Source organism: Lygodium microphyllum, chromosome 30, assembly GCF_053477565.2.
Source record: "Lygodium microphyllum isolate KBCC chromosome 30, Lygodium_microphyllum_v1.1.10, whole genome shotgun sequence".
Classification (NCBI taxonomy): domain Eukaryota; kingdom Viridiplantae; phylum Streptophyta; class Polypodiopsida; order Schizaeales; family Lygodiaceae; genus Lygodium; species Lygodium microphyllum.
Genome location: NC_141164.1, coordinates 6,664,987 through 6,737,075, shown reverse-complemented (window position 1 = coordinate 6,737,075; position 72,089 = coordinate 6,664,987). Strand labels below are relative to the sequence as shown.

The 72,089-nt window shown below is 39.5% G+C and overlaps 1 protein-coding gene across 1 annotated transcript; it reads right to left on the bottom strand.

The window, feature by feature from the left end:
* Positions 1 to 23,150: 23,150 nt before the first annotated feature.
* LOC148009519 (uncharacterized) lies at positions 23,151 to 39,718 on the bottom strand. The gene is made up of 4 exons (XM_087672363.1): positions 39,376 to 39,718; positions 39,216 to 39,290; positions 24,038 to 24,238; positions 23,151 to 23,964 (listed from the first exon to the last, which is right to left on the bottom strand). Exons 1-4 carry the CDS (start codon positions 39,567 to 39,569, stop codon positions 23,733 to 23,735), a joined length of 702 nt encoding a protein of 233 aa, XP_087528489.1. The 5' UTR covers positions 39,570 to 39,718; the 3' UTR covers positions 23,151 to 23,732.
* Between the last annotated feature and the right edge of the window lie 32,371 nt (positions 39,719 to 72,089).

Here is a 72,089-nt window from a genome sequence, read left to right as displayed (position 1 = left end):
TCATTGTACTCTCCTCGAAATCATTAGCAACAAGCATTGAAATCATGGACCGTCCTTCTCCAACATAAGGGTCATCCACTGAGCCATATCACAAGGAGGAGTCCAAAGTCCAATCTAGGTTCAGATCATTGAAGCCTAAAAAGATCATTAAACCTCGGAAGAAGATTGCTCATAAGAAAGAACCACCAAAGTCATATTTTGAAATATTACATATGTACGATTTTCATCCTTTCTCCTCATTACAACTTTGATATCAAGTGTTTGATTTGCTTCCGCATTTAGTCACAAGCTTGTAAGGGACTAGACACTGCCCTTGTTCTAGCAAGTGGTAAGGCCTTCCCAATGGCCACAACATATGCCGATGTCCATCCTCAAATTCGAAAATTTGATGGCAAATATTTCCACCCATGGCAGGTACTTATCAAGTACAAGATGATGGACTAAAGCTGTAAACTCTGCAAATCTGGTTGATATAGAGGATGACCAATGTGCCCAGGCAATCATCATGTTACACTTAGATGAGTCATTGATTCATCATGTTGATCAACTAAATACTGCTAAAGAAAAATGGAATGAGCTTGAAAAGCTCTATGGAGCCACTGTTAAAAATACTAAAATCTTCCTTAAAATTGAATTCGTTAGCTTGGAATATAGATCAAGAGAAGACTTGGGAAAATTCATCTCTCACATGGAGGGACTTATGGCATAGCTTGCCTTAGTACAAGCTCTAGTACATGAAGAAGATACCATTGCTATTCTCCTAAAAGTTGTAAAAAATGTGCTTCCTACCCTTGTAACCACTCTTATCAACATTCCAGATCCTACTTTGGTAAGTGCCATCCAATCCTGTTTTCTCCAAAATTCGCCCCCCCCCCCTTCTCAACACACACACACCACACCACCCCACCCCTCCCCCCCTCCAAAATTCGTCCCCCCCTCTCAAAACACACACACCACCCTACCCCACCCCTCCCCCCGCCTCAAAAATTCAACCCCCCCCCCCCCTCAACACACACCACCCCACCCCTCCCCCACACCACCCCACCCCACCCCTCCCTCCCCCCCCTCAAAAATTCCCCCCCCCCGACATCCCCACCCCACCCCCCCCCCCCCACCCATGACACGACACGATGCGACGCGCCCCCCCCCCCTTAACACACACACCCACCCACCGCAATGCCCCCCCCCCCCCCCCCCAACACACACCACACCATGTCGCGACGCCCCTAAAGAAAAGAGGAACCACAAAGAAGGTAGCATCAGTTAAGCATCTTCAACTTCCCGTGATCAAGTATTGGTACATACTATTCTCACTAGATGTTCTTTCTGTAAGAAAAAATGACATCTTGTAAACAACTGTTGGAAGAAGTATCCCGAGAAAATGAAATGTAACAAATGCAAGAAGACAGGGCATATCACTAGTAAATGCCCCAACACTCCTGATGTACTCAAAGAACATTATCAAATGGATCTCCACTAGATGTATACCAACTACTCATCTCATAAAAATAACATCCTTACTTGTCGAAACTCACCACTAACAAGGTTATGATAACAATACCCTTTCTGTCAATAGTATTCAATGAAAATACATTTTTCAGCCTTTGGATCCAACCGCTTTCTTAGCTCATCAAGCACATGAACATATGCAATACAACTAAATACTTTCAAGTGTGATATATCAACTTTCTTAATTATAAAATATCCTTTAAGAGTCATACCATGAACTATAACTATGGGAGATTTTGTTCATAATGTAAACAACATTATGAATAGCCTCAAACCAAAAGTGCTTGGCCATATTCTTTTTAGCCATTACTACTCGTGCAATTTTTGTAATATGTCTATTTTCCCTTTTAACAATTCCATTTTGTTGTGGGATATACATGCATGTAAATTGTCGCTTTATTCCGTGTCTCCTCAAAAAATCACTAAACTCATTAGAGAGGTATTTTCCCCCTCAATATGACCTCAAGCACTTAACTTTCAAGCCTATATATGTTTTAACAATAGCCTTGAAAGTTTTGAAGTGCTCAAATACTTCACTCTTTTCCTTCATGAAATATACCTAGAGTTTTCTCAACCAATCATCAATGAATGTAACAAAACACTTCACTATTTTCCTTCATGAAATATACCCAGAGTTTTCTTGACCAATCATCAATGAATGTAGCAAAATACTTATTATCACCCAGAGATACATTTTGGGTAGGCCCCTAAATATCTATATGCACAACATCAAGTATATTCTTGCTTACATCTCTATCATGTTAAAATGGCTGTCTTGCATGCTTCCCAAATTGACATACATTGGAGACATTATGTAATTCTACAACTCTGAATGTAGACACACCCTTTGGATTACATTAATTTTAGCCTTTGCAAGTTTGCTTGTCTAATACATTTGTGCTATATTCAATGTCTACAACCATACCTTTGCCTTTAGTATGCATAGCAACATTTATAGCAAGGGTTCCAATATTCAAAGTAAACATATGACCAACTCTACATCCTTTTGCAATCAACCTACACTTATCATTAAAGTCTTTAACAAAACAACCCTTTGTATTAAATCTAACCTGCAGCCCTTGCTCTACCATTTGACCAACAAATACCAAATTCTTTGTGATGGATCACACATGTAAAATATCTAGAAAACACTTTATCTAACCATCATACAAGAACAAATGAACTTTTTCAATATGTGAAATTGGATGACATGAATCATCACTTATCTCTACATAGCCCAAACTGTGTAAATCTTACATCTCTCCAAACCATTCAACATGGCTGGTCATATGATTAGATGCATCCAAATCAACATACTATATATCGTCACACATCCCTTTTCTTGTAATAGCATTCATTATATGTAACATTACAATCATTCACTCATTTATTATTATTATTATTTGGCCTTGACAATGATGCATAATTTTCTTGCAACAACATTTCACTGTGAATGTTATCCTTCTTATCAAAATAATGTGTTGTAATATGCCCTATTCTTCCACAATAAATGACAAAAAAAGCTAGCATTGCTAAATCTCTATTCTACTATCTACCTCTTACTCTAGAGCTCCCCCTCTCTCTAGAGTTACCATGTCCTCCCAAAATTTGCATATCATCAAACTGTTGATTTACACTATTTTACTAGTTACCACCAATACAACCCATACCATGACCTCGTAAAGAGGATCTACACTATTTAAATGGCTCTCCCACAGACATAAAGAGAAGTAAAAAAACTAAGAAACACTCCCACAAATTCTAAGTGGAAAGCTTGGCTTTCAACCACAAGCAACCAGGCACACAAAATCACTCTCCTCATCCCACTATATCCCTCTTCCATTGATAATGCAAGAAATGCACAAAGAGGAAGAAGCAAGTGCTGTGCCCAAAAAGAGAGAGAAAGAGATACGTGAAAGAAGAATGATAAAGAGAGAGCAAGTAGTTGCAACTCCCCAAACCACCTCTCACACAACTTTTTCAATATTGATATTTATTTTCAAAAAGTCTTTTAAGTACATCAAAAAGTTTGGACTTTAGAATCTTGGCATTTTTTCCACATGATAGACCATACAACATTTTGCACTACAAGGAATTTATTTTTGGAAACACATAAGGAAGATAAGTGTTATTTGATGTAGAATCCTTTTGGAATGTCATGAATTTTGCACATCTTAGGGCTCCACTCCAAGAAGTGAAGCGTCCCCATGAACCATTGAATAAGAATCAACACCAAGGGGAATATGGGAAAAGGGGAATCAAAAGGGGAAAGTTGACTTGCTGGGAAGCTTGCAGGAAAGGGACTTGTGCATACTCCCACACTAAGAACATCACATAGTCTCCAAAAAAAATGTTCTCCACAATGATCCATGAAGATGTCTACCAATTTGTTTGAGAGCATGATAGCATGTCACATATTTGTGTGCCCAACATAGCATGTGAACAAGGGCCTCTCTATTGAGTTTTTTTAATATTTAATTTTATGGATTAATGAAGAAAGGGATATCAAGGTTACTAGGTAAATAAGATAATATTTGTGGAAGAAGAAGAAGATGGAAATGCTACCAAAATTGCATGAAGGATAGCAAATCTACAGAAGAGGGCGTCGAATCTGTATGAAGAAGGGAGATAGTAAGCAGCTCAATCTGTACATCAAACCTGCATTGGAAAGTAGACCAACTTTGGGTGTCATGTCACAAGCCTATTAAGGGCATGATGCCGAGATACATGCTTGAAAAAGATGCCAAGATCTCCTTGGATAGGATGGGTAGATGCCATGAGTCAAATCTAAAAGAGTAGCTGACTACTATTAGGATGCAATAGAGAATAGTTTGGATAACAACAACTTGTATTCTTCTCTATCATCACATTTGATTTCTGCTCAGATACTCCACTCCATCTTCTCTCCTTCTTGACTTGAGACTAGAGTTTCCTCGGTTGCGTGACATCACTTTGAATGGCCCCCCCACAGACATAAAGAGAAGCAAAAAAACCAAAGAACACTGCCACAAAATCTATGCGGAAAGCTTGCCTTTCAACCTCAAACAACCAGGCACACAAAAGATAATCACTCTCCTCATCCTCACTATCTCACTCTTCCATTGATAATGTAAGAAATGCACAGAGAGGAAGAAGCAAGTGTTGTGCCCAAAAAGAGAGAGAAAGAGATACATGAAAGAAGAATGATAAAGAGAGAGCAAGTAGTTGCAACTCCCAAATCACCTCTCACATGACTCTTCCAATATTAATATTTCTTTTCAAAAAGTCTTTTGGGTACATCAAAAAGTTTGGACTTTAGAACCTTGACATTTTGTCCACATGATAGACCATATAACATTTTGCATTACAATGAATTTATCTTTGGAAATACATAAGGAAGATAAGTGTTATTTAATGTAGAATCCTTCTAGAATGTCATAATGCATATCTTAGGGCTCCATCAACGTCCCCTTTCTAACCTTGAGTAAAAATCTTAAACTTGTTCACTACCTCTTTTAGATGATTTACCCTACATATTGACCTCTTTATTAATCATGAGAGAGATCAACTTATCAAAATTTGAAAAAAACTTTCATACATACATGAAAGTAAGTATCAAAATATTTCTAGGCCTTCTCATTATTAAGACCACCCAAAGTAGATGAAACCAAATCAGCATCAATAGTTGCTAATGCATCTGTAATACTTCTCACCTTTAAAACATACTCATTTACAGATATTTTTCCTTTTTTTAAGGTATTCAACTCTTGCTTGAGTTAAATCTTTCATGCCTTTTTATTTATATTGAAAACATATTCTCGAAGATTGTTCAAGTTTTGCATGTGAAGTCTCTACATTTTTTATATACCCCAGCATAGTGTTATCAATGACTGTAGATAGCTAATACATTATATTTTTCTCTTTTGCATTCCATTCTTTCCACACCTTTAATTCTTCTACAATCGTTGTACTGCTGAGCTATGGTTCCTTTTGTTCACCTGAAACAAACTTAAAGGGCCTTTTCCAATAAAGAAGTTCATTACACATAAAGTCCATGATGGATAGTTATTCTTGTATAGCTTCTCAATAATAGGATTTTTACTATTCTCAGTCATTATGAAAAAATTGAGTACTAAACAACAAGCAAGTCTTCTGCAACCTTTCATAGAATGTACGTAGTAACACACCAGGAAACCTTTTTCATTGATTGCTAAACAATACATATAATCGGTAACCTGTTTGTAGATAAACATTGTGTTTGCTTATTGACAAATACATGAGAACTTATAGATTTGAAATATGTAATTTGTGCGCTTGGAAATGGTCGACACAGTCGAAATTCCTAAAATTGCTATTTGCAATCCTGTGGAGCTAAAACAGGGCCAGAAATGGCCTCAAATGGACAAAAACACAACATCCTAAAGGTTTTTTTTACAAAATACACATTGTTTTACTTGCACACCAAATCTCATAGCCATTTGAGATTTTTGCAACCTCACAATTCAAAGCAATGCAACTGTTCTACTTTATTACTAGATATTGGGGTCTTACTCGCATGGAAATTACTCCTTTCTTTTTTTTTGCTCAGGACATGGAAGGGGAGAACATAATGGGGCTAGGTTAGTCATCAAAAGGGATCTAGTTCATAAATAGTTGAAGTAAAATAGTGTCTGCTTGAATTGTGTTGGTGAAGTTATTTCTTTATTGAGAATTCACCTTAGTACAAGAGCAGCTAAGTATGTATGACAAGTAAAAGAGGAAAGTTAGCAAGTTCTTTTGGGAGGCCAAGCTCAATGGTATTTAGTGATCCCAAAAATGGGACTGCAAACCATTGAAAGTATCAAGAGCAATGCACTATTTGAATGGGTATTTGAGACCAATAGTTGTGCATTGCAAAAAAAAAGACATAATAGGAATAGCCAATTAAGAAGGTACAAGAACAAATGACATATAGAGATATGGTTCATACCACACTTTTGAGCCAATTGTTGAGGATTCCTTAGAAGGTGGAGACTTACATGATGAGGTTAAAAGGTCATTATGATTTTTTGAGTTATGCTCTCTTACCTAGTGATAATTTTGCCACTCTATTTAAAGAGAATAATGAGGAGGCTATTGACTTCTATTCTTTTGAAGTGTATTGTAAACAAGGACCTTGCTAAGGAGCAAATTGATACATGGAGCAAGAAGATGGCGGCTTAGACTTTTATGTGGTGATAGGTCACTAGTATAGATCTCTATAAGTAAACTTATATGAGATATGGGATAAAGAACCAGTGACTTTCATATATTACCGCTTGACAAGGGTAATAAAGTTCCATGTGGGACCTATAATGGTCGATGGCATAGCCAAAGTGGTTGAATTATCCAATAAAGATCATGAGGATAGCTATATATAATAGCATGCCCTTTGAATTGTAAGTCAAGTTCTATTTTTAAAAGCATGAGGTAGTGTAAAATAGCTTGTTATGTGAGTTTTGAAGATTAAAAATATCATTTGATTTGTTTATCTTGATTGCATTTTTAAATCATGTTTTACCATTTCAAAGTGGCACATCATCTTATTAAATGGTGCACAATATTCAATGAACCAAATCCTTGTAAAAGTTACAATCGAGTTTAAAACCTAAAACTTATTCTTAACTTTACAATATTTAGTTTAACAATTAATGGCATTGTCCCATCTAAGACTTGTGCCTAGGTACTAAAAAGCAGGGGTGGTGCCAAATCATTGAAAAGTGGTTTTGTATAATTCAATGGACCATGTCTTTGTAGAAGTTACTCTCAACATTAAATCTTAAAACTAATTCTTGACTTAGCAACATTCAATGTAACAAGTAATAGGGTTGCACCATTTAAGATTTGTGTTAGACATTGAAAAGTGATTTTGCACCACTAAAAAGTGGTACAGTGATATAGCTTTTCAATGGTGTAGCTACCATTATCTGGAACCACTAACTACTTTTAAAGTGTCATCACACCACTCAAAATTAGTATAGAATCACCCAAAGTGGTTCTAAACATTTAGAATTCAAAGAATATGGACACATAAAGAGTTTAAAGGTGTATATATTTAGAGGAGAAGTATACTATAGACTATCCAGAGATAATAGTACATTTCATTCACTATCTTATGATAGTGCAAAGGGGTTATAAACAAAGTAGGAAAATGATCCTTGGGGTTGTTGAGGAGGCTACTCTTTGTATACTACAAGGATCTTGGGGCTACTACTCATTGGTAGAACCATAGCAAGAGCATGTTGGTGAGGTAGTAAGGGTCCTAATCTTTGTCCACAAGATCAAAAGTGGGAGGGGTGATGTAGTTGTCCTATTCATTTATGAATGTTTTTATACCTGTAGTCATCATCAACTAGTAATGTGTGATTGGTTATATATTGAGAAAACTTGCTCTAGACCTTAAAAAGAAACTTTAAAAGTATTTTTTTATCTCTACTCTCCCTTGGAGCATTGGGAATTACCTACACGAATCCAAGGAAAAACATCATCCCACTCTACCCGCATTTTGCTCTCGATCATTCGTTGGATGAGGTAAAAGCATTCTAAGAATGATTTATTTCTCTGGCACATCTTGATGAAATTCAGTTGTAGGCTTTAGTACATTAAGAAGTAGGGAAGAAGAGAATGAAAGTACTTCATGACCTTCAGGGTAAGAAATATAAATTTGTGAAGGGTTAGTTGGTGCTGAATTATGATACTCATTGTGAGCTATTCCTAGGTAAATTAGAACCCAAATGGGATACGCTAAGGGCTGAAGCTGGGCTTGGTGCCTGTGCAGGTCCTTCATGATTTAACTTTAAGTTGCAACAAGTACCAAGACAATTGGATGGGACAAATCATTCCCTATCTTGAGCATCTATATCTAGATCAACGTTACCACCAAGGTTGAGTGACCTGGTGGAGTAAAGCTTATCAGGTTATTGAGTGGAAAAATGGATCTTTCATATGGGAGATTAAGTTCTACTGCCACCATTGTCAACACATTCTGACTAGCATTGCTATTGAGTTTAGTAAGGAAGGAGGGATTGTACGTGTTATACAGCCTCTCTCTTGGCTTGATTTTGATTATCATAAGTACGAGTGAGCTGATTAATATAGCATGGCCTATCACTAGAGATTGGGTCTATTCACTGCTAAAACTCTAATAGGCTGCTCAATAATTTATTCAATCAATGTAGGAAAGTAGTTAGGTTGTTCTAGAACCCTTGTGAACCACTTTCTAATATGGAAAGAAACTACCTAGGTGAACCCAAGGCAAAAAATGCTTCTTGTTGAAGGTTCTGTTGTTGATCTTCCATTGTAGACCTCTCAACATCACCAATGAGAATGCACTCACTCGCCCTTTGAGCACCACTCATTAATAAAAATTTGAGAGGGACCATGTGCATACCCATAATAGACTGACAAGTTTCGGGTATAGAGAGTATACGCCTTGTGTACAATTGCTAGTTTATTAGTGTATTCCACCCCATGATGGCATATGTAAAGCAAACAAAAAACCATGTTGCTTTATAGCCGATGGTTGGACCCCCATTTCTTAAACGGCTTAAGGGAAGGATGGTTGTAGTGGTATGGCACTAGCTTTGATAGGCTTACCCTTCCTATGACATGTATCAAAATGCTTGAAAAAATCATAAATGCCTTTATGAATCCTAGACCATCAATACCCTACAAGGAGAGCCTTTCTTGTTGTTGCTTCTCCTACAAAGTCTCATCCATATGGTTTGTCATGGTAAGCCTTCAGAATTATCCTAATGTCATCTACAGAGATACATCTTTCGAAGCCTTTCATTCTTCTATTTCTTGGACAGCGGTCCAACTAACAAAGTCTACAGGGTTAACTCCAACAATAACTTATTCCTCTCTATGCTAGATAGTCTAAGAGGGTATTGCGAATTCGACAATATCTACATACCATGGGATGACAATCTCGAAAAGAAACATGAGACATGTGGAAGATATGGATCGTTTGGTTTCTTTGCATTACATTGAGGGATCCACCATAGATGATCATCAAGCATATGGGGGCAACCAAGCTTGGTTCACCATTTCAAAATCAAACTCCTAGAAGGGGAGTAACCATCGCATCATATGTCCTTTCATATCCACTTTGTTCATTAGGAAGGATAGAGCTTCATAGTCAATGTAGAACTTGAAGTGGGTGGATAAAAAGTAATGTCAAAACTTCTCCAATGCATACACTATTGCAAGACACTCTAGTTCTATAACTGCATAAATCATTTCCTTATTAGTGACTTTGTGGCTTACATAATAGATGAGTTGGTCCAATTGAGGCATGAGGTTGCACATGAAAATTTTTTGTCCAATTCAAAGGTTATCAAATGGGCGCTTTAATCAAACCTTGGTTTAGGGTATTAAAAGTGTCTTCACATTCAAAATTCTAGATAATCTATGCATCCTTCCTTTTTTAGGAGCTTATGCAAAGGATATTCTCTGGTTCCAAAGTGAGCAATAAACCTTCTATAATATTCCACACAACCTAGAAAACCTCTAGGTTGATGGGTATGGTCAATGTAGCAATCTTCTCTTTCTTTGTTGGATCAATTTCACTATTCCTTGAGCTCATGTAATGTGGTCTAGAAACACCCCTGAAGAGACTTCAAAATTTTATTTGTTAAGAAATCTCATACTCTTGCATCAGTCAACATTATTACAGGTGCATCTAATTCTTAAATTGAGGGATAAATACACAAAAGTAGTTCATGTAAAATTGAATAAAATCATGTAAGTGGTTTTGAAAGGCCGCCTTCATGACTATTGAAAGGTAGATGGTATATTGCAAGGTTGAAAAGGCATCACCATATAAGCATAAGTCCCCCATTTAGTGGTAAAACTTGTTATAGATTAATCCTCTTTTGACAATTTGGACTCAATTATATCCACAAACCCATCTAGCAAAGAATACAACTCATGGCCTACACATGTATCCTATAATTGATTTGGTGAAGGAAATATGAAAATTATCTTCTTGGTTTTGAAGTTACATTTTCAGAAGTTCACATAATGCAAGGATTTTCATCTTCTTGGGTATTATCTTGATAGGTGAGACCCATTCACTATTGGCCACTAATTATATGAACATCAACATCAAAGAGTTTCAGCAACTTTGTCTTTATCAAGGTAGAATAGTTTGGATTCATGTAGTGTTGGCCTACTACATGGGTTTAGCATTATGGTGTTAATACAGTGTGGTATTAAGCCATTTCAAACCTTGTTTGACCAAGCAAACACATCTAGATTTTATTGCAAAAGGCACAATTATTGGCTTTCTAGTACACTTAGTAGCTAGGTGTTCCACGCTTGATGGCACTTTCCATACCATGTGTAAGATCTAAGAGTGTCTTTGCATGCTCTTATTACATTTGTAGCAATGGTGGTGTTCACCTTAAGAGTCTTCAATCACTATGTTAACACGTTCATCAATTCCTTCTTGTTCATTGTTACTAAGATGGATAATTAGTCCTTTAAAATTTCAACTTCCATCTCTATTATCAGTGCCTTAAGCAAGCTCAATTGGGACTTTATTTCAATTTTGATTTAGGAGTCTTAGTTGGATTTTTCAATGATTCCAATTGGTTGGATTCTACTACTATTGTGAATTTACCATTGGTGTAGTGTCCATATGGATGATAACCCTATAAATCTTCTCACAAAGAGTTTACCTTTTGAGGGCTTTGCACACTACAGAGTGCTAATGGGCATTGGATAGTATCTTCACTTTCTTCTTATACTCCCATAAAGGTGCATTGGCCTAAGTGAGAGGTTGTTGGGGTATTACTTATATAAGTGCACTCTATAAAGTCACATATAAGTGAAGATAACAAAGAATAAGGGTACCATATATTGTATGCACTAGACTCTCTAGTTTGCTTCTCTCTCACACAATCCTCTTATACTCCATAGCTTCTACCTCACGTCCCACCATTGCTTCCCTCTCACATATTGTGTCAAAAAAAAAAAAAGATGATTGGAAAACTAAGAAAAATTTGTTAATTCGTGGCTATTGACTTTATTTCAACTATAAGAAATTAGTAGTTCCAACTATAAGGGATCACCATTTTATATTCCATGAAATATTTAGTTCACTGCATCCCTTTTTTATATTTTCCATCTTATGTCCCTTTGGATGTGTGAGAAGAAATTTCCAAGGTGGTAAAACCGTTACCTTTATAAGATCCATATAGGTTCAAGTTCACTTTATTTGCTTCTCATCCCAAGGTTAGGGCTTCTTTTGACCAATCCATTTTTTATCATTGCTTCGAACAACCAAGGTCTGTCTCCCTAATAGCAATGGGTAAGAGATACCACATGTGTTGGTTCTAGAAATATGATAGGTGAGCCAATTATCATTTCTAGCCTAGGTGGTCATCACATAGAAGAGAATACCCAAGAGTTTGACCTTGTTTTAATCAAATAAGCCATTATATTGATTTTATGTCTTGCGTTCCTAGATCTATCATTGTCACATCAACCATTATATTCATTGTGGAACCTCTATCAATACACACCACCATGGAACACTTTTCAATACATTCTCCTATCTCTAAGGTTCCTAGATCTCAAAAATATTGGTTACTTTTGAGCCCTTGATGACTCTCACATATCAAAATGTGCACCATTGATAAATGTAAAAATAATATATGCATATACACAATATGTCAAAAATCCTTGCCATCTATCCTCTAGTCACCATTAGACCAATTTTACATGTAGCCCTACATGTAACAAGTCACTATTATGTGGAGCATAGACAAATGAGAATACACAAAATAAGTAAGTAACATTTTATTGGTATGAAATTTTGTAGTAATAAATTAAATAAATGATCATAAAATCACTTGGGATTTTTTAAAAAAATGTCCTCATGAAAAATAAAGGGTAGAGGTGATCAATCACATGCTAGTGTTGCCTAATGTGGCGTATCTACACTATATCAATGAGGTAATATAGAATGCCATATATACTACCTCATGCAGTGAATTTGTACTTCCCTTATGAAAATTAGAGAGTCATGGATCTTATAAGAATTACCTCATACAATAAATATGTGTCCATTCTAAGTTAATGTGATTGTGAGTGGTAAGCAAATATTAGATAGTGGAGTAAGGAATGACTTTGTGAATCCACTAGGATTCTTCAACACAATGATCATTATACTTAACTAAGCATCTATAATATTGAGTTGTTGTTTAGGTATTGGTTTTGTTGTGGTCAAAGATAACTTTAGGATCTTCTACACCTTCTATGATAGGTGTTCTCTTCAAGGATTTTGATAAACTCATATGGAATGAACTGTGAATTTTCCAATGAGGAGGAATGCTCTGTCTCTTGTGTAAAATGGTGAATAATATCTTGGAGATAATTTTATCTTTGGATGCTTTTCAATGTATTTTAGCATTTTTCTTTCAATGCAACCACACTAAATTATTTCAAAAAATGTGGATGATAGCTGGGTTTGAATAATTATGTCCTAAAATAGGTAAATGCTCTCATTCAATGAGGTTGTCTAATATAAAAAATTTCAAGGGGAATAAATGGCTTAAGAAGGCATAAATCATAGATATTAGAAGTACACACACACACACACACACATACACATGTTGAGGGCATATTTAGTTTAAGTTAAGGTCTTTATCATGTTTTATAATGAGATTCCTCTCTAAGATTGTCAGTTAACTAAGATTTTAAATTACTTCAAAACACTAAACCTTTGAGATGATTTTTGCATAGGTCTTATATTACAAACTATTATAATTATTATTATTAAAGTTTGATTATTTCAATAGAAATTTATAGTTTTTGCTTTTAATCTAAAGCTTGTTTTAAGTTTCAAGTCTCATTTTCCTTATATTATTTTTCTCATTTCTTTTCATCCTTGATTTACGTGCTCTATTTTTAAATCAAATTTCTACTATATTAATCTCTTAAAAATATAATCATGGTACTATATTAGTACCATGAATCACGTAGTGGAGGGACTTCCTTGAGCTACTACACCAAACACAGAGCATACACACAAGAGAAAGCTCACTCAAGAACACAATAAGATATATGGAGGCCAAAACGTTTTCTTGCTGAAGATTTCATACACTTTTCAATGTACACAAAGTATAGATAAGGCACAACATAAAGGAAAGTGGCCTACTAGGTCAAATACTGCCTTATGGACTATACTAATCAATTAGTGCTATAACTATGCTAGTTGTAGATAGGTGTCACAAACCAAATATAATAAGTGATAAGTCAGTGGCCATGTAAGAGTCATACTGACCATTGTTGTGTTAAGTGTAGACATAGAGGCCCATCTAACGAGGAGATCCATCATCAATGTTTGCATGTGTTGAGCTTGCTATATGAATACTCCCCCTCTAGCTCAACTATATCTCTGCAACTCCAAGTAAGCTTCAAAACTTTCAAAGCTCCTCTCCACTCAATGCCTTCGTGAAGATGTAAGCTATCTAATCTGACATATACCAAGTTGATCTCATCTTCAAGTACCTCTCTCTCACAAAGTGATAATGCAATTCAATGTGTTTTGTCCTAGCATGGAGCACAAGGTTCCTAGCCAATTGTACGATACTCATGTTGTCACAACGAATGACAATTGGACCATCTGCCTACACATCCAAATCACACAATAATGTCTACAGTCATGCCACCTCACATGGTGCCATAGCAACACCATAAAACAATTGTAGATTGCTTTTTTTTACTCGATGTAACTGCTACACTACAAAGTAACAACATGAATCCGCTAGTAGATCTTCAATGAGACATGCTACCATCTCAATCTACATATATATCCTTACTTGCCTCATTAAAAAGATCCATAATGCAACGTGGACTTCGTATAACCCAATATGCATCTAACTGCATCAAAATGAGGATTTTTAGGCGTCTCCATAAACTAACTAGTAAGCCCAACATCATACCTCAAGTCTAGCCTTATGATAGTCATGTAAATCAAACTCCCTACTATCCTTCTAAACATAATAGGGTCTTCTATCTCATCTGCAATATCAACACTCAACTTCAGATTTTGCTCCATTAGCACTAAAAGAGGCTTACCCGCTATCATACCATACTTGGATTACATATACAAGTTATACTACCTTTGGAATAGCCATATACCATCATTACATCTCATAACGTCAATACGAAGAAAGTACCTAAGCTCACCTAAATCCTTCATCTCAAACTTCTTCTTTAAAATATCCTTGACTTCAGCAATCCCACTGTCACTATCACCTATTATAATCAAGTCATCCACATAGATGACTATGAAGATCAAACCTACACCTCCTTTTCTCACATAAAGTGAGTGATCAGCATCAACAAAAACATAAAAGCCCATGTTGACAAGATACTCTCTGATCTTGTCAAACAATTCTCTAGGTACTTACTTCAGCCCATAGAGTGCATCCTTTAACCTGCACACATATGTGGGATGCTCTCTCCAATGAGCATGACCATCAACATCCTCAAAACAAGTGGGCTCAACATCCACAACTACCTTTACTGTATATGCATAATGGTGATCTATATAACCTTCAAAACCAAATCTTTTAACAATGTATCTAACCCTGCTAAACCACCATACCACTGGATCACTCAATGGAGCCTTTACATTACCATATGCTCTTTGTACACCTAGTGTCCTAACTAAAGGAATATCAAGCTCATAATCCAAACTCTTTGAACCATTGAAATCTCCATCAAACCTCAAATGACTAGCAAATCCATCATTACCATTTGACACTTTTTCCTTCCCTTTCTCTTTATCTGCAACACTAGTAGATATATCTAAAGATATGAGATTGCTCCTTAGTCTCCCAAACCAAGGGATAACTATAGATGTATTACTAGATGATATTTCTGGTCCACTAAGACTCTGTGATTCTTGTTTCTATTTCTATACATAACTATTATAATCATCATCACCATTCAATGCATCACCACTATGTGAAAACACGAGATCTAGAGCATGGTAGCTATGGTGGCTCATAAACATAGACCAAACTCATATGTGCTTGGACATGATAGAGACAAAGTGACTTGACTGAAGTACACAAACCAAACAATAGATACACTAAATTGAAAAGTATAATGATAGTGACATTGCATTCATCTCATATGAAAATGACAAGCAAGTACAATGTTAAATAAAGTTGGGTAGGTGACACTCTTTTCCTCTATGCCTATGGGATTCCTACAGCGTACATGTCCTCAACCCAAGACTACCTTATCAAAGAGGCTACAATAGGTATTATTGCAAACCTCAACACCCCGCCTTAATCACAACTAGAAGTAGAAAGTGTGTAGAGGCTTTAGTGAAAACAACACCTGCAAAGTGTGGGTACACCACAGACATGGCAAAACGCTAGAGGCTACCGCAGAAAAGGCTAAGTGTGGGTACCACAAACATGGTGGACATCCAGAGGCTGTAACAGGGGCCTTACAAAGTGTACAAAGGCTGTAGTGCAAGGCTACATGAGAAGTTTACAATCTTATGATAAAGGCATTTGGGCTTTAGACGTTACAAGGCTAAAACAATCTATCAGAGTAGGCGTAGAAGGACTGATTAGGCTTGTCCTTCTCCTGGTGGTCTTCTTCTTCTTTATTTGCTCCATGGTCTTCTTCTTTTTTCACTACAGCAAGATAGGCCTTCAAGTACCTCTTTTTGGCGTGGCAAAACTTCTCGGTGTGTCTGATCCTTTTGCAAAAATCACAGAAAAACTGGTCATTCTTGCCTTTGTACTTATTGCCAACATATAACACTTGTTCATCTCTAGAGGTACTTGGTTCTTCCTTAGTTTTTAGCTTCTTTTCCTCCTCTAATAGTGATGCCTGGATATCAACAAGCTTAGGGTTTGGCATATTGATTAAGATTGTTGATACATTATTATATTCATGAAGCAAACTTTTCAGCAGAACACCAATGCAAATATCTTCTTCCATTTTAATGTTGATTCCTGTAAGCTGGGTTAGAAGTCCTTCCATGTAATTTAGATGTGTGACAAAAGTGATGTGCTGGACTTCATGTCAAGCCTGAAAAATTCAATCAAGAGACCATACTTTGATGACTTAGACTATGCACCAAACAAAGTGTCAAGTCTCTTCCATGTATCATGTGAAGTATCGCAGTTATCCACATGGTGGATATAGCTGTCGTCTAGCTTCAATTTTATAATGGCCTGAGCCTTATCATCATTATTTTGCCAAGTGACTGCTAGGTCCGTATCACAAGGCTTCTTTTATTTGCTACTTGTAATGGCCCGGAGACCCTTCTTCATTAGGATAAGCTTGATGCGGGTCCGCAGGTGTGAAACTCGACCCCCTTAAAGCGTACTATCGAAGTCCTTGCCCATATTGAAGTTGCAGGAATAGCAGCAAATCAGCTCCAAAATTCTCAGATTTCAGTAGCAGAAGAAATAATCTTGAATGTGCTAACAAGCACAAGTGCCCAAAAAGCACTAAGTGACTAGTATTAAGAGATACTTGTGGAGCCAGATGCTTGAGAGATCTTCAAATCTTCAATGAGTCTTCAGAATTTCTAGGATCTTTAATGTATTCCCCTCCTTGATTTGATACTGGAGTAGCTCAAGAATCTCAGACCTGATGTGAGGCAAAGCCGATATAAGTGACAAGAGTCACTGAAATACTATGCTTCAATCTTGCAAGAAGTCACCATGATCTCCCTTCCTTGATGGCTTGATGGGCAAGTGTTTGCTCGGATCAAAGTGGTATGGATATGATTTGAGTGGCAAGACAGAGAAAATGAAGAAAATTGAAGCTTAAGTTCCACTGGCTATGGAGTTTGCAGTTAGGGTTTCTGGGGCAATTTGGTTTTTTGTTCTGTGTGAGTTGGATAGTTGATAATTTTAAAAACTTTTTTAATGGAAAGAAAGCTTGTGACATGGGCTTCCAAAGCCCTATGATCTTAGACAAGATCATGGCACGTACAGACTACGCAGAGCGTACGAACGGACTGCACGTGCGAACAGGCAATGACTCAAAAAACCACGCAATGCTGGAGCCTACGATGAGTAATGTCAAGATGTGATGTGATGCATGGTTGCGCCATGACCTCCTCGAGGAGGTATCCCTAGAAGAAATCGACTTAAGATGTGGCTTGTAGAAGGAGATCCAAAAGCTCCAAGTACAACAGGTTATGTCTGGCTATGGAGGTTACATAGAATAGAAGTTGACAGAGTTGACAATGATGAGCTACAGATGGCCTAATGTTGAGCTCTGAGATGACAGAGGGGAGATTCAGGAGCAAAAGTAGAGATCTCCAGAAGGAAGCACATCAAGATCTTTTCTAGTTGAAGAGATACAAGAGCTTAAAGCAGGGTGGCTATGGCTGCCAAACAGGGCAATGAGACAAAGTGGGAGATGAGGTCCTAAGCTGGGGACTGAGCTCAAGCCAAGCTACATGATAGTAAAAGAGAGCTGGAGACAAAGTATCATGCCCGACTACTGGGCTCTGATACCATGTGAAAACACGGAATCTAGAGCATGGCAACTATGGTGGCTCATAGACATAGACCAAACTCATATACTTGGATATGACAGAGACAAAGTGACTTAACTGAAGTACACAAACCAAACAACAAGTACACTAAACTGAAAAGCAGAATGATAGTGACATTGCATCCATCTCATATGAAAATGACAAGCAAGTACAATGTTAATTAGAGTTGGGTAGGTGACACCTTTTTCCTATATGCCTATGGGATTCCTGCAGCCTGCATGTCCTGAGCCCAAGACTGCCTTATCAAAGAGGCTACAATAGGTGCTTATCTCATCAAAAATAACATCCCTACTCACTCTGAACTCACTTGTGACATGGTTATAATAGTGATACCCTTTCCGCTATAAAGAGTATCCAATGAAAATATATTTTTCAGCCTTTAAATCAAGTTTTTTTTGCATCTCGTTTAGCACATTAACATATGTAATATAATCAAATGCTTTCAAGTGTGACACATCGGGTTTCTTGCTTGTAAAGTATTCTTTAGGGATCATTCCATGAATGGTAACTGTGGGAGTTGTGTTCATAATAGAGACATCAATATGAATAGCTTTGGACCAAAAATGTTTTAATAAATTCTTTTCAACCATCGATGCTCATGCAAATTCTGTAATATACCTATTTTTCCTCTATGCAATCCCATTTTGTTATGGAATATACCTACAAGTAAATTATCTCTTTATCCCATAAGACCTCAAGAAGTGGCTTAACTCATTAGACTTACACTTATCATTAAATCTTTCATAAAATAATATTTTATATTAAATCGAACCTACAATCCTTACTCTAACATCTAACCAACAAACACTAAATTCTTTGTGATGGATGACATGAATCATTACCTATCTATACATAACCTGAATTTTGTAAATCCTACATATTTCCAAACCATTTAGTATGGCTAGTTATATTATTTGATACACTTGAATCAACATACCATACATCATTGTGTCCCCTTTCGTATATAGCATTCATCATATGCTATATAACAAATAAACACTCATTTTTATATTCATTCTATTGTAAAGATGGTACATAGTTTTCTTCTTGTAATTTACCACTATAAATATCATCCTTCTTAGCATAACAATGGGACCATAATATTACATGTTTTGCCATAATAATGATTAATAATACCAAAATTACTAAAACATCTATTATGCTATCCACCCCTTCCTCTAGAGCTCTCCCTATCTCGAAAGTTGTCATTGCCTCCCAAAACCTACATATCATCAAACTATTGATTTAACTTATTTTGTTGGTTATCACTAGCACGTCCCATACCACGACTTATTAAAGAAAACATGCCACATCTCCTTTTTAAATTGAAGTAGAATGCTTGGATCTATTCACCACTTTTTTTAACGATTCACCCTACATGTTGATCTCTTTAGCGAACATGAGAGAGACCAACTCATCAAAATCTAGATATGGCTTTTGTACCTACACAAAAGTAGCAAACAATTTCCAAGTCTTTTCATTATCAAGACCACCCAAAGTAGATGATACTAAATCATCATAATCCAATATTGCATCAATTGCTGCTAAAGCATCTGTAATACTCCTCACTTTCAAAATATACTCATTGATATATATTTTTTCTTTCTTCAAAGTATTTAGCTCTTACTTTAGCCGAATCTTCCATACCTTTGTATTAACAGAAAATATATTGTCGAACATGGTCCATGCTGTATATAAACTTTTTACATTTCTGATATGCCCCAACATAATGTTATCAATGATTGTAGATATAGTCAATATATCACTTTTTTTTCTTTCACATTCCATTCTTTTTATGCCTTTAATTCATCTGAAGTCATAAGGTCACTCAACTCTGGCTCCTTTTCTTCACCTAAAACAAACTCGAAGAGGCATTTTCCAATAAGAAAGTTTATCGCATGAAACCTCCATGACGAGTAGGTATTATTATCCAATTTCTCAATGATAGGGTTTTCACTATTCTCTGCCATTATCACAAAATTGATATAAAACAAAAATTAAGTCTTCTGAAACCTTTCACAACAAGTGCATAACAACACATCAAGTAGCCTTTTTCACTAGTTGCCCAATAATACATACAATCTGCAACCTGTTTATAGATTTTTTTAAAAAATTCTTCTTGACAAACACCTCACAACTTATAAATCCAAAGTTAGTAACCTATCCATCCACTTTCGATCGACACAACTAAAATTGTAGTATACCCTGAAACTATTGTCCGCAACCTTAGGGATCTAAAATGAGTCCCAAAACAGCCTCACATGGCCAAAAAAGCAACAAATAAGTCTTAAAATGCTCATTTGCAAAATATACAATACTTTGCTCGTGTACCAAATCTCACAACAACATAGATTTTTACTTTGCCCTACTTTCGATGCCTTCACAAGCACTATTCAAAAGAAAAAAGTGAAAGAATGAAAAAGCTTTTTATCCATTACTTGCTCATTTTTATCGTTACATCTTCTCCTTTACTTCAATCTCCAAAACTAGCCTCTATATAAAGGTGTAGATATCACGAATCATATGGTGGAAGGACTTGCTTGAGTTGTTATGCCAAACACATACCATACACACAAGAGAAAGCTCACTCAAGAACATAAAAAGAGATATGAGGGCCAAAATGTTTTCTTACTAGTTTCTTCTTATTCTTTCACACACTTTTCAATGTACACAAAGTATAGATAAGACACAACATATAAAGGAAAGTGGCCTACTAGGTTAAATAATGTGTAACGAACTATACTAATCGATTGGTACTATAATTATACTAGCTATAAATAGGTGTAATAAACCAAATATAATAAGTGATAAGTCAATGGCCATGTAAGAGTCATAATGACCATTGAGGTACCAATTGTAGACGTGTTGATGCATCTAACTAGGTAATCCATCATCAACGTTCGCACGTGTTAAGCTTGTCGTCTCAAAAATTAGGCCTCAATAAAATTAATTCAAGAAGTAACACTATCAAAAAGTTTGAAGTTTGAAGGGGGACTCTATCAACGTCTTTTTTGGCAGATCACAATTACATCCACATCTCTCTCCATAAATGGTTCTAAGTTACCAAAAACCATGGCAGTCCTCAACTCACAACAATGTGCTATTTTGTTTCAAAAGCTTAAAATATTTAAATCATAAAGCTTAGCTTTAAGGCTATTAAAAAATGGCCCTTTAAATTCACAACTCGATGTTGTTTGTCTAAAAAGAAGACAAAGGTTCTCAACTTTATTTTAGACCTTAAGAGCCTTTGAACGGCGAGCAATGAAATATTCCCCGAAGTATACTATGAACTATACATCATAGCAAATGGTACATTTTTGTGGATTTATTTAATTTAATATTGTTCCAATCACTATACTTTAGTGCGTGCTTAACCAAAAATTGTACAAGCATAAATAGATAAGAGAAAATTTGAGACTAGAGCACATGATAAGAGCATGGGTACAATTTTCCCATGCATGTGTGAACACGAATTTGTATTTCTTAGCTTTTTTTGCTTGAAAATCATGAAAAGTATCCTTTTGGGATCATTTGGTTTAGAACCCATCTAACAAATCTAATCTTACCAAAATGATTGTCTTTCCCTTTTGCCATAATACAAAGATTGCATCAATAGTAAATAATAACATGCCACTATTAATGCAATGAATAGACAAATGAAAATCCACAAACTAAGCTACTCAAAACTATCGATATTGATCACATTGGTCATGTTATATCTTATTACTCAAGCCAATCATAAGTCCATGCTAATCATGGTGATTACTAAATACCCATATTTATTGATCACATTCTAGCATTTTACCAACGTACCTTGATGGTCCTTTTTTAAAAAGCTCATCAATTTATCAAGATGTGCTAGACATACTTGTTTATTAACTACTAATGTGTGGCGGTTACCTTAGTAACCACTTACTAGAATCATCAATCGTATTATCTTTTGGTTCAATTGTGATGAGCTCAAATGACAACTTCAAGATATGTAGTGTTGTCACATAAAATGCAAGGGACATATTAGTCTCATAGTTGGCTGACCAAACTATTAAAACCTACAACTTTTAATGATTTGCAACAACCCTTTTTGCATTATGCTTGCTTAGAATTGTCTATATTGTTTCTATTTTCCTTCATGAGTATACTTCATGAAAGATATTTTGGGTATGCTTTATATTCATTTGCTTGCTAGTCTAATGGCTATAAATGGAATTATTAATGCCATTGATTTAGGGTTTGGACTGTAAGATTAAGAACATAGGTGTGAATGAGTACACCTGGAGCTGTGTCAATGCTAGTGATGCACATGCATCTATAAGGAGTGGTCTCTCATCTAGTAAACATAATACGACAATTGTTCCTAATGATCCTTTCTTCAACACTCTGAAAAATACCACCTCAAATGATCCACAAGGCCAGACCAAGCAAGCATACTAGAAGCTTGTTAGAGGAGGAACAAGAAGATAAGAGGAATCACTTAGTGACATGGTCAACACTACCTGATTAATGACAATAAACCAAAAAACCAGCTTAAAAGACAAAAAAGCATTTGAGCAATAAAGGTATGTAATCATCAACATATTCACATTCTTCGTGTTTGATCTTTTCGACGTAATCACACATTCAAAAAAAAGATTTAGTGCGACGAATACAAATGGTTAAATCTCTATATGTTTTGTATTTTATTATCTAGTTAAGGTCAATGTTGTCTCAAAAAATCATTTAGTATTTTCAATGGATGTTTCAATAGGATAATGGATGATGAAGGCATATTGATTTTGTATGTCATTATTGTTGTTATTGTTGCCATGGCAATGTTGGAGTTATCACTAAGTAACTTGGATATTGGTGATGAACACCATGCATGTGCATTCTGCAATGAAGTAATATGTTGAGGTTTCCTAGCACAACATGCTATGCTTGCTCATCAAAAGCATGAGTGCCAAGCTTATCAAGCTTGTTCTAGACTGCGCAATTTTTTGAAGTAAAAACTTCTAAACAATTATATTAGTGGGATATTTTAAAGAAAGCGTGAGTTAGAAATACCACTTTTGAATATCTAGTTGCGAAGCTAGCAACACAAATGCAATTCAAGGACACAAACTTTCGAAGAGTAATATTGGTTAAGAAGTGTGTTTATGCAACCTACATAGCCCAAGTGGTTCAAACTTGGGGACTTCTAGCTGATTTGTATCAAGCTCAATTGTGCTACTCGCCATTCAAGAGTTCTGTGATACGTTGGTCATGTTCTAATTGCACAACACGCACATAGAGTGGCCACCTCTACAACTACAAATGTGTATAGATGCATTCCAATGCATTCAAGGAGTACCACTTATGATTGTGGCAACATATGGTAGTTACTATATACTAATTACTAACCCAATAAAGAACTATGGAGATTGTTCCAACAATGATGGGTTCCACTCGTCGATCAGTCGTCAAATAATTACGGCAGCCAATTGTGTTTTCTAGAACCATGATTTTTGTTAGGCGTATGAAGGAAACGCATTTTAATGTGTACACATGCAGTGTGGGTTTAGATATTGGTAGATAATTGCAAGTTTCGGCGGGTGAGCGCTCTCTCGGGAAGAGCAAAGCTGTGCTACCATACTCACGTACAAGAGCTGCTGTTGTACAGAAGCCTCCTGATGGATTTCAGCCAACTCTCCTCCTTCTAATCATAGTAATCGTCGTCGTTCCTCTTCCGAAAACTGTTCAGAATGCTTCCAAGAAATGTAAGCAACAGTAGAAATCCAAAGAGATTGAATCCACTCCCGACTTCAACTGCAATGCCGGGGCCGGGAGCAAAAAATGAGAATGGGGACCAACCCCAACCTCCCCCAAGGTATGGCGGCCCATAAAGAGGAGGGGCCACAAAAGGAGAAGGATTGATGTAGATATTGGACCTGCTATTCACCCCAACTTTAGTAAGACTTCCAAGGTATCTTGCACTACTCTTAATTAAGAAATCCTTTTTACCTCCTTGAGTTGTCAATCCTCGGTCCTGCAGAGCCTGATGGAGGTGATGAGCGGAATGCTTGACCACCAACTCGCCCACCACTCTTGGCTGCCATGGCAGCACCAACAGTTGGACCAAAGATCAGCAACCCAGTCATGGCAGCTGCCAATGCCATCTTGCCTAAACGCTTACGTGTACATTCCAAAATCTTCATGAATCCACTGAAAAAAATCAGCCACGATAACTCCCCTCTCTCTCTCTCTCTCTCTCTCTCTCTCTCTCTCTCTCTCAATGGGTAATTGTATTAATTACTGTGGACTGAAGAGACCACGGGATGAGCGCCCCCACCCTAATGAGTAGTTATTACATCAAATCACAAAAAAATACAAAAGTCGCAGCAAAGAAACTCTCTCTCTCTCTCTCTCTCATATATATATGAAAATAACTGTATGCCCTTCATTGCCCCAAACATCTCTTACTGTCCTCATACCATGCCGTGCCAAGGAATAAGCCCTACAATTAAGATAGTCTAACTCCACGTGGGTTTTGTATCCTGATAATTTATGTCCTGTTAAAAATTGCTTGTCAATTGACCATAAAAATACAATAAGAAAAGGAAACAAGAGCACTCGGATGCATAAAAGCACAAAATAGGAAATGATGCATGGATTCAAAGAGGGTTCACTTTCAGCTAGTGCTTGCTGGCAAAACCTCCTTGAGTAAATGCTCTCTAATCGCATGAGTTGCCATGTGGAACTTTTCTACAAGTCCATGTGAAATAACCGTACTTTCTCCAATTTTAAATGAGTCTTGTAGTAAACAGACAGCCTCAAAGGCTCCCTGCTGTCTATGGAAGAGAATTAACCAAAAGCATCAGAGGTGGACTGCGATCCTAATGCACAAACAAGCTATATAATAGACTGGTTGCTTTTGCTCATATAGTTCTGTCAGAGTAGAGTTTTTGATATTGCATGGTCAGACCTCCCTTACCTCCCTTTATCTGCCAGAAACATACTTCTCTTATCCTTTGACTCACTGCATTTTTATGATCATCATATACTATTGTTTTTTTTGCCATGTTCCCAAGCTGCAAGCACGATACAATTGCACACAAGCCATCCGTATGGCCTAGAAAGTAACGGGGGATGAAGCAGCCAAGTCAAGAACATCTAAAACTTAGAATTGTGTTTTACGAGGAAAAAGAATGGGGAAACTTTCCCTTCATTTTTGCATGATCAAATCAATTTACTCCTTACAAGATGTGGTCCATGCTATGAAGTAACATAAATTTTTCCAGTTGGGTTCAAAGCTCTCCCTGGCTCTCTCCCCCTCACACACACACACACGCATGCACACTTGCATGTGTGCACACCCATATGTGGATATGTGCACATGCATGTGTGTGCATGCTGGAACATTTAGCACTTGTTATGAGTGGTGGAAGTGCAAATATACTAAATCTCTATTCTACGAGTACCCCCTGCCAAAGAGTGGTCATACAGGGAGAAAAACCCTTCCCAGCACACAAGTAAATCTGGCTGTGTACAAAACAGTTCACACCATTACATCCAAAAGGAACATAGTAAGTGTAACAAACCTCCCTGAAGTAAATGATGAGCACATATACAAGGTATGGAAGATCACCCCCAAATGGTAGTAAGCCTAGAACCTTCTGGAAGACTTCAAACTTTCCTAATGGAAGAGCCTCCTCAAACACATCTACCACATTGCCCTACATTAGGGATGTCACAACACAAACAAACTTATATCCCTTTTATTATATTTGCATAGTCAATTACTAATTAGATTTGTTTTCTTTCTTATTTGAAGATACAAAGAAAAGTGCATTAGAGCTAGCCACCTGTAACCACGAACGAGCAGTCACCGATTATGGTGGAACCACCTAGTGGATTAGAAGAAAGATAGTTCACACTTTCACCTATATGACCCAATTAGGCATCTATAACCAAAAACTCAAACATATCAAGGTCAAACTCGCACACAAAAAGGATTAGTCCCTTGAAATGTGAGCCAGAGCAATCATTGCATGCACACGATAGCACCAAGGCATCACAACCCTCAAGTGGAGCAATAAAGAACTCTTTGTTGTCCACATATCCTTGAATGTGCAAATGAAGCTTCTCCATGAGTGGTGTGACAGGCTCTGCATGGCCCTTGCATGCCATACCAACTTCTCCCATGGGTCCCATCTCGTCCTCTCTGATACCGAGATAGGCTGCCATGTGTCCCTAGAGATCAAATTGCCTCGTGATCCATTATCAAAGAGCACGCTGATCTCTAATTTTGTCCCATGCTCTCCAATACTTAATATCATCATCATTGGGCTAATCACTAACAACATCTGGCATCAATCCAACTGATGTTTTGGACTTCTTACCCTCAAGATCTCCCTGATTTTCTAATTTTCCAACTTACTACCTATCGGGATAGTCCTTAGCCATGTGACCCTCGTGTTCACAAACAAAACATTTATTTGCAGCCCTTAATTCCTATGTTATGCAACTAATTTCCAGCACTTTCCTTGCTGTTTTGACCTCTTTTAAAGCTGATTTTCAGATCTGCCTCTTTTCTCAACCTTTGAACAACTTCTTATTCGACTTCTCACCACTTTCTTGGAAGCCCGAATCTTTCCCATATAGCAATGCATCAACTATAGCAACAGTCTCTATAGCTAAGAAATACTAGACACAGTGGATTTAATGCAAAAATCCATGATTCCCTTAGGCAACCCACATACATACTTTTCCACTTGCTCATGAAGGGGAATTGGACAAAAGGAAGTTACTGGCAACAAGGCAACCGGATCAAGCTTATTCCAAGTTGTCATGATGTCCACCTCAAATGTACTAGTAAACCAATTCGATGCAAACATTTGCTTGAATTGTACGCATGTTAAGGGTACTCTACCTTGCATTTAGAGCATGGACCACCACTACTCTGTATTCCCCTTCAAGAAAGTGGCTACCTTTTGAATCTTAGAAGATTCAATGAAGTTTTCCCGCGTATAGGTTGTATCAAATTGCTAAATAAAAGTCAAGGCTTTCAACCTATCTTCAACACCGTTGAAGTACTCAAACTTCACGCCTTTTCCACCCTCATCAATGTCTTTTACTACCCCTTTGGGAGTCAAATTGTCATACACTCGTTGCTACAAGTGAGTATTTGAATCCAATATTAGATGAGTACATTGAGTATGCGTCGTCTTTCTGTCTGAGTTACTTGAAGCACATCCGCTGTCTCGTGGAACCTTAGGGCATAGGACTAAAATATTGCCCGATAGCCATCTCGTCTCTTGATAATCTTATAGGTTTAGTATGAAAGAGAAGGATGAGATAGTAGGCAACTTCAAGTCTATTTAACTTGTTGCTCGAGAGCACTATGGAGTGCGAGACAGAAATGAGCAAATATCGAGTTGAGAGCTGAGAGTGAGAGAATCGAATGTGAGTATACCATGGTACACAAAGAATGAAAATGTATTCATATGTTAGGGTACAAATAAAATGTGAGTTCACATCCATAAGTTTATATATACAAGATTAATGGTAGTTTACACCCAAAGAGACTTTACACCCAACAACCTCCCACTTAAAGGCCCGAAGTGGTATATTTAAGCTATCCAACTTCCACTAGTCGAATGCAATGCTCATGCTGAGCCTTTGCAAGGCTTTAATGAGAATATCTGCAAGGTTATCTTAGGTTTTGACCTTAGTCAGTGGGACAAGGCCATCATCCAAGACCTGTCGAATGAAGTGATACCGAACATCTATGTGTTTGGTATGTGCATGAAACATAGCATTCTTAGCCAGACATATTGCACTCTAGCTATCACAACCAAGCACTGGAGTACATGAAAAAAGACCAAAATCCTTGACCAAATGGCCAAGCCAAATAGCTTCCTTAGAACCTTTTGTGGCTGAAATGTATTCAACCTCTTTAGTACTTAGTGCTACAATTTTCTGCAACCTTAAACACCAAGAAATAGCCTCACCAACCAAAGTAAAGACATACCCACTGGTAGAATTTCTAGTGTCAAGATCTACTGCCATGTCCGAATCACACAATCCCTATAACTCTAGTATACCTTATCCATAGCATATACACTTGTCTTGTGTACCTTTGAAGCATCTAAAGATACATTTCATTGCTTCCCAATATGGTTTGCCAGGGTTAGACATGAATCTACTAACAACTCCCACTATATGAGCAATGTCTAGACAAGTCGCAACCATGGCATACATCAAAGAACCACAAGCTTATGCATAAGGTACGCCCTTCATAGCAATAGCAAATGCATCATCTTTTGGGCAATCAACTTTACTAAGCTTTATATATGGCAGTAAAGGAACACCAAGAGGCTTAGCATCAGCCATATTAAATCTGCCAAGTACTTTGCCGATGTACTCGTCTTGTGAGAGAACAAGTGTTGCCTTTTATCTCTTTCAATGCACATGTCCAAAATGTATTCAGCTGCTCCCAAATCTTTCATTAAGAAGGCTGAGCTCAGTTGCCTATTAAGAGTATGTAAAGTACTCTTATGCTTTCCTACAATCAACATGTCATCCACATATAAAACCAGCACAATAAGGCTTCTATCATCCACCTTTTTAGTGTATAAGCAGTGATTTGCACGACTGTGTTTGAATCCTTGGCTGAGCATAAAAGTATCAAACTTTTTATACCATTGTCTAGGGGCTTGTTTCAGCCCATATAAGCTACGTTTCAGCTTACAAACTAAATGCTCTTTCCCTGGAATAGCAAAACCTTCAGGTTGTTTCATGTACAGCTCTTCATCCACGTCACTATGAAGAAAAGCAGTCTTCACATCCATCTGATCCAACTCTAAATCCAAGGATGCAATGAGAGCAAACAAAACATGGAGCATACTCATCTTCACCACCAATGAAAAAACCTCCTGGAAGTCTATGCCTTCCTTCTATATATAGCCCTTAGCAACCAAACATGCCTTGTATTTGGTCTTCCCATCAATACATTTCACCTTATAAACCCATTTATTAGAAATAGCTTTCCTATCCTTGGGGCAAAGGTACAAGCTCCCATGTGTTATTCACATATAGAGACTTCATATCTTGTTGCATAGCAAGCTCCCACTTTCTCTTGTTTTCGCATGACTGTGCCCTCTTTAAATGTCAAAGACTCGCCTTCATTAATCAATAATGCAATCCAAAGATGGCTGAAACCTCTATGGCTGCCTTCTGACATGTGTAGACCTTCTTACCCAATGATTTGTATACATCCTCAAGTATGTGCACACCATCAACTAGTGGCTGATTTTTAGCATTTTCTTGCTGTTGTAACCTGTTTTCAATAAGTTCTTCGCAAAGAAAGTCTAAATCTTCTCTCTCCTCATCATTCTCTCTCATCTCCCAGCCTTTCTACAGCCTTGCTCCGAAGATTATAGCATTGAGATCACCAAAAGTTGAGAAAATTTACATTTAACCTTGCAACCAAGGACAAGAGAAAACCAACCAACAATAGGAGATAGCATCTATATGCTGTTGAGACAAGGCAACAGCAATAAATGACTAATTTTCTTCAGTTCTTCATGAAAAAGTCTGAATCTTCTCTCTCCTTATCATTCTCTCTCATCTCCCGGCATTTCTACAGCCTTGCTTCAAAGAATACAACATTGAGATCACCAGAGGCTAAGAAAATCTACATTTAACCTTGGAAAGTGTGCCAAAGTTTGCAAGCTCCAAGACTTGGATTCAAAAGAGCTAAAGTTGTTTTCAGTCGAAATTCAAGTGGAGGGACCAACAAATCAATGAATTTGGGGCATTTTTCATCTCTATCAAAGCGGGTAAAGACCAATTGACTGTCCGAATCAAGGGGCAAATCAGATTGAAGACTTGCTGGTCATTTTGGATAACAAGGGGAGTTGGAATATCGAAAGGGATTGGAAAAATCCCATTGTACATCTTCTTCTTCTTCAATTAAGTTAAAGAAATACCGAAAGGGGCACCAGTTTTAGCGCCAACAGGGTATCCATTGTCCAAGATTGTAAGTTAATTTGCATTTCTTAGTTTTGTAATAAATATTGATGCTGTAACTAAGTTATAATCGAGGAATTACCACCCATCCATGGAAGCAAGGCTAGTTTCAAGAACACATCATTACAAGATGATGCCACATGGCATGACATGCATGTCGACACATGGCATGTCATACATGCTGACACATGGCACGATAATATCAACGATGACATACGCGATGATGCAAATATCATTAAGAATGTTTTACATAGAACTAGGGCTTGTCCCAGCTTACATAAGAACCAAGGGCTATCCTTGCTAGAGTGCCTATTACACTCAGCATACTTGGTATTTTGACAATGGTGCATCATGTCATGTCACTTCTAGGAAGTGTTTGTTCTCTTCTATACATTCAGCCTCTTCTAGCAAGAAGGTATCTTGTGCCAACAACACTTCTCGTGTGATTTGTGGTATTGGTAAGGTGCTGATTACAGCAATAGATGGCACAAATTTTCCAACTTTTGGATGTTTTTTATGTGTCTTGAGTTACCAACAACTTGCTTTCAATATCCGCTTTTAACAGACGTGGATTTTGTGTGACCTTTGAATATGATAAATGCATTGATTGTGACAGAGAGCATGATTATGCATTGAGGCTTTTCCGCACATTGTATAAAGGTCTCTTTCTTTTAAATGATCATGTGAAGAGATCTGACAAAGCATTTTCAATTGATACACTCACTCTAAAATGAAAAATGTGGAGTTATGACATGCTAGATATGGGCACATGAGTTTTGGCAATCTCATGACTCTTCACAGATATCAAATGGTTGATGCTTTGCCTACTTTGGATATTCCACCTCTCCATGCTTGTGAGAGTTGCATTCTTGGCAAAATGTATCGATTTGCCTTTAAGAAGAATGGTGTAGTGCATGTTGTCTAGAAATTACAACTTATACACAATGGTGTATGTGGTCCCATGCGGCCTCATGTTCTCAGGGGTCATCTTTCTTTTGTCATATTTATCAATAACTACTCTAGTACACTTGGGTGTATGCCTTGAAGGCCAAATCAGATGTATTTATGTACTTCAAACATTTGGTTGCCAAATTGGAAATTGAAAGTGCAAACTCTTCGCACAAATAGAGGGGGAAAGTATGTCACGAGGACGTGAAAATTTAATGCTTTGCTTATGTTTAATTGACATTTGATTAAAGGATTAATCAAATGTGCAATTAAAAGATACACATGTGTTGCACATGTGAGGTGCAAGCTATTTTTTTACAATTGAAAGCCCAAGGACCTTGTGAAAAAGATAGGTGTCAAAGGCAAAAGTTGTAACAAGTTACACTTGTTAGATTCTAGGTGAATTTTGGTGTCGGTTTGTCCCTAGGACCATTAATTGGCCATTAAGTGTCAGTGGTGACACTAGGGACTAGGCATTAATTAATGGATTAATGCTTGTCCAAGGGTCAATTAATGCATGGGACCACTTTGGGTTGCAAATAGGCTAGCCAATTAATTTTTGGATGGGTAAGGTCAATTTTCTGGGCATGGATTAAGGACTGAATTAATTTTCAGAATTAATTAATTCTGAAAATTAATTAAATGGCTGGAAATTGCTGAAAATGGATTAAGAAAGCTGCCACTTAGCAAAACTTTCCCATGCAAGTGGGGGAAAGGCTAAATAGGGCTAAAGGGAGAGAGAAATCTCGTTTTTTCATTTTGGAGCTGTTGGGAAGAGGTGTTGGATTGTTGCTGCCAGCTTTTGGGGCCATTTCCCAGCCATTGGAGACCATTTTGGTGATGGAGATTGTATATTCTTGACCTTGGGAAGCTGGCAATTGTTGCTGATGCACTTTTTCCTGAAGATCACAATCTCTGATGCTCCTATTGTTGTTGGTGCATCCGTTTGGGGTTGGTACAACAGGGCAGCAGCTGATTTTGATCAGTTCTTCGCGACAAAATCTCAGAATTTTCTCTCTCTACAGCATTCTCTCATCTCCTTTAGCCTATGCTCAACCATTCTCAGCAATTCTTAGCCATTCGAAGGAGATCTCAGCCATTTTTTGTGGGCTGATCTGTAATTTCTGCTGTAAACCCTAATTCACAGCAGGTTTAGCAACCACCTTGGGATCCGTGCCAAAGATTGAAGGCTCAAGGGACCGAAATCAGCAGCTGATAATTGAAAATTATCAAGGGAATTCAAGAGCCAACCCATCCCAAATTGATTTGGGGCAGCATTTGGCCAACCAAGGGTCAAATTGGAGAAGAAGTCCTGGGTGAATCAAGGGGCAAATGACCCAAAAGGCTTGCTGGTCATTTATGACAGCAAGAGCAATTGGTTAGTAGGAGGAGATTGAAGAATCTCGAGTTGTATTGCTTCCAATTGAATGAAAGCTAAAGAAATACCGCAAGGGGCGCCAATTTTGGGGCCAACAGGGTGTATACTGTCGAAGAATGTTATGGTAAAGTGTGTATTTCATTTTATGTTCATTTATTTATTGCTGTAATTAACTCTTAAATCAGGTTATCACCACCCATTCCAAGAAGGCAGGCCGGTTTCATGGTTCCATTGCCGGGATACATCAAATCTCTTGATTTGGTGGGCCCGAGGCACTTGATTGCAAGCCAAAGCTTTGTGCTAGTGTTGATCTTTGTACTCAGCTGAGAAATTACAGCAAGATGTCTTCATACAGTGGGATGCAATCAAGCAGTAATGATGCCTCTCATGATGCACATTCACATGTGAAAGAAGGAAATGCAATGCCTAATCTTGGACAAGGCACGAATCATGGACAACATGCTGAAAATGTGGCTGAAGGCCAAGATGTTGGACCCTCAATGCAAAAAGAGGATGATGATCAACAAGGGGAAATGAAATTCGATGATGCATTCAGGAATCGAATGAGGGCAGCAGCCAATATCTTTGCTGCATTGGCAAAAGATCCTTAATTTACTCGGTTTTTGAACACTCCTACGAAGGACAACAAGGGCAAGAAGAGAAAATCCTCTTCTAGAACTTCGGGACAGCAAGATGCACCGAAGAACAAGCCAAAGCCTTCTCAAGATGCTCCTAAAGATGCTCATGGTGAAAAGCAGTTGGTGCCAGTTGGGCAAGAAATGCAAATGCAAGTTCATGATGTAAATGCTAATCCTATGGTTTTTGGACAGCAAGGTTTGCATGAGAATTTGGGGCAACCAGCTTACTTTGGTGGTAGCACAATTTTTCATGCTATGGTGGGTGAGCGACCGAATGTGGGAATGCATGGCACACCTCCCCATAATTTTCAGCAACCAATGCATGTCTTGCATAACCCAATGTACTCGGGTATGGCTCATGGAATGCATAATCCGATGTATGGCGGCATCGTTATGATGCCTGGTGTGCAAAATCACACATATGGGCAAGCATCGATACCCCTTTTGGGACTCAAGGAATAAGTGCTGGTCATGCAAATGCTCCGTTTAATGCTGGCTATCATGGAAATTGCCTCTACACTAGCGGATACACTATGCCTTTCATGTGAGCTTGTTGAGGCCTTTTTATGCTAATGTGCCTAAGGATGTATCTGCTGAAATTCAGTCCAATGTAGAGGCATTGGATGAGATATTGGTATCCGAGCAGATTTTGGCACATAAAGAGAAAAGGTCAAAGATAAAGCTTCCATAAGCTATTGGGTGAAGTTTCACAACTGTTCACCAATGGATGCTAAATGGATGGAAGAGGATGACTTGGCAGACCATCCTCAGTTGTTGCAACTTTACCTTGATGCCTTTCAATTAGAGCCGACTTTGGATCGGGCTCTTTCAGGTTCAACAAGGCAAGGGTCCAGAGTACCACGTGATACTCAAAGGGGAGGTAGCACTTCCACTCCTCCAGGAATGGACTGCTCACATGTATAGTGGATCTCGGATGTATTCAGCATGCATCCAAGGTACTATGCTGACAGTATGTCTACCATGAGGTCACTATTCAGTGTACTAGTCACTGTGGTATGTATGCAAATGGGTATGGTTTTCACTGCAGCTCTGAAACTGTACATTTACATCAGGTTATGATCATGAGAGACTGATTATCGAGTGCTGGTTTTCAGTGTATGATCATTAGTTTTAGTGGTATTCAGCTGGTTCTATGGACAGCAGCATGTGTATTGAATGCCATTGACAATTCAGCCATGGTTTTGGCTCGATTTATGCTTTACTATGGTTGTGTAGTCAGCACTGTTGAGAAACAAGAGTTTGGGATGCATCCAATGAGTTTCTGGCAACAATTCTGGACTATTGTTGAGCTTTATGCTATGTTTATGCTGGCTGGAAATTTTCAGCAAATGGTGGGCATATGAGATAGTTAGCCAGCAGTGGCCAATGTTGTGTTGACTATGATGCCTTGTGGAAATTCCAGTGCAGTATTGTTTACTTTGACACATTACAGTGCAATCGAGGACGATTGCAAGAATTTCAAGGGGGTGGTCTATCACGAGGACGTGAAAATTTGATGCTTTGCTTATGTTTAATTGACATTTGATTAAAGGATTAATCAAATGTGCAATTAAAAGATGCACATGTGAGGTGCAAGCTACTTTTTTACAGTTGAAGGCCCAAGGACCCTGTGAAAAAGATAGATGTCAAAGGCAAAAGTTGTAACAAGTTACACTTGTTAAATTCTAGGTGAATTTTGGTGTCGGTTTGTCCTTAGGACCATTAATTGGCCAATAAGTGTCAGTGGTGACACTAGGGACTAGGCATTAATTAATGGATTAATACTTGTCCAAGCGTCAATTAATGCATGGGACCACTTTGGGTTGCAAATAGGCTAGCCAATTAATTTTTGGATGGGTAAGGTCAATTTTCTGGGCATGGATTAAGGGCTGAATTAATTTTCAGAATTAATTAATTCTGAAAATTAATTAAATGGCTGGAAATTGCTAAAAATGGATTAAGAAAACTGCCACTTAGCAAAACTTTCCCATGCAAGTAGGGGAAAGGCTAAATAGGGCTGAAGGGAGAGGGAAATCTCGTTTTTTTATTTTGGAGCTATTGGGAAGAGGTGTTGAACTGTTGCTGCCAGCTTTTGGGGCCATTTCCTAGCCATTGGAGACCATTTTGGTAATGGAGATTGCATATTCTCGACCTTGGGAAGCTGGCAATTGTTGCTGATGCACTTTCTCCTGAAGATCACAGTCTCTAATGCTCCTATTGTTGTTGGTGCATCCGTTTGGAGCTGGTACAACAAAGCAGCAGCTGATTTTGATCAATTCTTCGCAACAAAATCTCAGAATTTTCTCTCTCTATAGCATTCTCTCATCTCCTTCAGCCTATGCTCAACCATTCTCAGCAATTCTTAGCCATTCGAAGGAGATCTCAACCATTTTTGGTAGGCTGATCTGTAATTTCTGCTGTAAACCCTAATTCACAGCAGGTTTAGCAGTCACCTTGGGATCCGTGCCAGAGATTGAAAGCTCAAGGGACTGAAATCAGCAGCTGATAATTGAAGATTATCAAGGGAATTCATGAGCTGACCTATCCCAAATTGATTTGGGGCAGCATTTGACCAACCAAGGGTCAAATTGAAGAAGAAGTCCTAGGTGAATCAAGGGGCAAATGACCCAAAAGGCTTGCTGGTCATTTATGACAACAAGTGCAATTGGTTAGCAAGAGGAGATTGAAGAATCTCGAGTTGTACTCCTTCCAATTGAATGAAAGCTAAAGAAATACCGCAAGGGGCGCCAATTTTGGGGCCAATAGGGTGTCTACTGTCCAAGAATGTTATGGTAAAGTGTGTATTTCATTTTATGTGCATTTATTTATTGCTGTAATTAACTCTTAAATCAAGTTATCACCACCCATTCCAAGAAGGAAGGCTGGTTTCAAAGTACATGTCTAAAGCCTTTAAGCTTATTTGTTAGACCATGGCATTGCACATCAATCTACAGTGAGAATGAATCCTCAATAAAACCATACTCTTATGGAAATGACTAGATGCATATGCATGTTGAAGAGCAAAAGCAAAATAGTGAACTTCCATCTAGCAAGAAAGGTGACTTGCATTCCTCACCTTCCACAACATGAGCTACACAATCATCAATGACAACCATTGCTACTCCATCAAACTCCACTAGTCAACTCCCAAGATTCCACATCTACAATGCATACAATGGCACACTACGTCGGATAATGATTGCCAAGAGATTAACACTCATCTAGGAGGGGGCAAATGTAACTAACTTTAGAGATTGTCAAATACAGTGACCATTAAAAATATTAAAAGTCCTAGCTCTTAAAGTCCACAAGTGTAAAGAAGTTGACAAATGCACCAAGGTTTACTAAAGCTATAAAAAATAGTAACTACTAAAAATAATAAGTGAGGCTAGGACTTAAAAATAGAAAGAAGCGACCAACCCATTAAATGAAATATTATTTTTTCAAAAATATTTTAGGCTTATTATCTCTTCAAATTTTATCGCTATTTATTGTAAGTCCCAAGATCGGACCTTCGAGAGTTTGTTTGAAATATACCCACTGTATGTCCAACAAGCCTATGCTTACTCCCATGATGCAAGTTGTATAAGCCCTGGCATAAGGCTAAAATGTCCAACAAGCCTATGTGCACTAAAATACCTCGCAAACTAAATAGAAAAATAAAATGTATACATATTAGGGGGTATAGCATGAAAACCAAAAGACTAATCAAGAAAGGTGGATTATGATTGAGAGTGGAAGCAAAGAAAACTCAGAAGTTAATTAAGAAAATCGAGCAGCTGATTCTACATGTCATGCTGTCTATTTAGGAGGGAATAACAATATTTTCTTATTGTTATGTAATGGGCACAGTTCTCCCCCTCATAATCAGCAACAAAGGGAATTGCTGATGATAATGCCCCTGCCCTTAAACTCATTGGCAGGCTTCAAAACAGCATCCCTTGATAGGATGATCCTCCTGATTATCAATTGACCAACTCCCTCTTATTCAGACTGTAGCCATCCTTTTCTGCATGTAGCTGGTTATGGGTTCCCCTAGGGATGCCCTAACAATCTCTCTGCAATACTAGTAGTTTGCTTAAGCATAGCGACTGCAGTCCAGCCTTCCATCCTTCTACATTTGTCATATCCACACCACCTTGTTGCCAAACCATGCTATGCTGCTTCAGAAAAAGACGATGCTATGGATTTCAAACTCCACTCCAAACAGGAGCTGGCCATAGAGCCTTGACCACAAAATCAATCCCCATAGTCAATGGGTCCTCAAACTAATAATACTACTGCTTCTGAATAGACTTCCACACTGCTTTCTTCACAACTGGCTCCCCACAGTCATTACTGGCCCATGCAATAACGTCGATTGCTCCTCTTGGCTGAAATTGGCTGCTACCTGCTGCTTACACTGGTCTACGCATGATGATCTTCAGTTGGCAATGCTGAAACACACGACAACCTTAAGAACACGCTCGATTCATTACATCGAGGAACAATTCTAAACACATTCCCCAATATGGTTGCTGCTCCCAAAAAAGGTCCAAATCTTCTCTCTCCCTTCTTGTGTTATAAAGAAGTACTCTTCCTGTATTCAATCTGCCTTCCACATTAATGTGGCCTCCTGCTGGTAAAACAGTCCTTCAGGATATAAAATTCACCGCATCAGTGCTTCAAATCACCAGCTGCCTTTAGAATAATATGTGCTGCCACTGCTCATGATTGTGCTCTCTGATCAGTCGCCTCCCTCCCATGATGACCCCCCCCCCCCCCCTTCTGCTTTTCAGCACTTCTGAGCCAACGCTCAGCCTCCTCATGCAGAAGGTGAGACAACTGACCAAGGATTGCCCAGTTCTCCCATCATCCACCACCAAAATAGCTGCCAATTCTGGACTATGCATGCGGCCACACAATGTTGATCATATTGATGATTCCGCGAGTAGTCAGGCCCCTCCATCAGCCTTCTCGATCTCCTCGCCCACTTCCTCTTGGTTGGCCATGAACCTTCCGGTATTTGGTCCAAAGATCTGTGTTGCCTTTCACTTTTGCCTTTTCTAAGGCTTACTAAGCTGTCTTTTGGACCATTGCTTCACTTGTATGCTTTTGATACCTAGGTTTCTTTAAATAAACAATGCTTTTTTTCTTAAAAGATGGAGATCTTTTTTCTTTTTTAGATATCACAGAAGCCTTGGGTACATTTTGGTGCCCGATAGTCTTTGACACACTCAAGTTTGCATTGGCTGGAGTCATCCAATGTAAATTTTGATACCCAACCTCTTACACTATCTTCTGGATTTTCCCCACTACTCTCTAATGTTGACACCATGCTTCCTTTTATTTCTCTCTTTTTTTTTGGCCAAGGGTTTTCCTGGCTGATTTAGATAAATATGACATTGCCAAAAAAACGTGTGACAATGCAAGGTTTTTGTGAGTAGAGATGTCATATTCTCTGAAGATTCGGCCATAGATTTGTTTCTTGGAAGTATCCCTCCTAATAAGCCACCATATAGGGTGAGTGCAGCCCAACATGAGATTTATGAGTCTAAGATGAATGAACTGTTAGAAAAGGGGCTGATTCAGCCAATCTCATCTCCTTTTTGCTCATATGTGCTTTTGGTGCAAAAGAAGAATGGTTTATGGTGTACATGCATCAATTATTGTGCCTTGAATAAGATTACAATCAAGAATCGGTTTCCCATTCATAGGATTGACAATATCATGGATAGACTACAAGGATTGACCATATTGCTCAATCATGTGAAAAGATGCAGAATGAACTTCTAGATCAGTAAACTTCTAATGGTCTGAAAAGGGCCTGCCTGTTATGCTAGTCCATAATACTAGTACGAGTAAGTAGTGGAATCGTCTTTGCTGGTGATTCATCAGCCATGATTTTCCCGATCATACTTGGCAATAAAATCATGTCACGTGATTGTCTGTGGTTGAGCCATAATTCAAACCTTGCAGGATACAATTCTGAGATTAGTTAATGCAGAGAAACCCTTCATCCTCACTTGGGAAACACAGGATCCAACACCATGTACCGAAGAAAACGTGCTCAAATAAACATAAAAATCCATCGAGTATCAGATTCAAGGTCACGAAAGACATATGCCGACGTTTAAGCGAGAACTTACACTTGAATAGAAAATATATTCACCGAGCAATGCACTGGTATCATAAGGACGATTATATCAGTAAAGGAGCTCATTACCTCCCTTCAGAACGCTCTTCAGCAGTAGCAGATGAGACCGTAAAATTGCGACCAGTGCTGACGGAACCCGTTGTGCTACGTCATAACACAGAACAACGAGCACAGTTACTGCTGTTGGCAGGAAATATCCAGAATTAACCAAAAGCGATGCAAGCACTACCTCGGCTCAATATCGTAATTATTGGCATGGTTGCCTTCGGCACACACCGATGGATGATAAGCGTGACGCCGTCGATGATAGGAACGACGGGGTGGGCAGCTATGCCAGTTGTTATTGTTATTATTTGTAAGGGTCGTACTCTTGCTATGGAGGGGATTGAAGAAGTAGGTGGAGGCCATCATCATGATGATCATCTCACTCTCCTTCAACAGTGATGACGAGCGCGCGACAGAGAGAGGCACACACACACGGACGCACAGAGAGGGTAACTCGTGAAGCTGAGGAGCAGCTTCTAAATATTTTTCCTTTATTGTTGCATTACCAGATTATCTTTGTCTGTTCGCCCATCGAAAGGGACTATAGAAAGAGACTATAGAAAAGTAGGGAAGACTCGAGAGACACTCTACGCGCCTGTGGAATTTGGCTTGGTTGGTAAGGGCGGGTTCATACTTTGATGGCCGAACAATTGGTAATCCTTGTGTCTGCCTAGAGTGTGTTCAGATTAAAGGGAAGATCCAAGATGTTCTCAAGGATGTGGTTTTTGGCAAAATGGTTACGTGGGAAGTGTTCTATTGGGTTAGAAGTTACTTGGCGGGGGTTCAACCCTTGTGAAATTCACTTTATCGAAGTTGTTTGGCCCAACTAGTGCGGAACTGATTCAAAAAGCCGAGTTTAGCGGCGTATTTTATGAAGCGAATAGAAACTAGACACATCTACAAGCGTGTCCTTTTTTTCATTTCTAGGCGTGGAGTTTGAACCCGCCCTAATTACTCGTCAACTTAGATCACTATGGCTAGGCCCAAGGAGTGACACTCTGCCTCCCATTAGAATTTGGCTTGGTTGAGTAATTACTTGTCAACTTGTCACTGTGGCTAGGCCCACACAGTGATTTTTTTCAATGTTTTGCATTAGGGTTCAAAGGCATATTTTATGTAGTAAGAAGGTTAAGAGGAGGTTGATATAAGGAACGTAGGGTGAAGGGGCTGAAAAGGTCGTGGCCTCCAAACATTTTTTGCTTCGAATCGGGGCCCATCAATTTGCACAATGCCGCTTTCCAATTAAAAAAAGGCACGACACCTAGCTCATTCTTCCATGCTTTGAAGTACCCATCCACCCTTTAGGGAATACTTGGCATCCTCCTTCCTCATGTCATCTCATTCTCCTGTACCCATCCATCTCCTCCCTAAGTTATTGGTAGTCTCCTTGCTCTAATGACATCAATTTGTCTCTAATCAATTAGTCTCCAGTCAAAGTACTTGGCAATCTCCCTATTGTGAAGTACTCAATAGTATACTTGGCTAATTTGCTTGCCATGTCCTAAATGCCTAAGATGTTTAGTTGCTCCCATGCATGTTACTAAGTAGCCCTCTACTAATCACGTACCTTGCCATTGTCAGTCGCACATCAGATGTACCTCTGCTGATCACGTACCCATTGCTGATCAAAGGTGCTTAGTACTACATTGTGCATAGACCTGCCCTAACAACCTAACAACCAATCTAATTTCTCAATTGTAACACTCAAAAAGAATTTCATCATTGTCACTAACCTATCGTGCTTTTTTCGACCCTGCCATGTCTTGATTGTGCGAACGCAAGGCATGCCTATCTTCCAAACATCCCTTTATCTTGCATTTTTTATGCACCAATTTGCTGCTAGATTAGTAAGGGCATAGAGTTTTTCAATGTGGAGGAACCCATGTGATATCTCCTACATTTTGCCTTGTCAAGAAATAGATCAAACCAACTCAGCCCCACATTCCACCACCCAAAACTAGGCTTCCCAAATTGTCCAAATTTGAAGGAGACGCTCAAGTCCCCAAAAACCTACCCATGGAGCATCTTGAAAAGAAGAGGGTTCAATGATGTGATTATGCTTTTTTACTTGAATAAGGTATGGACTAACATAATGGGAAACCTAAGACTAAGAGTGGCATTATCCATAATGTAGTCCCTCACATTCTTTGTTATGTTTGGCAAGCCACTCCCCATCAACCACATCTCCAAGGCTATCAAAATCAATCCTCTGTTGTGTTCTCTAACATATACTTCTCTTATTTAGTCCTCCTCCATTATTGTGCTTTTTAAACACATCTCTTATCTACTCCCTCTACAACATGTCGAACAAGAGGTCAAATGCACGAAGGTGACCCAACACGTTGTTTGTATACCAAATATTCACAAAACTATAGCTCCATACAAACAAACACATTTGCATTATAAAAGGACACATCCTCCTAAGCCTAGAAATAAGAAAAGTGTCCGGTCCACTCCATCATATGGCAATCAATCTAGTGAGGCTCCCCCATTGCCTCTTCAATCCCCTCCCAAGTCCCTTGTAAAGCCTACCCACAAGAAAAGGAAGCAACCAACTTGGACTGAAGGTGATATGCTGAAGGCAATTCCAACTCATGAGGAAGGCATGTCAATGAGGGAGTGTAGTAGGCAATATGGAATGAGTACAACATCTTTGGGAAGTGGATTGATGGTTGGACCAAGATGGAGAGGAAGGCTCCCACAACTGTTTTATTTGCCGAAGAGGAAAAGGCCCCTGTTGAGTGGTCGTTCTACATGTAAGATACTAGTCATGGAGTATCCTTAAATACCATGAAGTTGAAGGCTATTGAGGTAGTTCAATCTCACAACAACCCCTTTAGTAATAGCATCCCATGAAAGAGTTGGTGGGATGGACTCTGTAAATGGCACCAACATCTCACAATCCATGCATGTGAGAGCTATGATAGGTCTCATACCATTGCTTTGTGGCCTAAAGTGGTAAGAACATTTCATGATAACTTGGCAACCATGTACAATGAGCATCACTACCCCCCTAAGAATATTTGGAATGCAAATGAGATTGGTGTGCAAGGCAATAAGGATTAAGTAAGGATAGAGGCATGTGAGTACTAGCAAGGAAACAATCCAAGAATGTGTATGTCATGACTCCCAATAGCAAGGAGTGGCTAACTATCTTATGTTGTGTATGGGGTATGCATTGCTAAGGTACTACATCTTCAAAGGTAAAAAGGCTATGTAAAACTATTTTTTGGAGTGTGAGGAAGGGGCTTTAATGTCCATGCAAAACAAGGCATGGATGGCCGAGCAACTATTTGAAGCATGGTTGGAGCACTTCATGGTGGCTATCCCAAACCCCCCATCTCCTTCTCCTCGATATTTACCCATTGTGGACGGGCATTGTAGTCACAAAATACTCGAAGTTGTTGCAAAGATGAAGGATGTTGGCATACATATTATCATACTTTCAGCCCATACATCACACAATCTCCATCTTTTGGATATCTCAGTACTTAAGCCATTCAAATCTGATTTTACAAAGGAATGAATTTTGTGGTGGCTATGAACACACTCCAATCAAGCATCGAAGGAAGAGCTTGCTAGTATTGCATCAAGGGCACTATCAATTGCATGCTTTGAGACAAACATAAGGGCTAGATTTTGTGTAACTGGAATATGGCCCTTGAATCATGATGTGTTGGGATATGAGCACATTCCATGTAGTAATATGAATATTCACAAGATGGTTTTAGAAGTAGAGCCACCAAATGTGGATGGCAATACAACAATCCAAGACCCCCTTCATTGTAACCAAGTGCCTAGTACTCCCATGCATGAGGACCTCGAAGGAGATGCAGTCAAGCTCAAGGCATGGTTGTGAGCAACCAATCACCGATGCCACCTTTGAAACCAAGCATGGTGCAACAACCCAATGCATCAATAAACTCTAATCTACTTGAGCTTATATGTGTACCAAAAGAGGATGTTGTCATCAATAGGGTCACTGGGGAGGCATTTGTTGACTACTCTCACTCACTTATACTCACATCAAATCAATACATTGAGTCAATGAGGGGGGAAAAAAAGAAGTTAGAGCACCAAAAGAGGAAGTAAGATGTTTTGCACCTCCCTTTGGTCCACCCCTTCAAGACTTGTTTTGCCTATTGGGAGAGCCCCTTTGCAAGCCAAACAAATGTCTATTTCGACATGTCTTGCCTATGGTGGCATTTAGACTACATCCCCAGCATGGTAGCCTAGACTAAATTTAGTGTCCCCCATATATGGTTCATCATGATTGCCCACCGTATATTAAGTGAGATTTAAACCATCAAATTGATATCGGTGCATTCTCTTGTTATGCTGTACATTTGAATTTCAAGGCAGAAATCTGGATTGAAAGACCATTTCTTAAGTGAGAATAGAGACTCGCCCACTGATCGCTACAATCTTGAATGTTGGTAGAGTCTTCGGGGGCAAACATTAACTCCAAAATCCATCAGATTTAGTAGAATAGAAGTGTATGTGCTATATACCAATGTGTCCAAAGGTAATTGTTGCATTATAAGTACAACAAGAAATCGAGTAAAGCTAACCACATAATCACCATTGTATATATTAGTAAAAAATTGCCATGATTCTATTGAGCAAGGAAGCCACTATAAAGGAGCAATGCATGCTTACAAGATAATTGCAAAACCCATTAGATGGATCATATCAGAATTGATTATATTTACCACATATATACAAAAAAAAGCCATGATTCAAGCTCATTTGTTTGTCCAAAAATGAATTAAGTAAGGTTTCTGTAAACATTGGAAATAGTTGCAAAGTGCATACATGTTGCAAAACTAAATCAGCCTGTTCTTCACATATTCCTACAACAATTTTCACCCTCATCATAGCCCACTTCATGATCAATTGTCAAAACTTACGAATCTAGAACACATTAAAATCATGAAGGGTCATAACTACTATTTCACTTGAAAAATGTACTCATGATGTGAGAAGTGAATGGCCAGATGACCATGGATGATTGGTCCATGGCATTTTGTAAAGCAAGCCTTGCATTCATTTCATTTCTTAGTTGTTTCTACATGTGCACCACTTGTGCCATCAAGGGAAGTCTGCACTAACATTGAAGAAGGTTTATTTTTTAGAGGGAAATCCTATTGTGATTATGGTGGACACTAGCTTGATTGGTATTGGATGGGTGCTTTGGCAAGATGCCGAGGAAGGGAATAGATATGCAATCAGATTTGGTGCAAAAGTATCAAATGAAAGGCAGAGCATGTATCCACAAGTGAAGAGGGAGCTATGGGGCATTGTAACAGCCCTTAAATGCGATAAAGAGTACTTTATAGATGCACATTGCTTGTTGAAATGGTTTGTTTGCCATTATTGGGGTGATTGGAAAAAGTGCCAATCTTTAAATTAATGTGGCACATATGAAACTAAAAAATTAAAGTCACTATTCTAAATCCTACATTGCAAACTTGTATGAAAGTATTACTCCCTTTGAAGCGCTATCATTATTAATCCTACCGATTAATCTTGCAAGTGCAAATAGATAGGTTAACATTACTCTATTGAATGAACTCACAAACTTTTGGTCTAATACGAATGTTTCTTGCTTATCTTATCAAGAATAAATCACTATTGTATATCTTAAACCCAAAAGTGATGCATACATCTTGTTCAAGCTCTGCCCTTTGCTTTTTGGTCGATTCTTTTGGACGGATGTTAAATTCAATCTTTCACCTTAGAGTACCCACAATGTAAAACTAGACATAATCGAACATTCTACCCCTCTTTGATTAGAGGAGAATAGAGAAAAAAGACAAATACATTGTTATTGTTATGTGATGGTGCAAATAGAGATTGAGAGGGGATAAAATGATTAAGCACAATCAGACATTGAAAGTGGAATCAGATGACTAGAAATAAATCAAATATTGAGAGGGGGGAAATTACTCATCTCCATTTGATCCATAATTTCAACAGCTTCAATGTGAGGCTGATCACCAATGCAAAAAATGCCTTCCAGCTTGCATTCCTCATTCAAGCATAGGTCATCTCCTTCATTCATAGTAGTGGCACGAGGTAGGAGCACCAATGGACCTCAACATCTACACATGGGAGCCAAATGCAAACTTGAGCAAGATGGGGGGAAGGCCATTGCATGCATGGCAGAGTGACACTTCATTGGTAGTTGAAGTGCAGGTTTGTAATGAAAGCAATCAACCATGGAATGAAATCTAACTGAAATTGAAAATTAACTAAGCTACAACAAAGAATTAACAAATCTATTGCACCAAGACATCCTCATCATGTATTAATGGTTGGAGATTCAAGAATACATGACGGCCATGGCTGAGTGCTTCATAGGCTAGAAAGAAGCTAACTCCAAGAAAATGGTAAAGCCAAGATTATTGAATGATCAAAAGATGTCTTGCCTTTGGCCTCTAGTCCCTTTTATTCTAACCCTCTTCCAACTTAAGGGCTGTTCACACATGTACATATAGGCTAAAGCTAAATTTACAAAGGCTGGAATTAATCCAAGGTGCAAATATTAATGTTGTATTTTCCTTCATGACAAACCATCCCTTCCTGAAGATGGTTTTGTCCTCAAAACCAAGAAGTAAGGGCCTATATCCAAGTCAAGAATAATAGTAATCATGCCCATTCATCTTCCAAATGATAAGAAAGCACTGTCCATGAAAAGAAGACCTTTTGCATACCAAACTGTGAGAAAACTGGCTGCTGTCCAAACAGGGCTGATTCACTAAAACTGCCATAACTTTTGATATATTGGTCCAAATATGGCGTACGAGGTGTGGAAACGAAGTATACACTCCCAAGCATCACCCCATAACATCAGAATCAAATTTTGATGAAGTCAGGGCAGTTTTATTGTCTGCAGAAATTTCATACAGCAAGCTGTCTCTGCACAGTCACTACATACTGCATCATATATCATCCTGTAATAGCCAAGGAAAGTTACTGACATAAGTGGATGGTTGCCAAGAAGACTCTTCAATGGGCAAATTCTTCCACTTAATAAGATACTCAATGAGAGTACGATTTCTGAGAACTTTCTCTCTCTTTCCAATAATGCTTTCAGGTTCATATATGATCAGTCCTGCCTCATCCAATGGTGGTAACTCTTCCAATACTTGTACATCGGGCCCAACATACTTCTTCAGCTGTGAAATATGGAATACATCATGTATTCTAGTGGAGGATGGTAGCTGAAGTTTATAAGCAAGCTCTCCAGTTTTGTCTAGAATCAAATATGGTCCATAAAACCTATGAGCAAGCTTGTTATTCCCACCCTTTAGTGAAGCATAATGCGTCTTGGGCACTTTGAGAAATACCCAATCTCCAACCTTGAAGTCTAAATGTCTTCTTTTCTCATCAGCATAGACCTTCATTACGTCTTGTGCTTTCCTTATGCTGTCCTTGCATTGCCTCATGAGCAACTCCATTCTTTCCAACTCTTCCTTTGCTTGTGGGTTGATGTCTTCATGAAATAAAACTGATGGAAGTTGAACTTTATACCCATAAAGTGCTTCAAACGGAGACATCCCAATGCTCATGTGATGCGTGTTATTATAGCAAAATTCAGCAAGGTGGATCCAACGATCCCATGAAGCTTGTGTGTCATGACAATAGTGCCTAAGGTACACTTCCACCCAATGATTTACTCTCTCCGTTTGCCCATCAGTCTGAGGGTGATAGGCCGTGCTAGGAGTGAGGAAAGTACCCATAGAGGAGAATAGACTTTTCCAAAAGTTGCCCATAAACTTCGAATCACGGTCTGATACTATTCTCATAGGCATACCATGTAGTTTGAACACACCTTCCATAAATTGCTCGGCGACTTGTCTTGCTGAATATTGGACTTTAGTTGGGATAAAGTGGGCTGATTTGGTCAATCTATCAACTACCACATAGATACTATTCCATCCATGACTGGTAGTAGGCAATCCCGTTATGAAGTCCATGGAAATATCTGTCCATTTGCCCGTAGGTATAGGTAAAGGCTAAAGTAAGCCAGCTGGTAATAGAGTGGAATCCTTATTTTGCTGACACTCCAAGCATTGAGATACATACTCTTTAACATCTTTCCATAGACCTTTCCAATAAAAACTTTGATGAACTCTATCAAACGTCTTGAAAAGGCCCAAGTGACCAGCCATTGGCAATGAATGCATCTCTTGAAGCACCTTCAGCTCGAATTTACTGCTGGGAATCAAGTACACTTTACCTTTAAACCATAAGAGGCCATTATGCACTTTAAAATTTGGAAATTCAGCATCACACCCTTGCTGTAATTTCTGTAAAATATGGGCAGCATGCTCATCAAGCACATATTCCTCTTGAATGTCTTCAATCCACTCCTTATAGATGGTGGACACAGTAGATAGACTGCATGCCCACATTCTTGATAACGCATCAGCCACCACATTATCCTTGCCAGCCAAGTATGATATTTCAAAATCATATGATTGCAAAGTAGCCAACCATCTCTTTTGCTTGGGAGAAAGATTGGGCTGCGAGAGAAAATATCTCAAGACCCTATGATCGCTTTTGACTTTGAAGTGTGTCCCATAGAGGTAGTGGTGCCATTTCTTGATTGCATGTAAAATAGCAAGCATCTCCTGCTCATAAACATGCATCTCTCTCTCTTTGTCATCAAATTTTCTGCTCTCAAATGCAATGACACCATGCTCCTGTACCAAAACTGCTCCCAAACCTCTACCACTGGCATCTGCATAAATGGTAAAAGTCTTGGAGAAATCAGGGCAAACTAGTATGGGTGCTGAAACAAGCAATTCTTTCAGCTCATTAAAGCTCTTGTCCGCGATCTCATCCCAAAAGAAGGCCTCCTTTTTCAGCCGATCGGTAAGAGGAGCTACAATATGAGCATAGTTTTTCATAAACCGTCGGTAAAAGGATGACAAACCAAGGAACCCTCTTAATGAAGTGGCATTGGTTGGTGTAGGCCATTCTTTGACGCACTGAACCTTCTTAGGATCCACTTTGATTCCATCTTCTCCCACTATATGACCCAAGTACTCCACTTCCTTTGTCATAAAAGAGCATTTAGTGGCCTTGGCAAACAGTTTGTGTATCCTCAATATGTCAAAGACCTCTTTTACATGCTGCAAATGGTCTTCTTTATTCTTGCTATAGATCAAAATGTCATCAAAGAATACCAAAACTGTTTTAAAGAGCAATGGCTGAAGTATCTTATTCATGAGAGATTGGAATGTGGCTGGAGCATTTGACAACCCAAAAGGCATAACCATAAACTGATAAAGACCCCTCTCCGTCCTGAAGGCTGTTTTGAATTCATCCCCTTCCTTCATGCGTATTTGATGATATCCCGATCTCAAGTCAATTTTTGAAAACACCTTGGCATCCTTCAATTCATCTAAGAGATCATCTATTCTAGGTATGGGATACCTATTCTTGATAGTGACCTTGTTGAGATCGCGGTAATCAATGCACATTCAAAAGGAGCCATCTTTCTTCTTCACAAGAAGGACTGGAGAAGCAAAAGGTGATTGGCTTGCCTTAATGAGACCCATTTCCAAAAGCTCTTTGACTTGGCGTTCTACCTCTTCTCTTTCCACTTTGGAGAGGCGATATGGTGGTTTGTTGATGGGCTTTGTATTGGGCAGCAAGTCAATGGGATGATCCACTTCTCTTTTGGGAGGAAGAGAGGTAGGTGGCTGGAAAATATCATCATATTCTTTCAGCAAATTACAAAGACATGGGTCCATATTGTTGGTAGGAGAAGAGGGCTGATCCTCTTCAATCTTGGAAAGAAGAATGGTGAACATACATGCCTTTGCATTTATCTCTTTCTTAACCTTCTTGGGACTGATCATCTCCATTCTTTTCTTTTCAGCTCCATGTAGTGTTACTTGTTGTCCACACCATTTAAACTCCATTTCCATGTTGTTGAGTCCATGGTAAATCTGCCCAAAGATTTCAGCCAGTTGCAGCCAAGTATTATATCAATGGGACCCATTTCTAATGCAATTAGACTCACTGATGTAGTGCACAATGGAGAAAAGGTGATAGGTACATTTGGACAGCATTGATTGCTCATCTCAAAATTTCCATTTGCCACTTGGATTTTGAGTGACGTAGGCATTTCATGCGTATTCAATTTCAGCCCATTGAGTGACTTAGCATTAATGAAGCTATGTGTACTTCCCGTATCTATGAGTATATGAGCGGTCCTTCCCTTGATTTGACCTTTAAGGCGTAGGGTATTATCCCCTCTTGAACCACTCCATGCATCACTTGATATGGCACATAGCGATGGATGTAAATCAGTCCATGAATCATCCAAATAATGACCACCCGGGTCGAAAGGAAACCCATCCATCGGATCATAGAACTCTTCATGGCCATTCTCTTCATTTTCATGCGCCTCTTCTTGAGTTGTTGTGACATCAAGCTGAGCCAAGCTTCCTTCAATAGATTCACCATCGGAATCATCCTCGATGATCATGCTAATCTTCATATTTTTGGCCTTGCATTTGGACTTATGATCGGGTGACCATTTCTCTCCACATTTGTAGCATAGGCCTTTAGCATACATATCTTTGAGCTTGTCATTCGATACATGTTTGCCTTGAGTAGGGACTGAAGTTTTGGCATTTATATCAGTCCTCTTTCCATCAAATCTGTTTTCAGCATTAGGTCTGAAATTACTGCTTTGTTTTGACCCAAACACAGTAGGAAAAGTGGGTATCTTGCTGTAGGTATTGCTGAAAGTATTTGATGGCTTCCCAATATGCTGAAAATCAGTTTTAGCATGCCCATAATGGCCTGATGTCCTTGAGAACTGCGTAGGCTGAAAAGAATGCCCTGTTTTTGGCTGAAAACCCTTGTATTTCTGCCCATAACGTTCAGCCAATTGAATGGCAGCTTGTAGGGATGTAGGATTCATGGCTCCAACTTCAAAAGAAAGAATAGGTTCCAAACCAAATATGTATTTATTCAACTTGGCACTATCGGAGACCCCATGAACATACATCGAGAGGTTCAAAAACTGATTTGAGTACTCTCTAACCGAGAGACCACGTTGCTCAAGAGCATACCACTTTTTCTCTAACCGCTCTTTTTCAATAGGGGAAACAAAGACTTCAATCATAGCATTTTTCAATGCATCCCAAGACAAGAAGTCATGTCCCATCCTCGCCATATATCTCCACCAAGTGTGAGCATAGCCTTCTAGATGAAGGGCTGCAAATTTTACTTTGGCATTCTCGGGCCTTGGGTAAAGAGAAAAATACATCTCTAACTTGTCAAACCACTCCTCCAACTCCGTGGGTGAAGGATTCTCTCCCTTGAAGTTTGAGATAATTATTTTCTCCTTGTACTCTCTCTCGTATTGAGGAGGTTGTCCATTAGGGTGCTGCTGCCCACTATGGCTTTTTGGCCCAAAAGAATTGCCAAAAGGTCCTTGCCTAGGATATTCATTATTTCCATGCCCTTGTGCATAAGGAGTTTGCTGTCCATAATGCATACCATGACTTTGTGGCTGGAAACAATGTCCTTGAGGATGAAAGTATGTATTGCTCACATTGGGAGGTTGTCCATGCATCGTGAATTGAAAGGTGGTTGCTGCCCATTATTTTGCTGATTCCAACCATGATTTGACATGGGACTTGGCCTATTGGCCTGCACTTGAGGAGAGAAATTATGTTGTGGCTGTCCAAAAGCATTTGGGGCTGAATTCACATGTCCATGTGGCTGCCCATAAGAGTTTGGGGTTGAATTAATATGGACTTGCTCATAACCACCAACATTTGCTTGAGGGTAAAATTGCTTGTAGAAAGAGTTGCACCCACGGATGTCTTCATCATGCTTTGAGTTTGTTTGCACTCTTTCTTGAAGATCCTGCCCATGTGGCTGAAAGTGACCCTTTTGTTGATGGAATTATGGCTGAAGTGAAGTGGGATGAGCAAAATCCTTAGCTTTAGATGATTCTCCAACTTCAAATTGACCTACCACCTTAGGAGTAAGTGGTTTAGGTGGTTCTTCAGCCCTATGCGGGTGTGGGATATTAAGACCAGCTGTAGGCAACATTTTCTCACCAAGAAGTGCTACAAGCTTGTCAATACCCAACCTCATACCCTCGAAACCTGATTTCATATCCTTTATGTCATTTGACAATTGCTGAAAACTGTTTGAATTCATTGAGATATGAGACGTCTCTATGGGTTGATTGGTAGGGGAGTGAGTGGAGCTTGCATCGACCTCATCGTTCTCATAATGCATTCGATAAATGGCATCTTGAGAAGTGTCATGATGTTCACCCCTTTCCTGTTGATGTTCATCCCTATCCTGCTGATATTCCTTCAATTCTTCATTGATAGTATCCAAAACAGGGTCTCTCTTCTTATTTCTAGCCATGGGTTGATTTCTGTCCTGAATTTCTGTAGTAGAAAAACTTGATTATCTTTACTTCTAGAGCTCCAAATTACGAGGTCTCTGGCTCTGTTCAAAGCTTGAAGAGCCCTCTATCCAATGATCTATCAAATGCAGAAAATGGATGAGTACAGAAATTTCTGTAAGGGATTTTCTGTTGCTGTCTGAAAATTCCTGCAGGCAGTGAATACCCTGTTCTAGTCAATTAATGGCTTGTACCATCAATACCAAGCATGTACCAACTTCATAACCTTGTAGGAGAGTCTCATACGTCTGCCCATACTGAAAATGACCTCAGTAACCAGTAAAATGGCTGTCTGACTCAAAGTAGACTGCAATCTTTAATGAGGGTATGTATACATACTCTGTTCCAATCTTTCAGACTGAACCATAGTGTCTTTACCATAGGATGTATACATTTTACTGTAGCCATATGTCTTCATACATTTGCCATACCATACATTTGCCAATATCACAAGAACTCACTGTCCATAACTCATGCTGTAGGCTGATTTCAAATGCCTTTGAGATTTGTACCTGCACCTAAACTTGAAAATACGTGGGATCCGAGACCCGAGGGGTTTGCAAAGTTCCCTCTCGGGCCGGGTTGCGCTCCCCTTCAGGGTCCTCGTCGGTAGGGGAGGGTCACCTCACTATTGTCCTACCGACTCGCCCGGCATCCACTTTTTCCTCGTGGGCAAGTACATGGCAAGTGAATTCTAGCTCTAAAAATCAGTATGATATGCATGGAATAGGAAGGAAATACAATTGCCTTTCATTTGCCCTTTTTCATGGTATGCAAGATTGAAATTGAAAAGGCTGAAATGTAAATGAGAAGTGGAGAGGTATTTACCTCAGCAGTGACTCACTGCTTACAAAGTTTTTCTCACTTACCAATTGGGTAATGATTTTCTTATGATCAAGAGGCAAAATAGGCAATCAATTTCATGTCAGGGTTAGGCAATAAAAGATTGAGTAATGAAGCTCAAGAAATTACTGATTTCAATGAATGGAAGTAGATGGGTAATGCTCATTCATTATGGAAGAGTTTGAGACATTTAGAGATGGCCATTTCAGTAAATTGTAGAGGTTTAGTAAAGACAATGACTGAGATAACCTATAGCCTTCATGTAATGCATTAGGCTATGAATGAAAGCTTCATTTAATCCTCTTATTTCTCTTCAGCAATTGGAAATGAGATCAGCAACAATTGGATGTAAAGAGAAATTAAGAGTGATTAGAGTACCTCATTTGATTGATTGGAGAAGAGCATTGTTGATGGAATGACCTTCAATCCATAATGCTTGACATAGGTGGGCTGAGCTTGATAATCCAACTAAAATCAGTCCAAGAGATCTTCAATATTCAAGGATAATCCCTTCCTTGATAAGCTTCAGCTCCATTAATCCCATGAAAGCTCCATGACTCCATAAATGCTCCAAATGTGGGTTGATGAAGACCAATTACCTTCTCTACTTGAAGTAGGTTGCAATAGGTATTAGAGAGGGCTTCAATGTGTCCAAGAGATCCCGAAATTTGAGAGGGAATGCCAAAATTTAATGGCATAAAAGCTTCAGGCTGTCCATTGAACACCTAGACCTCCATTGGCTTCAATCACTTCAATGTCGGTCCAATGTTGATGGATTCTTGAGGGGGAATGGTTGAGGAAGCTTCAGAGATGCTTTGCCCACAAAAGCCCCATGAATTGCTTTAAAAATTTCAGGAATCTTTAATGCTGTCCCAAACTGTTACACATAGAGTTTGCAATCTCCATATCCAAGCTCCAACAAAGCTTCAAGCTTCAAGATCAGTCAATGTTGGTACTAGGATGTATGTAGAGGCTTCAGGGAATATAATAGAACAAAAACCCTTTGATCTTGATGAAGAAATCTCAGAAATTTGAGTGCTGTCCAGAACTGTCATAAAACTCCATAACCAGGGTTTTGAAGAAGAGGGAACACTCCAAACTGATAAGGATCTTGAAGAAATTGGTGAGATATCTCTTGTCCAAGGTTGGAAGATCAATAGCAATGCATCAAGAGGATCATCACCCTGAATTTCTCACGCAGTATAGGAGTATATGCAGATGGCGCAAACAGTGTGAGTGCATACTCACGTCCTGGAAATCAGCAATGGTGCTAAGTAGCTACATAAGCTACTCCTCTTGAAGCTCTTGAGGCAGGGAAAGAGGTCATACAACCCATTCTCATGATAGAAGTGAGAAGGAGAAGATCTGATGTGGTCTTGGCCATGGATTCTTGTGGAAAGCTTGAAGAAATGAGGAAAGGGAAGAAGAAACCCTTCCTTCTCAAAAGTAACCACAGTTAAAATGTCCTGTAACCATTTGTTTGTACACTTACCCCAAATTTTGGCTCAATCTTGATCACGTCCTGCTATTTTGGCTGGAGCCTTCCATTTCTTCCCTTGGTAATGCCAAGAATCACCATCTTCATCCTTGTTTGTAGCAGACCTTCACATATAACTCCGGTTTGAAATCTTCATGTCCTGTCAAGTCCTGTCACTCAAATTCCTAACTATGGTTTGCTCTCTCTAGCCTAGGAAACTGAATCTAGTACTTGAAAATGACTTCTGCAAGGATCTAAGCTACTGCTCTGATACCAATGTAATGAAAGCAATCAACCATGGAATGAAATCTAATTGAAATTGAAAATTAACTAAGCTACAACAAAGAATTAACAAATCTATTGCACCAAGACATCCTCATCATGTATTAATGGTTGGAGATTCAAGAATACATGACGGCCATGGCTGAGTGCTTCATAGGCTAGAAAGAAGCTAACTCCAAGAAAATGGTAAAGCCAAGATTATTGAATGATCAAAAGATGTCTTGCCTTTGGCCTCTAGTCCCTTTTATTCTAACCCTCTTCCAACTTAAGGGCTGTTCACACATGTACATATAGGCTAAAGCTAAATTTACAAAGGCTGGAATTAATCCAAGGTGCAAATATTAATGTTGTATTTTCCTTCATGACAAGGTTGCCTAATGTGCAGTGGGCTTTGATGTGCCACATGTTGGGCAGGGAATAGTGGGGCACCCCTACCCAAAGGAGAGTGGGAATCATATGACTTTTTTATTTAGATTTTTAAAATATATTTATAGGTCTTTTTTGGATGTGACATTTTTTTTCCCTTGCCTAAGGGGGTGCCCAAACATCAAGTTGTCCACTCAAAGGGTACAAATTGGGTTGGGTGGGGTGGTTTACAGGGGGCCAATTTTGGTGACTCTCAATTGGCCCCCTTACCCTTATCTAAACTTTGAAAGCTTTGACAACTATATATGGAAATGTGGCACTCAGTGACATAGAAGGTGTAGAAGACCAACATTAATAGAATCAAGTCTAAACGATATCTCCAAAGAACCCTTATATCCATTTCTCAAAGTTAAACTCATTTAATGGTGATTTTTATTCACATTGAGCCTATCATGACATGCACGTTATCCTCACACAATGAACCTATTACGGCATGCATATTATCCTTACACATTTCAACTTTACATAAAATTTTCAACCCATAAATTATATTGAGAATCACTTCTTCTCCCCCCCCCCTCTCTCTCTCTCTCTCTCTCTCTCTCTCTCTCTCTCTCTCTCTCTCTCTCTCTCTCTCTCTCTCTCTCTCTCTCTCTCTCTCTCTCTCTCTCTCTCTCTCTCTCTCTCTCTCTCTAAACTAATAATTAGTAATATGTATGCATCATTATATATGTATAATATGTTAACTAAAATACAAATTTTACATATTTTAATAATAATTAATTGATGTATTAATGATTAACTATTAATGCTTAATCAATTATACTATTTTAAGATTATACATATTATATTATACACATAATCAAGTACATTGAAATATTAATAATTATATATAATTATTATTTAAAATAATAATAATTTATATTATTGAAATAATATATAATTATATCACATATATCATTATTTATATTATTTATCATACATACGAAATATAATAATATATATAATTATAATTACATGTATTATTAGAATATCTTCTAAAAATATTATAATAATACATTTTAATAATAAAACACACACACATGCTCATAAGTGTGTATATATGTGTGTGCATATGTATGCATGATTAATATACACAAATTTATATATATGTGTATGTGTGTGTGTTTGCATAGATATATGTGTATATGTGAGTGGATGTATGTACATGTGCATGTGTGTGTTTAATGCACATGCATCTATTTGTGTGGTCTCGTAAATGTGTATCCTCTCTCGTGCTCTCATCATTTCTATTTTCTCTTGTTTATTTTTCTTTCTCACATCTCTTATCTTTCTTCATCTCATATGTATGCATATTGTATACACATGTGCACATATGTGTATGCATTGCATGTATACACACACACACACACACACACACACACACACACACACACACATTTTTATTTATTTATTTATTTGTATGGATGTGTGTGCCTACATATTTGGGTGTGTGCATGTTTGTAAGTGCATATTTTATAAGTGTGTATTCAATCTCTCTTCTCTGCTTTTTTTATTTCTCTATTTTTCTCTCACTCATATATATATTTAGATGTATACAAGTGTGTATGTGTTTTATACATGGGTGTCCATTTGTGTGGTCTCATAGGTACTCTCCTCTCATTATTTTTCTCTCCTCTCTCTTTTGTCTCCTTTCTTTTTCCCTATCCTATCCATCTTCTTCCTCTTCTTATTCCTCACACATGCACATGTACATCCACATTTTTTTCTTTACATCACATTTTTTTCCTTATGCTCCATGTGTGTGTACATACATATATATGTATACATGTATATATGTGTGTTTATACATATGTATCTATTTGTACGGTCTCTATATTTGATTTAAAAAAAATCAGCTCTATTTTAATAGTGTATGTACATTTCTGGATGTTTTTTGAGTATGTACACATTGCATGCACATGTTCAACCATTAAAATATCATATCATATCATATTTTTATTTAAAAATTAATTTTTATTTCTCTAGGAAAAAGGAGGAGAGATAGAGAGAGAAATCCACACACAATTTTTCAAAGACTCTCACTTCCCCTTTCCATGATCATATCCTATGTTCAATTAAAAAAGAAAAAGAGAGAGTGTGTGTGTGTGTGTATTTGTATGTGGGTTCAATTGTGTGTGTGTGTGTGAAATGATAGAAAATAATTATAAACCCCATTCACCCTTGAAGATTCTTGAATACCAAACTTCTCTTTGTGCCACATAGTCTTGGGAGCCTTTTGGTTGGTTGGTTTAGGATCCCCAAGGCAAAGCTTCAAATAATACATAGAGTAGACTAGTGCTTGGCACTAAATTGATAGACTGCATGCAAAGCAAGGATGTTTAGTCACTTTCCCTTCTCCTGCCCCCCCCCCCCCCCCCCCCCCAAAAAAAAAAAAAAAAAAAAACCCTTAGGGCAAGGGAGCCAGTAATGTGATAGTCCCCTTAACTATGTTGAGTGACAGCCGATATCAAACACATGTAGCCTAGTAAAAGAACAAAAAACCACTCATCTCATTGGAGAACTATTAACCATCAGAAGAACAAGGTGGAAAATTCGAAAAATCTAAAGTAGAAGACAAGGCCAAGGCAAAAGTTAAACGGAAGATGAAGGTGCAGATGAAGGCGTGCCAATAAAAATTTTGAAACACAAAAAGTGTAAAAAAGTCCTAAATCAAGAAGAGAAGCACACAAGAAAAAGCACAAGTCAATACTTTTGTAATAGAGTGCAAGGTGCACCATGATTTATTTTGTAAAAGAGCACTAGGCCCTCACCCATGCAAATTGTAAATGGTTAGAGGCATAGGTAGAGGGCATGCCAATACGGAAAGAGGAGGAGAAGGGTTGGAGGAATGGGCCAAGCCCGGGGGCCAAAAAGGGGATGACCGCCCAAAGGGAATTAGGGTTAGGGTTTTGTATAAAAGGCAAAAAGTGAATGAAGAAGCTCATTCTTGTGTGTGGCCAAAAGTAGCTCTCTTCTTGTTCTTCTTGTTCTTGCTTACTTGAGCTTGTGCTTGAGAGAGTGTATGTGAGTGTGAGGGAGTGAGTGTATGAGGGTGAGAGGCCGTGGTGGAGAAGCTCTCCATTTTTTCCTCTCTTCTTCTCTTCTCTTCTTTTCTCTTCTCTTGCTCGTGGCAATGGAGTTTGGAGTGTGGAGCTTGAGGATCAAGCTCGCTTGAAGCTTGCACTTGGATCGTGGAGCTATCAGAGTACTCGGGAGAGGAGGCAACTCGATCAGGCATGGAGGTAAGCTCACTACACTCGTAGAGAGAGATAGCGCGTCGGCTATCTGAGAGGTAGCCATTAGTGCTCGGCTTGAAACACAAGTGGTTTGTGGGTCTTGGTGGTTGATCACCTCAATATTTTGGTTCCGTTTGCTAGGACCAATGGATTCAAGCCTTGAGTGCTTGCGCACTCCGAATCGAGTATTGAAGTAGGGTTTTCCCCGAACCGGTGCTTGATGTTAGATAGGTAGGAAGCGAGGGAGTTTGAAGAGGTATTTGATCTCCTTAGCAAGTAAGTTTTTGGTTTTTTGGATTTGAAAAGCAAGTTGGAGTAGTTAAGAGGTTTTTGCTTTGTGATTTGGATGCATTAGGGTAGGAAAAAATAGAGAGAGAAAAAAAAAGAAAAACAAGCATTAGGGTTTTTGCTGTCATAACAGGGCAAGAGGGATTGATTTGTCTATCGATTTGTATTTGGAGTTTATTTTCTATTCCATGTATATACAATCCTTCATTAGGGTCTATTATTATATTCTAGAAGTTTGTGTGGCCCCTCATAACCAAAACCATTAGAATCGAGTTGATTTTCGTCATCCTTAGAAACTCGTCATTCGCAGGAACCGGACACTGTTACTAGAGTCCGATTCTCAAAATTGGACTTGGACGGTTCGATTTCCCATAGTTCGACTTTCAAACTCAGATACCCTGAAAACTCATTCGATTAGGCACATGAGACTCGTTCGATTCGGGCGCTCGGACAATCGGACCAACACATAATTAGACCACCAGAATTGGACCGGACCGTCCGATTGGACCTCGAATGCTCAATTCTAATAATCGAACCTCTGAAAATCGAACAAAAAATAGTCAAAATCGGACAAGTGAACAGAATACAAAGTTGACACATCTAACCCCTGAAATTGACCGAGATATCCTATAGAGCCGAAAGTACATCATAGATCTATCACTTGGCTAAAATCTAGAGCAAGTAGTTCAAGTTGGCTATGAATGGCCCTTCGAATTACGCATGGTATTTAGTGTAATGGCCTTGAAGGCTTGGGGGCACCCCCCCCAAAGCCCCTGCAGAGGGGGCAAAGGTAAGCTGGAGAGAAAACGCACGCCGTGATAGGTTCTCCAAATTAGATCCTAGTGTAGTAATGTCTCTGCGCAAGCATAAACTCTCACTTGCAAAACAAAAACCAAAAGCCCATACTAGAATAAAGACAAACAGAGACCCTAGAACCTCAATGGGCCGATCTAGCCAACAAGGGCAAAAAGGCCACACCACAGAAACTTGTATATGTTGCATTTGGATTGCATCTAGTCAAAGTGGAATGCAACAACATCAAGCTACAATTGCGAGGATGACTAGACATGACAATCGTGATGATAGATGCACCTTGAACGGCACTACACAGATGAACCAAGACATCAGTAGAGAATCCACATCTGATTGTGCAGTTGGGGACTCAAAAAGCATGTATCAGAAGGCTTAAACTTATAAGCCAAGACCCAGGAGATGAAGATATAGTACCACATGCTTATCTTAGGGTCAAACTCACCACAAAAAGAGAGCACAATTTCAATGCTCTCATCGATGAAGGAGCAGGTTTTAATAACTTAACCTATGAAGCATGGACTCTACTAGGTCAATCAGAGCTCACACTGACTAATGCAACTCTTAATCCTTACGGGGGACACCCACAAGCCCTTATAGGGAAACCCAGAATCCTTGTAACTATTGAAACGGAAAGCTTGCCTATCCTATTCCATGTTCCTTCAAATAGTGCAAATTGTGGAAAGGAAACCCTCCTAGGAAGACCCTTTAAAGGGAGACGAAGTGTGAGGCCGATTATGTAGCACAGAGGATACACTTGACACTACCATGTGTGAGGATAATCACAACCTTTAGTAAGGGTGACCTCATCAAACCTCAAGGGAAAGACAATGAATATTCTGACATATGAGGCAAGCCTAGTAACGAGAGAAAGGACTTGTGGAAAGAGTTGATACAAGCGCACGTTGAACAGAGAGAACCAGGGAGTGAGGCCACGGTTGAAACAAGAAGGTTAGGAGACAATGCCAAGGATAGGCTTTGAACTTACAAATATCATAGAAGACCACAAAATAAGCCCAAGCCTTATAGACAAAGGTATCGATGGAGATCCAACACAACACCATGATGGATATCCAAAATGTTGCTATGTGCTCAAGGGTATTTAACCAATGGATTTGGATACCAAAACCCCATGTTAAACCACCTTTATTAGCTGAAGGCCAGATTGTATGAAAAGCAAAGAAGTGCATGAGGAAATCTAAACGAAAATCTAAGTCTCAAGTCAAAAAAATTGGAGTGACTAAGCCCCTCACGATTGAAACCAAGAAACCAAGCATGACTATTCAAAAGGTAGATCCTCAGCCTACTAGCATGCTTAACAAGGCGGATATCAGATGTAACTATCGAGTGTGCACAAAGACCACTAGTGCCCAAGGAGCCTTTGACTTCCCAAGAGGATAATGAGCACCACAGGCACAACGTTGCTCATGATAAGGTTGATTACTCAACAAATAAAATGGCAAAATCTTCTAACAACCCCCCCACGAGCAAATCTTCTAGCTAGTGCTAAGTCCACCTAGGAGTCCCAAATCTCCTACACCCTCTTACCCTAAACAGACACAGGAAGCACAACAATAGTTTGTCAAGTGTAGCTTCTCAATCCCAATCTCTATCTCTATCTTAGCTTCCAAATGTCCAAGATGCAGGACATGACACCACACCTAATTCTCAGCCTATGGATACGCCTGTGCAATCCATCGTGACTAGATCTCAATCTGCACAAGTGAATGCACAAAAAAGGGCAACAAAAGACACGACCACTTTTGATCTGCCTAAGGACTTGACATTGTAATCTACCAACAATAGCCAATCCACTGAACTAGTCGTACTACTTCCAATTAGGAATCATAACAGTCACAGCCTTTTGACCATGGACGACGCCCCTTGCGGAACGTGTCTTTAGTAATTCACTTGCGGAAGGGATGTCACAACCAACATCGTTGATACCTCTAGCACTTTTGAAGCACCTAAAGCCACAGCTAGAGAATTGTGCTTGATACCCTCACTCTATACTGCTCAATGGGAGACAAACAAGGAAAAGCTCAAAGCAATTAAACGAAAAGGGAAAGAACAATGTGACTTTTTGCAAAAATGGTACTCTAACCAAAGTTTGGTAGCCAAAATTGGCCACCAACTAATGACACTCGCTAAGCAAAGGAAAGCCCTTTGGACATCAATACATGATCCCACATATGTTGCCCCGACCTCATTAAGAGTGTTGGCAATGGCCCATGAGGTCCAGCTTTTTGCCACTGTCCAAAAACATCCATTGTACGATAAAATGCTTCTAAAAGAAGATCTACACGTGGCTAGCAAGGCTAGGAGTATGGAGCATGGTACTTGATGTTAGCAAATATGTCTTCTGCCTCACTCAAGACCCTGCAATCCTAGATCTCTATGCTTCCCATCAATATAACCCTGACTTCTTCAGTTGGTTTTGTTCAAGCCTACATGACAGGAACCCTAAACCGTCTCTTGGTTCTACAGTAGAGTCACCCAAACCTCCAAAGCAAGAGAAAAATAGCTCTAAACACAACACCCACTTTGATGAGAAGTAATGGAGGCATGTTCCAATGGGTAAGGACAAGTGTCTAAAGCAAACGCTCGACTAGGAGCAACTGCCAATGCAATTGGATGAGGGGCTAAATGGAGGAGAATTAGATGAAGAGCTAGACTCTCCAAAAAGAGAGGCAGTTGCACCCTCACAACCTAGCAAGGTTGTTCAGCTAGCCACGGCTATGTCCCATGAGGACACACCAGAAAAAGAGAATGTTGAGGCCCAACCAAGCACATCAACGACTGACCTAGTTCGTGGTCCTGAGTCTTTAAATGATACACCTCAATTGCCCAAGAAAAAGAGAAGAAACCAACGAAAACAACGGCGATTGCAAGTGGCTATAGACGCCAAGAAGATTGAGACCAAGAGTGTTGAAGAGCTGAGGAATAAAGCATCGAGTCCACATACGAATGAACCCATTGCTATCTCTCTTAATGGTAGTGAGACATCAGACACATCAATGTATTCTGATAAATCAAAGCAACCATTACCATCAATGATTGCTTGCAACACTCAATCCATCGACAACAAAACTTACATTGACCAATCAAGAGTGGATACAACACTGTCACAACAGGTTGACAAAACTATACCAGTCACATTTGAGGAGAACCATGACACAATAGCAGGAAAGCCGATAGAGCAACTAAAGCGACAATCAAAGGGTCGAAGTTAATTTGAAAAATGTTGGTTTGAAGATCGCTCGACAATGGCCAAACTTGGAGCCTAGTCTCAGAGGAGCAACTGACCAAATGGTGGTCTCAAAGAGACCTCGACCTATGTGGTGCCAACTTCCTTTCGAGTACTGACTATGGTTCATTGTATGGACTTAGCTTGGACTAGCCAAGAGAACTCTCTGATTGTTAAAATTCTCATTGAGGAGGAGCTACATGTTGCTAGTAGAGTCAGACAAGGCACCATGCTACTCGATGTTGCAAAATATCTCTTGTTATTGAGTAGGTTGCCACTATTACTAGATACATATGCCACACTCCAGTACAATCCTAAGTTCTACAATTGGTTTTTATCCTCACAAAGTAACATGGATTCATAAACGTGTATATAAATAAACAATGTGTTTTGTGACTATGTATAAATAATACCAAAAGAAGCAAAGCTAGCACACACACAAACAATGATAATCAAGCACATGTGATATGCATCGAAGTCAACACTATGGGATTCAGATAAGTGATGTCTTTTTGAGCTGCACCTGTTCATTATGGTTGAAGCATATGACTTGCATGCACTCTCACGAGTTGCCAAGTGAATGTAGGACGACACATGTCTCTGTATGAAAGCATTCAATGTCCAAGTCACCACAAGACCACCAACCCCACAAGAACCATTATGGAGAAAGTGATAAAAATACAAAGAAACAAAGAGCCATGATGAAAGCCCAGTTGGAAGAGAAAATTACCCTTGCAAATTGCACACATTACATTTGAGCATGGCCCAAAGCATAGTCAATGGGTGGCTACTTTCCCATTCTTGGCCAAACCCTGCATCCGGGTAGGAGCCACGCTCTCAATAATAACAAACATTTCTTCATCAACCAAGATTCAATTCACCAAATGGCAGTTGTGCCCTCACAACCTCACAAGGCTATTTAGCATCGAAAAACCCCGCTCCCTCCACGCCACCCCACCACGCCTCTGAAAACCCCGCTCGACCCACCCAACCCCGCGTCACCCCCCCCCCCCCCCCCCCCCGGGAGATCGACCGGCCCTCAGTAAGAGATGAGTCCAAACTCTCTTCCGATGCTCGTGCGGAGTTGGCAAGTCAAACAATGCATAACCGACTACACTAGTCGACTGGCGCTATAACTATGCCAGGTGTAAATAGGTGTAACGACCTGAATATAATAAGTAATGAGTCAGTGGCCATGTGAGATTCATAATGACCACCGACGTGCTAAGTGTAGATGTGTGGACCCATCTAACCAGGCGGTCCATCATCAATATCCGCATGTGTTGAGCTTGTCATCTCAACACATACCTCATGATGCGTCTAACTGCATCCAAGTGTGGCTTCCTTGGCTTCTGCATAAACTAGCTCATCAGCCCTACAGCATAGCTCAAGTCAGGCCTAGTGATGGTCAAGTAAATCAAGCTGCCAACCAACTGCCTGTACATAGTCACATCCTCTACTTCAGCCCCAGTGTTCATGTCCAGCTTGACATTCTGATCAAGAGGTGTATCCAACGGTTTGCATTCAGCCATGCCATACTTCTTAAGCATTTCCATGGCATAGTGCTTCTGCATCAGCCATAAACCATTTTCAGCTGGTACAACCTCAATACCCAAGAAATACCTCAGATCTCCTAGATCTTTCATGTCAAATTCAGATTTCAGCATCTTCATTGCATGCTGAATTCCCATGTCATCATCTCCAGTAATTATCAAGTCATCAACATATATGACCAGCACTACCAAGCCACTGTCAGTCTTCTTTGTAAAGAGGCTGTGATCAGCCCTGCCAACAGCAAAACCAAGACTCTGCAAGTAGCTGCTGATCCTAGCATGCTAGGCTCTCGGAGCCTGCTTCAGCCCACACAGTGCCTTTTTCAGCCTGCACACATAATGCTGAAAATCAGGGTGAACATACCCTTCCGGCTGATCCATGTAAACATCTTCTGCTAAGTCACCATTGAGAAAGGCATTTTTCACATCCATCTGCTGCAATTTCCAGCCTTTAGCAGCAGCCAAAGCAATCACAGTACGGATAGTTGCCATCTTGGCAACAGGGCTGAATGTTTCATCATAGTCAAGCCCATACTGTTGGGCATATCCCTTTGCGACCAGCCTTGCCTTATACCTTTCCACACTGCCGTCAGATTTGCATTTGATCTTATAGATCCATTTACAGCCAATGGTCTTTTTCCCTTCAGGCAAAGGTACCAAATCCCATGTCTTATTTTCAGCCAAAGCATGCATTTCTGTATCCATGGCTGTGCACCAGTTCTCAACTTTCACAGCTTCAGCATATGTACCTGGTTCTTTAATCTCCATTACTTTTGTCATGTAAGCATAATGCTTTGTAGAGTAGCCACTGTATGTCAGCCTGTCAACAGGGTATCTGACCCTCTGTGATCGTCTAAGCTGTGGTGCACTACTCGATTCCCCTCTTTCATGAGGGGGAATATACTTGCTTTGCCTTGTGCCAGGCGTATAGACAGTCGGAATACCAAGTTTGCTGTCCAGAGTATCAGCAGACTCATAGCCAGAAGTCATTCTGCTAGGTGTCATCATACCAGATGCATCCTTAGTAGCTTTTTCTTTTCCTTTGCTGTCCAAGATATCATGTCTCCCCCTCACTGACATACTGGTGTCAGTGGATGGTGAGCTCCTCAATCTCCCTGTCCATGGGAATACTGTGTGACTGCTAGGTCCTGTGATAGCAGTGCTCTGCTGCAAATCAACTGTAGAGACATGAGTGGAAGGCATATCGGATGGCACTGCAACTGGTGAGACATTCCAAGAGCCCATCTCATCAAAGATGACATCCCTGCTCACCAAAGTCTCCATGGTAGAGGGGTCATAGCATTTATATGCCTTCTTCTCCTGCGAATACCCAATGAAAACACACTTATGCACTTTTGGATTCAGCTTTTTCCTTTTCTCATCTAGAATATGTACATAAGCAAGACAGCCAAAGACTTTCATATGACCTATATCAGGCTTGTAGCCATACAGCCTCTCAAATGGCGTCATATCATGAATACCTGCAGTGGGAGTCCTGTTCAGAATGTATACAGCTGTCGTAACAGCCTCTGCCCAATAATAAAGTGACATATGTTTTTCATTCATCATGGCCCTAGCAGCCTCCATCAGAACCCTGTTCTTTCTTTCAGCTACTCCGTTCTGCTGCGGAGTGTAGCTACAGGTTAGCTGCCTACGAATGCCATTTTCAGCCAAGAAATCAGCAAATTCATTTGATACATACTCCCTACCACTGTCGGATCTCAAGCAAGAGATGTAGCATTCAAATTCCTTCTCAATCTGTGCTTTGAACTGCTGAAAAACAGCAAAGACCTCATCTTTTGTTTTCAATATGGAAAGCCAGGTATAGCGACTGTAGTCGTCAATGAAAGATACATAATATCTAGAACCTCCCATAGAGGCATTATGAGATGGCCCCCAAACATCAGAGTGCACTAACTGCAAAGGACGTGTACTCTGCCTTACATGCCTGACAAACGGCAATCGAGACTGCTTACCAAACTGGCAAGCCTCGCATACATGATCAATATCTGAATATCGAATTTGGGTAAACCTGTAATCAGCTATTTCTTCTGCATAGTTTGCAACCTTTGCAAATTGACATGCCCCACTCTCTTGTGCCAGATTTCCAAATCCCTAACAGTGCCAGAACCATGAGCAAACATAGTTGAATTCAGCTTTGGCAAAGAAGCATCAAGAGTAAACATTCTGCCGTTCCTGTGACCACGAGCTATCAACTTGCAGCCATTGCCAAACTCTTCAATAAAGCAACCATGCTTATTGAATCTAACCTGCAAGTTCTGCTCCGTCATCTGACCAACAGAAAATAAGTTCTTCGTAATTGAAGGGACATGCAAGACATCATGCAGATTTTTCTTCCTGCCATCATGAACCACCAGAGGCACTTTGCATTTATGCTCAATGCTATGCTGCGTGTCATCACCTGTGCATACATAGCCATGCTTTTCAGTCACCATATCAGTGAATCAATCACCGTGAGGGGTCATGTGATTCGATGCCCCGGAGTCAATGTACCACACTGCATCATCAGATGATTTTTCAATAGCCTTATCTTTGACATATTGCATGGCAAACAGTCTATCACCAGAGTCATCTGCCTAACTGGACGCAACATAGTGTCCATGCTGTTTACCCTTCTGATTCCCCTGCTTCTTTCAACACTCCTTTGCAATATGCCCATACTTGCCACAGTAATGACAATCCTTGTCTTTTTTTGGATTGTCTGATTGATGCTGCTGCTGCCATGAGCCTCTACCACAGGAGTTAGATCTCCCCCTGCCTCAAAAATTTCCACGACCTCTTGCATTTGATGACTGCTGATTTTGAGTGCCATAGGATGCATTCTGCTGGCCTCCTCTGCCAGATCCATAACCCCTGCCACGGCTGCCACGGCTGCCACGGCTGTGCTGATTCGAGTAAAAAACTGCATCCTTATTCTTTGAACCGCTTGACCCTGTAGCTAAGCCAAGCTTCACTTCTTCATGAATCAATAATGCAACCAACTCATTAAAGTCAGGCATTTCAGCCCGCACAGACACTGAAGTGTCAAAAGACTTGTATTCAGGACCCAATCCATTTAAGGTCACTGCAACCATATCTTCATCTTCAACCTATGAACCAAAAGATGCCAACTGATCTGCTATGGTCTTAACCTCCGTGACATAATCCTGTATGGATCTGCTCTTCCGGTCCATGTTGTTGAATTTCTGCTTCAATTGTATCTTCCTGGCACTTGTGGTTGTGCCATAGTATTTGACCAATATGTTCCATGCATCTGCTGGGCTCTTACAGTTCATGATCTGCATCACCATAGCATCCGAGATACATAATGATAGCCAATGTAAAACTCTGCGAGCTCTTTCCATCCAAGCTCGATGCGCTCGTCTTTGATCAGCTATAGGATTTCTTTCTGGAAGTTCAGGTTCAGCCTCAACACCTGTCACTAAGTCCTAGTATCCTTTCCCAATTAGGAAGTTCTCCATTCGAAACTTCGAGATGGCATAATTATTGCTATCAAGCTTCTCCCCCACAATCTGGGTTATGTTGTCCGTTCTATCAGCATTTGCCATTTTATAGACATTGCCTGACTACCTGCAAGCCAATAAGACAACTTGTCCGACTTCAGCCCAAAACTATTTATGACAGTTTTCTGCACTAAATTGCAGAAAAAAAAACCAGGGTATTTCAGCCTACTGGCACCCCAAAACAAACCACAAACAAGTGGTCTCAACTATAGATATCACTGTTAATACATAAGCTATGTGTTTGCTTCAGCTTGAGCTTTGGTAAACTCACTGCCAGGGTAAATACATGCAGTCTGAAAACTGTAAACTGTAAATAATCAGCAGCACTTTCAAGTCCAAAACTGAGTGGTAATCATGTCACACATGTCCCAAAACCTCCCATATAGCTGCTAGTACACTTGGCAGTCATGACATGAGCATAGAGTCACAGAACAGTGCATAACCAGCACATACAAGTGTCAACAAATTCAATTGCAAGTTGCAGTCAACCAAAGTTCAGCATATCAAGTTCCAATCAGCCCCAAACTGTCTTCCAATCATGTCATACATTTACTTCGTAATGACAAGGTCAATACATGAGCATCTGTGTATACATAGGCAACCTGTTTTCACTGACCAAAGCATAAAACTTCATGAACCATTTGTACTTGACCAAGACAATATGTCTGCATTTACTTCAACTCTAGACTTCAGTTTTCAATGATGCTCATTGCATGTTTCAAGCCTCCATACATCCAGCATGCATATGACAACTCTCATAGGTGATAGAGCTCTAAAAATGACCTGTATTGCATCAGTAGTATCCAATGCTTGTCACTGACAGTATATGACAGTTTTCAGCAGTGAAACAGTTCTCAAAACTAAATATTTTAATGAGAAATTTCAGCTCAAGTACTTCTTATCAAGTACATATGACTTCTTGACTTGTGTTGTCTGCAATGCAATCTTCCCAGCATATTAGGGAGCTTCAAATGCTCTTCAGGATCAAAACAATGATGTAAATCACTATATTCAGCAGTGTACATTCAGTTTCAGACCTGCATACCTGCATAATAGTCCATGCCTCATCACCCAAGCTTCCATTGACATGTCAGACCTTCAACGTCACACCCCAGGGTCAGCATACACTTCATAGAGCATGTATAAGATGCTTAGTGCCTCGTTTGAAGTGGAGGACCTGAATTTGGACCTGGCGCAATAACGCAGACTGGCAGGGGGGCAGCACAGCTCACGATCTTGTTAATCATGACAATGAAGCACTTCAAGGTGCTCAGCACATCCCTCTCAAGGCTACAAACAAGCCTTTGATAATGCCATTGATCATTGAGCATACAACCATACACTGCATACCTTCCATTGTTCAATTGCTTCAGCCTGTTTGAAGAAGAATGACCTTTCCTCTGACTTCAGCTCCTGCAAGTCCAATGCCACACTCCCAGGCACCCAATCTTTGCTGATTCATGGCTCTGATACCATGTTCAAATTCATAGAGGCAGATAGATGTCAGACAAAGTGAAGCAGCATGCTTCCTCTCACACACTTCATTATTCATTCAACACTGTATAGTGAAAGTACAACCTAAGGTCATAAGACCATTCACACCAGTAGTGTCACTGACTTATTTAATGTACCTAACTACTATGGCTAGACTAGCTGTGTCTAGCTCATGTCGGTCAACACACATAAATGAGCTTGATATTCTAACAACGGTCACCTTGGCATATCATGAGTGGAGCTCGATATCTCAACACTAGAGTGGTGGTAGATAGAAATGGATGATTGCAACGTGTAAAGAGGCTATCATTCATATCTTCTAGAAGAGATAAACAAAATGAAGGAAGAAGAGCAACGCGCATTATCAGTCGAACCATGGTGCAGCTGTCTATGGCGTTGTGATCAAAGTAGAGGGGTGGAAGGTTATGTTCTTGTGGAGTGGGATTTTTCCTAAGTAGTATTCTAACTAGCCTAAGGTAATTACATGTTGTAATAAATGAATGCAAGGCCAGGGCACAAGGAGAATTCATCTACAAAATGGACTATAGATTCATACAGATTTTCTGGGGTAAAGATAAGGGCCTCTTTAGGGTTAGTATAGTTCCCATTGTAGATTACAAGAAAGTCATATCGACCGTGGACATTGGGGTCAAAATCCACTCCCATTCTTTGGGGGTAGGGCATGAATGTCAAGTTGTTGCATTTGAATGGGAGGGTGTTGCAGAAAGCCACCCAAGTGTCCATATTTACATCACAAAGATGCCTTCTCTATGTAGGCTAACACTCATAGCTCGACACTGATCTCGAGACCTCAAAAACCTTGTTTTGCCAAAATTATGCATCCTTTATGCCCCAGAGGGTGGGGTTCTGCTCTTTCTCTGCCAGCCATTTTTCCTAAGCCTTCTTCCAATGTTGATTACTTCTTCCACCATCTTGATCGGTAAAACCCTACACAAGCAAATTGGCAAGGAATCAGAAGCTTAGATCGAAGGGTTTCTAGAAGTTTCTTGTTGTTCCCAAATTACCAAATCAATGTGGAAGCTCACTGGCAAACTATCTTGGTGCGGTGGAATAGGTGTGGATGGCACTTCTACTAGTCTGGCATTCAATCTTCTCCTTACTTCCTCCACCATTTGTTTTCTTTTTTCCTTAAGTGCCGCCCTTCTTTCTTCGGACGTGTTTGCTTGTTTTTGGTCTTCCAACCGTGGTGGGGAAGGAGGCTATGGGGCTATCTCTTCTTCATGGGGCCCCATCTCGAAGCTAGGGCCAGCCTCATCTCCTTGTTGGGTTTCCTGTTGAACCCCTTCGGCAAACCCTATTGCATCTATTTCCTGTGGGATCAAGCTTTCCAACAATAGATACCTTCATTGCTGTTCCAGTGTCAAGCTGACTCCCACAGGTTGCAATGGCATCTACACGCTTACTCTCAAGGCTCTGCATGCAATCTGCAACTTCTTCTTGATGGTTTCAATGGCCTCCCTTTCCTCCATCTAGGTGACATCGAGCAATGTATTGAGGAAGGCACATTGCTAGGTTTCGAAGCCCACTTGGGTGGCCGACTTTTAGTAGTACCTTATCTTTTTCAGTCTGAGTCAGACGGTGCATCAAGACTTTGACTTGTCTTTCATTATGTGCTGCCCATTCGTTGCTCTTTTTGTCATCTCCTCAAGGACTTTTATCTCGTCTCTAAGCTAACATTGTTAGCCTATGTTCTTGATCTTCCATTTCTCTTTTCAGTCTCTACTACTCTTCCTATGTTGAGGCTGCCTCTTCTATCAATTTCTTCACTTATTTTTTGTATCTACATGCTCTTTCCTCCCTCAGAGCCTCTAGTTCCTTGGTGGCTTTACTGATCTTCTCCATCTCCACTTGCAAGTCCTCATAAAGCCCTACGATCTCTTCATTGTGTCTTTGCAGATGCACTATGGCTTCAATTTCTTTGTCCAATATTGCTTGCCATTAAGCTTCTACTTCTTCCTTAGCATGTAGCTATTCTTTGACCTCACCGATCTCCCTTTGGACCATGGCTATTTGGTAGGTTTTCTCCAACTAAAATGCCCCCATGGCCTCTTTTTTTGCTTCTAGCTTTGCCACTACTGCCTTTTTCTCTTCCTTGGCTTTCTCTAGTTAAGAGAGAAGCTCCTTGGCATATTCATCATACTCCATAGGTGGCATCTCTATTATATGGATGGAGGTTGTAGAGGTTGCCACCTTTTGCTTCTTCGAGTCCTGTCTGGACTCGGCATGTATTGTGCTACAGGTCTTTTGGTTCCTGCTAGAGGGGTCCCTTCTCCTACTCCTTGGCCCATTTCCTTGTTCACAAAGTATCACCTACCCAGGCCATTAGGTTGTTGGCATCCACATGGGCCGTAGATCTAGGTGTGGATATGGTGGTGGTAGTGGTGGGTGCCAGGAGAGTAGGAATAGGGGTGATTGGAGCCTTGCCCTTGCCTTCTTGCACTGCAGGTGGTATGAGTTCCGAGCACATGGGCACTTGAGCCCGACCATTCATCTCTAAGTGGACTCATTGGCTCTAGCTTGTCCTATCTGGACTATTGCTCAATGGATCTACGCATTGCAAGGGCTATATCTTCCTCCTCCTTTTGTTTCAACTCCTCCTCTTCGTTCGCCTTTCTCTTTCTTTCCTCCTCGGTCTTCTTGGAATCCCTACAAGCCTTTTGTAACTCTCCTTTTTATTTTTTTCTTCTCTCCTCTTCTTGCTTTTCCTGTGCAATTTTCGTCTTTGTCTTCTTAGCCTCTCCACGGTAAGACTACTCTTCCTGTTCCTTGTCTTCTTCATCCTCACTCATCATCCTTTCACTAGATTGTGCTCTTGTTCTTGGTGAGGTAGTGACATGCTCGGCATCTCATCCACTCCTTCTCCCTCTCCTTGCCCTTGCCCCAAGGCTTTTCTGGTGATGGCAATAAGAACCCCACCAAATCCAATGGTTGAGGCCTTTGAAGATGAAGCTTTCCTTTTAGCCTTGGAGGCAGGGGGTTCTCCTACGGCGGGCTATTCTCTTGTTGTTGTCAGAACCTTTGCCGTGGTCTCGATGTTCTTTCTCACAAAGCCGTTGAGGTTCACCTCATCCAGTGATTGTGCTGCAATGCTCTCTAGCAAGGGGACATTAATGCAGCTCATTATTATGTTATACCTTTGACTAGAGAAAAATGGGTGCACCATCTTGGCTTAGAGTTGGATTTTGAGATCTGGGATATATGCCAAGCTTATGCCATTGTTGGTATGGACCTTCACCTTGTCCATTCCCAGCATGGCAT

What these genes read in the sequence shown, in the direction of transcription:
- LOC148009519 (XM_087672363.1), bottom strand. Translation starts at nt 39,569, where the DNA reads ATGATCATCATGATGATGGCCTCCACCTACTTCTTCAATCCCCTCCAT. An exon ending in GAAGAGCGTTCTGAAGGGAG is followed by an intron (nt 24,239 to 39,215) that starts GTAATGAGCTCC and finishes GATTTTTTTCAG; the next exon opens with TGGATTCATGAAGATTTTGG. An exon ending in AGGATTGACAACTCAAGGAG is followed by an intron (nt 23,965 to 24,037) that starts GTAAAAAGGATT and finishes GGTGAATAGCAG; the next exon opens with GTCCAATATCTACATCAATC.